Genomic DNA, 72,089 nt, shown 5'->3' with positions numbered 1-72,089 from the left:
ATATGGGATGCTAACATGTCCACGTTTGGCTATAGGAGTTGGTTGTTCTGCAGCGGCTTCTGCTTCTGCTAATGTAAACCCAATTCTGTGAATTGCAGAAGTATCTTACTTCTTTTCTGTGCAGTTATTAATTTGAAATCTTTCTATGGTAAGCAGTAAGTTCTTAGTGATTTCTTTTCCATGGGGTTAAGAACAACAATAAAGTCCAGTGACATCCGAGGTAATAAGAAAAACAAGACAGAACAGTTTGTCCAGCAGTACCTCTACAACATCGATTACATCATAAGAAAATTCCCTTGCCAGACACCAGCCACTAATCGCAGAGAAAAAACAAAGATAATAAGATACATATCCGCTCGATAATAACAACTTCTTATAAGGCTAAGTCCACAGGATCTTAAATACTTCACATCCTATACTTGAGTTCAGTTGTTAAAAGCGAATGAGTAGCGGCTCGAGCTAGAGTCCATTTTTGGCCTCAAAATAAGAAAATTAAGAACTACCAAACAAATGGATCACTTAGTAATCGGTCCATGAGGTCATGCTTCTTCTTAACTTACACATGGCACATTTAAGGTCTCATCCTAAAGCCAATTACAAAATGCTTAAATTGGCATATTTGGTATCAGTTTTATCACAACCCAGCACTCTGTTAATACGCAAGAATCAGGCTAAGTACATTTTTATTTAATCGCTTGGCCGCTCATAAGAATGCAAGACTGGGTTTTGTGAAACATCATAACATTACAATAATGGTTCATAAAAAAATATGTGAATTGCAATTTAAAACACTGAAACATCCACTTCTGGGGCTGGTAGTAAATAAAAAGAATTCAGTAACAGAGCTGTATCATAACTCACAGAACAATCATCTACCGTCATGTACGGGCACAATTTCTTGGTTCCTCATGCTATCATATCCGGCATTCATATTTGTACTTCCCCTATAATCAACGGCGTCAAGTGATTCACCAAGCAAGTACTCTGTCTCCTCCAGATTCAACTCATCATTTACCCATGGATGCTGGACCATTATTCTCAGTCCCTCTAGTTCCATAGCTACTTCCTTCATTGTGGGTCTTTCCTCCCCTTTAACTCTCACACACCGTGTTGCAAGGCTACCAGCTTCGTTAAGTTGCTGTGGATTTGCCTTGTTTAAGACACATTCATCAAGAACTTCTGCCAAGCGTTCTTCTTTCAGAGCAGAAACGAAATGCATAGCAAGATTCCTTTCATTCTCAGGCCTGTCAAAGGAAAGTGCCTTCTTGCCAGTAAGTAGTTCAATAAGGACAACTCCAAAGCTATATACATCGCTTTTCTCGGTCAGTTGGCTTGTGTGCAAGTATTCAGGATCTAAATATCCAAGAGTACCTTGGACTATTGTAGATAATCCTTCTTGATCCAAAGGAACCAACCTCGAAGCACCAAAATCGGCCACTTTGGCAGTATAATGATCGTCTAATAGAATATTTGTGGACTTGATATCTCTATGGATGATAGGTATAGAAGCTGAAGAGTGCAAATACGACAGCACTCCAGCAGTTTCTGCAGCTATCCTCAAACGGGTTTCCCATGGAAGTGGTGAAACTTTACTTTTGGTATGGATGTGTTCAAAGAGGGTTCCATTGTTAACAAATTCATAAACAAGCAATGGAACCTCTGTCTCCAAGCAACAACCTAAAAGCTTTACCACATTCCTGTGGTTGATTTGGGAGAGCACAATCACCTCATTAATAAATTGCTCAATTTGACTTTGATCCACCAATTTAGACTTTTTGATGGCAACAATTTTCCCATTTGATAGAGTTCCTTTATAAACTGTACCATATCCCCCACGGCCAATAATTCTGCTTTCATCATAGTTGTCAGTGGCCTTCTCAAGTTCCTCAGCTGTAAAGATTTTTGCCGTTTCTGTGGTCGACCCTTCCCGCCCTGATAATTGCTGTTGTAACATAAAACCTCCATTTTGGCGGAAGAACTTCTCTTTGAGTTTGATGAGCTTCCATTTATTGAATCCCCAGTACAACCAAGTCCCACCCATTAGCAATCCTGTAAGGCCTACGCTAATCCCTACATGGCATACAAGCCGTAACCAGTTACTTAACAAACAACTCGACAAAACTGCAGGTGTAAACATAGATTGTCAACATGGCAATATCATATCTCAAGTCTCATTTCAACCCAAATCACCACCACGGAGCATTAAAGGATTTTCATGCAATTTTATAGCAGTCAGATAACTCATAAGAGTACTCTTGTCAGAAAATTTATAAATATACTTACCAACAGTGACCTGAATTACCAGTGACCGATTAGGAATGCAACCCTCTCCATCTTTTCTTCCATCCCCATGGTGCCCCTTCGGGCACAAACATGTGAAATAGCCTTCTATGTTTATACAGCTTCTTTCGCAGTCATGGAGACTAGAGCCCTGGCATTCATCTATATCTGCATATATGAACCAAACCATCAGAAAGAGATCACCGGTAATACCAAAAAAAAAAAAAATGTAACAAACTTAAATGATAGTCTTGAGTTCAAAGATCTTCCTCGTTAGAGATATCAAACTATATAAATAATGCATCGATGTTAGTACCTCGGCAACCATTAGGGAGGTATGGGTTTCCTTCGTAACCCTCCAAGCACTTGCAATGGTACCCAGATCCATTTTCAGCATCAATACAAGTGCTGTTCCCCTGACATGCATAAGGCGTCATGTTGTTTTTAACTTGTTCACAGGTTTCATTTCCAATTGCCCAATCAAGAACCACAGGAAGTGAGTTCACATTTCTTAGATCTTGAAGATAAGTTGATGAAAAATTGAACTGATTGGCTTCAACAATGAAGGCATAGCTGCAAGGATTAAAGTCCCACACTCTGGTATGATTATCGTAACTACTCACAGTTAATTCAACATAATCAAGTCCTTTAGGAATTGATGTTTGGCAACATCCAACGCCAGAGCAAGAACCATTAGATACATAGTCAATACTATCACAGACCGATAGGCAACCGACCTTGAAATCTTTTTCTCCTTGTGAACCGTTAACGAATGCTTCTGTATCGCAACCAACAGCGGTAAACTTGTTATCGGTATCAGAGATAACGAATTTGGACAGACGGAGCCAGGGTTTATTATCGGCAATCGGTGAACCAGATTCCGCATAACAATCTCTAGCTATATATTGCAAGATATGCAGTTTCCCTCCAAGAGTTATGCTGGTAACATTTATAGCACTTGCCGTCAGAAATGCTTTTGGAGGATCAAAAGTGTCGTTGCAAGTTATGAGGAATTCTGGGTCGTAGTAACATTCTTCTGTTGTGCCGAATGGATATGGTAATGTGACATCGCCGCATTTATCTTGGCAGTCAGGTTTGGCTATAGGATAGGCTTCTCCTGATGCAGCTGCTAACACAACCCCGAAAACTATGAGTTGTAAAACCAACCCTCGGATTCCCATGGCTGCAACTTCTTGTATTTTGGGTTAATAAATAACCTCTGGATGAAGTTAATACAGAAGACTTCCTATATGTTAATTAGTTGTTATACATATCCAGAGGGAAGACCATTTTGTAGTTTTGGGGCTGTTGTTTTTCCATATTTTATGGGGAATGGTAGGCCAGGGGCTCGGTATTTTCTATATCCAATTGAGGTAGTTGAGTTGCACAAAAGTCAGGCGTTGGAGTCCTTCAGATTTTGTGCAAACCTTGTTCAGATTAACACTGCAATTTGCAAGTGCTCCCTTTTAGACTTTTCTGTGATCTTGACGCCTCTTAGGACCAAGTCATTAACAGGGTGACTTCAGCCGCTTCCATCAGCTTCTTCTGCTCATAATTCCGCATCAAACCTTTTAAAATTGCACAGTTGATGATAATTGAGAATCAAAGTTCAGAATATGAGCTCACAATTCTAATAGGCAATTAGCAAGTCATGCCGTATGTATTATGAAATGCTTCAGGGAAAACAAAAATAGTAAACTGTATTGAAGAAATTAAATAGCAATAAAATATTTCTTTTCAATATTTTACAATAAGTTCTTTTATCAGTTAACTGTCCTCAGAATTTTGTATCTCATTCATCAGTTTGTTAAAATTACTGAAATTGATCAGTTGTTTTTTAAATTGATCAAAACATATAAAATCTTTAAAACTAAAAAATATGAATCCCTGTTTATTTGACTGATATATGTCAAAATCTTACTTAAAATCAATTCTTAATTATATTATAAGCGGCCGGCCGGTACTAAAAATACATATTGTTTGATGCAGAGCCCCTCTGTCATTGCAGATTAAATTAAGGTAATTAACACTACAATAATAGGACTCAATCTGTCCGACAATCATAGTCTTTCTATTATAATTCATGAATAAATTATTTGATTTCCAATTCAACACACTGCAACATATATCCATGTAAAGTTCCAAACTCATTTAGCATATCCAAATCAAGAGCAAAATCCAACAGGGTACTGTTACCGAAGCTAGGTTTCCATCGTATGAAACATAAACCTTGGAATATAAGATGTTAAAAATATAGCGAAGTGCAACAATAGATGGAGGCTTTGTACTGTAGTATATGTTGTCATAATTTTCTGGGTCACAATCGCTTGTTGAGCTTTGGAGGTTAACCCGTCTAAGCTATTGGCTTCAATCCATCCTCTCTAAAATTCCTCAATAAAAAACAGTTGAAACAATACTATACTTATAACCTAATCTTATAAACTTTCTTTTAAAATTCCGATGTGACAACTTACAATTGGTTTTGATGAATTTTTTCGTCTAATCAATTGTGAGTTGACCAATTACGAACTACTACGTCAAGGTTGTGAGAGAAAATTTGTAAGATTTGATTATGAGTCAATCTTTATTGATAAGAAAAACATTTCATATATTTTGCAATTAATCAACAAGATCATGAATAGAATAATAATTTTGGTATCTGACATATCTTCAACTATTTTTGTGGTTCACTTAATTTAATTTAAAAGTTAGATAGAAACAAAAGTTGTACCGAACAAACAAGAGACCAATTAATTGAGTCGAGCACCTAAATTTTTTTGTTTATCAATTAAATTTCAAAATACCTTCCTCCATCACTATGATTAATTAATTATAAACCTTATAAGAAGAAGAGATATCTAGTTATTTATTTTATACACATATCTAATAAAATAATGCATTTCAGGGAGCAGTGTTGCATGGATTATGGTACAGTTACCAAGTATAAGGATACAACTTGAGTGTAATTAAGTTTCGTCAATTTTGATTTTCTCTATAAACTTACAATTGTGCGAGCTACGTACTGGTCGTGATGGAAATGCATATGCACTACAATTATCACTTTGTCACATCAAAGTACAAGGGCACTGGAGAGGGCATGAGAGCTCAAAGCGATAAAATAGGGCATGGACTACGATACAGATGTAGTCAAGAGTCTTATATTGAATAGTTAAGAGATGAATTTTTCAGTGCATAAAGAAGATGAATCAGTCCACACATGAGATTATTTTCTTGGGTTAGTTATCTGGTTCTAATTCGTACTTAACAGAACCAAAAGGTATGAATGGCTGTTCTTTTTCCACGTTCATCTGGGGAATGGTAGACCACGGGCTTGGTTAGTATTTTACAAACCCAAACGAAGTAGTCAAGTCCGCAGAAAAGTAAGATTCTGGAATTTTTCAGGTTTTGTGCAAATCTTGTTCAGATTAACATTGTAATTGGTTAGTGCTGCCTTTCAGACTTTTCAGTGATCTTGACACCTCGTAGGACCAAGTCATTGATTAACAGAGTGATTTCATCCACTTCCCTCAGCTTCTTCTGCTCCTACTTCCGCTCAAACCTTTTAAAAAGTTCACAGTTGATGATATATAATTGAGAATCAAAGTTCAGATAACCAAATTATTGCTCCACCAGTTGATGCGCAACTTCGTTTAAATTATTATGACAAAGAATATATGACCTCACGATTCTAACAGGCAATTCCAATTCCTGTTGTATGTAACTTGAAATACTTTAGGGAAAAGAAAACTAGTAAATTTTGTTGAAGAAAAGAGCAACAAAATATTTCTGCTCAATTTTCTCAATAAGTTTTCGTTACCAGTCAACTGACCTCAAAATTAGAATTTTGAATCTCATACATACATCAGTTTGTTAAAATTGCTGAGTTCATGTTCTTAACTCGGTATATTGTTTAATTAATGGCAACAGAATCTCCTCATCTAAGTTGTTTTTAAATTAATCAAAACATATAATTATAATCTTCAACACTAAAAAATTGAAATCCCTTTGTTCATTTTACTGCAGTTATATGCTAAAACCTTGATTAAAATCATTTCTTAATTATTTTATAAACTGCCGGCTGAAATTAAATATACTTTTTGTTCGAGAAAGAGCCGCTCTGTCATTGCAGATTAAAGTAAGGTAATTATTAGCACTATAAGAATACAAAGACCTCGATTTGTCCAACATCATATTCTTTCAATAATAATTCGTGAAACATTATTTGATTTCCAATTCAGAACACTGCAATATATTAAAGTTCCAAACTCAACATTTAGCAGGTTCAAATCAAGAGCAGAATCCAAAGTCCAAACACAAAAAATCCAACAGGGTATTGTTACCGGAATTACATTTGCGTGATATGAAACATAAAACTTGTAATATTAGATGTTAAAAATATAATATAAATGTTAATGTAAACTTTGTAACATAGAGTGTAACACTCAGGATGTAGGCTATTATCATGATCACAGTCGCTTGTTAGGCTTTGAACCAATTAAGGAAAGGGCGAAAGGCCCACAAGCCCGTCAAAAAATTCAAGAAATGAGAAATTTTTATTGTGTTCGAAAACTGAAATTCATCTCGTCTCCAGTGGATTAATGTTGATGTAGCTAGACATTGTGAGCACAAAAACTTAGCAAGATAAATTCAACTTTCAACATTTTTCCTTATGTTAATATATCAATATCTCAAACAAACGTGATTTTGATACCATATAAATCTGATGAGAAACAAAAGAAAAAGAACAGAGAATCAACTGAACTTTTCATTTCTTGGATACTAATTTAAGCTTAATAGCTTGTTTATATTAGAAGTACACCGATTTTGGAAGCAGCAGTAACTAACCCTTACAGCTGGCACAGCTAACTGACTAACACTACTTTCAGATTTAATCAAAACGACATAGTACTAATAGTTGCTGATCTGGCATTGACTAACTTGACAACTCTGACCTTCATAACCAACAAATTTCTGGTGCAGGTTAACCAGATCAAACAAAATTAAAGATCAACTCGAGCGGCTAAAAGTTCTTGTTTATCAATTAAATTTCAAAATATCTTCCTCCATCACCATGATAAAAAGTTCTAACAAATTAATCAACCACAAACCTTATAAGAAGAAGAGTTATCTCCTTATTTATACACCTATCTAACAAAATTATACATCTCCCGGAGCAGTGTCCCTTAAATTCTGATACACTGACCAACTATAAGGATACAACTTGAGTGTAATTAAGTTTGTCAATTTTAATTTTCTTTATAGGGTGAATAACATGCATCTACTCATAGTTTGCCTTAAAGACAATTTGGTATCCAAAATGTTTGGAAATGACAAACAACCACTTTCCATCACATTCGCTTAAAGTTTTATCTGTTAAATGACAACACTGCTCAAAAAGACTGAAACACCCTTAGAAGTTTGAGATAGCTTTTTATCTTCACTTCTTCGTCTCTTTTTCGTCCTATTTTCTTCACAGTCTAGTCCAATCTCCACCTTCCTCCACCGTTGCAAACTTCTCAAAACCACTAACAAACACATCTTCATAACCTTGAACAAATTTTTCAGAACCGAATATCGCCAACATTTAGCAACCAATAATTCCCTCTTTCTCCGTCTCTAATCCATAGCCATCGTTCCATTCTCCCCTTCCCAAACACTTCTTATAACGACTCAAATCCCACCAATCCTCTTCCGTCTCAAGTCCCACCAACGCCTCCCACCCTACCACTACCTCCACTCCTCTTTATTCGTCGGCCACTCATATTAATTCACTCTCTCCTCCCTCAATCAGCCACCGTTGTTTTCTCCTCTGTTAATCTTGGGCACAAAGATCTTCCCACCCCTTCTTTTTTCTAAAAAAAAAAAGCCCAAAAGAATTGATTGTAACTATTTTGATTGTTTGCTGAGGATTATGGAGCTATGGATTGTTTTGCGCGGTGAATTGGGTGCGGATGATGTCTTTTTAGGGTTATTGGGCTGGTAGGTTGCTGGACATGATGGAAGGGTGAGGTGGGTTTGTTGGGCATGAGAGATAGGTGAACGAGGTGGGTGGGTTTGCTGGGTGAAAGAGGGAATTATTGGCTGCTAAAGGATGGTGATATTCGGTTCTGAAAAATTTGTTCAAGGTTATTGTTATGCCCGGGAAATAAAGAGTTGACGTGGAGTCACGTGACGAGACGTGGCCTGCTCCCGTCAGAATGGTAAGCACACGTCAGGCCTGCCATGCACCATGGAGCTCCCACGTGTCCGCTTCCTGCTCCAAATCGCGTAAAATCAGCTTGGGAAGTGGGTAATGGGACGTAAAGCCTGATTATGTTCTGACATTCACACCAACCCAAGGATTTAATGATGATTACACGCATTCAGCTTGGTATAAGAAGAAGACGACCCCTTCATTAAGGGGATTCGATCATTTTGACATTGAATCTCTCTCTCTCAAAAAGGCTCTGTATTTTACTTTTCAATCATTTGTAAGTCAGTCCGCTTTAGCGACCTGACCCACCATATTAATACAAATCAGTGGATGTAGGATTTGCTACCTTAGCATTCGAACCACTTTAAAAGCTTTCATTGCATTTATTTCCTTTTTATTCAAAATCGCGTGTACTTCTTGATTAATCAACGTTGTCCACGTGTCGGTTGGTTGGTGTCCGAAATCACGCATCAACAATTTGGCGCTAGAAGGAGGGCCTGATTTAGCGTTTACCTTTCATCAGGAGAATCTTCGACCCACTGGCCCTACAGTAACAAATGGCCCGCCAATCAGAACCTGAGCAAGCGAATCAGCGCCCTGAAGGAGTCCCTTTGACCCAAGGGGATACCCTCTCCAAGGTACTTCTAGTTCCTCAAAATGCTGCGGGAGATATCCCGGCAGCTTCGCAACTCGACCCCGCCATTAGAAGTTACCTGGAGAGGTTCGACAATACTCTCCAGATGGTCAACCAGAGGTTAGACCGTTTGGACCAAGGCATGTCATCTACAACAGCTGGGGCGGTGCAACCGCCAAAGAAGCCTGCAGGTCACGCGAAAGCGCGGCAAAGGGCAATAGCCCGAGCTGCGAGCACTGCAGCGCGTAGACGCAAGGGAAAGCAAGTGGCAAAAGGTAAGCCTACAGGCTCCCAAGGACCAGCGAGCACAAATCGCGCCCCTAGCAGGGTGCCGGCAAAGCTGAGACTCGGCGAAAAAATAAATCCCGAGCTGTCCCATGCCGCGTCGCAAGCGAACCCAAGCAAAAATGCCAGGCGCGATGATTCATATCACCGCCAACAGAATGGTCCCGATCGTTATGCAGGTGGCCCCCACACCTCGCGAGGCGGTTCGTACCACTGCGAGGGTCGTGAAAACGCCCCGCATAACCCATCGCCTTCACACGCCACTAGCCAGCGTGTGTCGAGTGCGACCGGAAATGCCGGTCGAGGCGAAGAGGAATCCGACCTCTGGACTTTCCTGAACCGTAATCGCGAAGGTCGGACTCGCATGAGTGAAAGCAACCCTCAATTGGGCCCGTTGCCGCAAATTGAGGAGTTACAGCGAGCTCTGGACAGGTTAAGGGAGCAGCAAAGCGAACAGGCTCAGGTCGCCTCTACATCCCCATTCTCTCCCGAAGTGCTAGCTGCTCCACTCCCACCAGGGTTCAGAATGCCCGACATGCGACCATTTGAAGGGAACCATGACCCGCAGGATCATTTGTACGAGTTCAACGACCTGATGGAGCTCCACCAGGTTTCGGACCTTGCTAAATGCCGCTGTTTGGCCGTGACGCTCACTTCTCACGCCAAGCGGTGGTTGAGGTCACTCCCAGCGGGATCGATCAGTTCGTGGCCTCAGATGAGCACGACGTTCTTACAGCATTTCCAAGCCAATCAGAAATTTTCGATGCCTTTGAGCTATCTCAGCAACATAAGGCAAGAAAGAGATGAATCCCTGCAGTCCTTCATCGACCGTTTCCACAGGGAAATGAACAAGGTGGCTCACGCTCCAGAAGAGTCCATCCGAACATTTATAATGGCTGGAGTTCGCCCGCAAACCGACCTGTGGAAAGAACTGCAGGCTGAGGACGATGTTTCTCTCACCGGATTTTACAATCTTGCAGAAAAGTATCTTCAGATAGAAAATTCGTTGGCGGCACTCCGCCGCCCCGATCAAGGCGCTTCGAGCGGTATGTCTGATCGGGGGGAGAGTAGAAGAGTTGATCGCAAAGGAGACATTGATGATCAGTGAAAAGGGAAGAAACTCCGCTACGAGCACAAAAAGTCTATGCTTCTGTTCCTCGTCGCGACAGGGACGGACCTCAATACACTCCGCTGAACGTGTCCATATCTACGATCCTTGACAAATTCGAGGAGGCCAGCCTGCTCGGTGAGCCAGAGCCAATGAAAACTCCCGCTACGGCCAGAAACAGCAAAAAATATTACCGTTACCATCGGGATAACGGACATCACACTGATGAATGCCGAGCCCTAAAGCAGGCAATCGAAGAGCTCATTAAAAATGGGCACTTCAAGGAGTATATTGATGACTCCCCAAAAGAGAGCCAAGGGGAGCAAAAGAAAAAGTGTCGTGATCGCAGCGGGTATAGTAGCGTTAATATAATTTTCAGAGGTCCACACCTCGCAGGAAACACGCGAGGAGCACAAGAAAGGTATGCTCGTGAGGCATATCACGACCCGATCAGAGTAATGAACACTTCGCAGCCACCGCAAAAGGCTCGAAAGGAGGAGTCGATCACCTTCTGCGAAAGGGAAGCAGCTCACTTGCACCATCCTCACGAGGATGCCCTGGTGATCACGCCCCTGATAGGGTGTCATAATGTCTGTAGAATGCTTGTGGACAACGGAAGTGTTGTGAACATCCTGTTCAAGACTGCTTTCGATAGAATGAACTTAGACGAGGCCGACCTAAAGCCCGCCTTGATACCTCTCTACGATTTTACAAGGGACCACCTGATCCCCAGAGGAACAATCCAGCTACCAGTCACGCTCGACGACTATGACGAGGTGACTAGGGTTACCAAATTCCTGGTCGTGGACTGCCCATCGGCCTTTAATGGAATCTTGGGACGACCTCTGTTGAGAAGCTTCAAGGCAGTTACTTCCATTTATCACCTCAAGATAAAGTTTCCCACTCCCATAGGGATAGGGGAAGTAAGCGGATCACAAAGCGCATCTCGCGAATGCCATATAAAAGCGATGCAGATGGCAGACAAAGGAAAGGGCATTTCACGATGTGTGCCTCGCCAGGCTATGGCGATCAGTCGGATCGAGCCTCAGCCCGGTCCGGCGGAGGATAACATAGATCCGCGAGTCCAAGAAATTCCTCCTAGTGGCCCGGTTGAGGATCTTACCAAAGTTTCGGTTGATCCAAAAGAGCCGAGCCGAGTATTAAAAATTGGGAGCTGTCTCAACCCTCAGCTCGCTTCCGAGCTGATAGACTTCTTAAAGGAAAACATGGACGTGTTTGCCTGGTCGCATGCAGATATGGTCGGGATCAGCCCGGACATTATTTGCCATTCATTGAACATTAGCAGTGAGGCCAGACTGGTTCGCCAGAAAAGAAGAGCGATGGATCCAGAGCGGTACGCCGCACTAAAATCGAAAGTGGAAAACCTCCTCCGAAATGGGTCCATCCGAGAGGCACTCTACCCGACTTAGGTCGCTAACCCGGTCTTGGTAAAGAAGCCGAACGGCAAGTGGCGGACCTGTGTTGACTTCAGCGACCTCAACAAGGCTTGCCCGAAAGACAGCTTCCCTCTGCCGAGGATCGACCAGCTCGTTGATGCCACCTCAGGGCACGAGCTGCTGAGCTTTATAGATGCGTACTCGGGGTAAAATCAAATCCCGATGTATGGGCCGGATAAGGAGCATACGTCCTTCATTACGGACCGGGGGCTATACTGTTACAAAGTTATGCCTTTCGGTCTCAAGAATGCGGGCGCGACCTATCAGAGGTTGGTCAACCGTATGTTCTCCGACCAGATCGGGAAGACAATGGAAGTCTATGTGGACGATATGCTGGTCAAATCCCGGGTCACCCCAGAACACATTGCGCATCTCGCTGAGATGTTTGACATTCTCCGACTCTACAGAATGGAGCTAAACCCTCTTAAGTGTTCGTCCAGGGTGTCATCGGGAAAGTTCCTAGGGTATATGGTTAATCAACGGGGCATAGAAATAAACCCCGAGAAGATCCAAGCCCTGCTCGATATGGAGAGCCCGACCAGCAAGAAGCAGGTCATGAGTCTGAATGGGCGGATAGCGGCACTTAGTCGCTTCATATCAAGGTTAACAGACCGCTGCTTACCATTCTTCAATGTTCTGAAGGCGAACAAGAAATTCGAATGGACTCCCGAATGCGAACAAGCATTCCAGAGTATAAAAGAACACCTGGGGAAACCACCTCTCCTCTCTAAGCCTCTTCCACAGAAAATCCTGCTCATCTACCTGTCCGTCTCTCAGTTCGCGGTCAGTGCAACTTTAGTGCGGGAAGAGGAAAAGGCGCAGTGGCCAGTCTATTATGCAAGCAAGCGTTTATCGGATCCCGAGATGCGGTATCCAGAAATGGAGCGACTAGCCTTTGCTCTGCTGATCACGTCTAGAAAGCTGTGACCTTACTTCCATGCCCATACAATTAACGTAATGACTAATTACCCCCTCAGGCAGGTCCTCCAGAAACCAGAAGCCTCGGGTAAGCTGCTCAAATGGGCCATGGAACTGAGCCAATTCGACCTGAAGTACAAGCCCAGATCAACCATTAAAGGGCAAGCTGTTGCAGACTTCATCTCAGAATTTTCCTATAGCGAGCAATAGCCCAGCGAAATTGTGCGAGAAAGTATTCAGAACCTGTCAACCTGGAACCTCTACGTTGACGGGTCATCGAACAGGAAAAGAGCCGGTGCAGGTCTTCTCCTTGTAAGCCCTGAAGGGGCTCGAATTCATGGTATTCTCCAGTTCGGGTTTAAGGCGACCAACAATGAGGCAGAGTGTGAAGCCCTGCTCGCCGGGTTGCGACTTGCCAAAGAAATGGGTGCAACCGCGATCAGCATTTGCAGCGACTCCATGCTGGTCGTCAACCAAATTTTAGGGGAGTACCAAGCTAAAGAAGAGAACATGGTCCGCTATCTAAAGGAGGCCAAGACCGCTCTGGGGTCATTTAAGCACTTCGAAATCACTCAGATCCCCAAAGATAGCAATTCCATAGCGGACGCTCTAGCAAAGATAGCCTTGTTGTTGGACTCAGAGGCTCTAGACAACATTCCTGTTCGTTTCGTGGATGCTCCAACTATCAGCTCAACCGAACAGGCCGTTAACATGACTCAACCGGATTCCTGGATGACTCCCATCTCCCAGTACCTCAAGGATGGGACTTTGCCAGACGACAAGGTCGAGGCAAGAGTCCTACGAGCAAGATCTGCTCGTTACACACTCATCGGGGACCAGCTGTACAGGAAAGGATTCAGTGCCCCCTTCCTCCGATGTGTAACCGGTGAAGAAGCAGACTACATCATGAGGGAGATTCACGAAGGAATCTGCGGTAATCACACGGCTGCTCGATCTCTCGCGAACAAGGTAGTTCGTCAGGGATATTATTGGCCCTGGATCCAGAAAGATACGTACAGCTTTGTTAAAAAATGTGACAAGTGCCAGCGGTTCGCGAATATTCCGCGAGTCCCCTCACACGAGCTGATAACAATGTCTAGGCCCTGGCCATTTTCCATGTGGGGGATCGACCTTATCGGTCCCATGCCAGTTGGAAAGGGAGGGGTCAAGTATGCCGTGGTCGCGGTAGATTATTTCACAAAATGGGTGGAAGCCAAACCACTGGCCACGATCACGACCAGAAAGTTAAAAGACTTCGTTTTCAAGAACATAGTATGCCGCTACGGAATTCCTTACACCCTCATCTCGGACAATGGAAAGCAATTTGATAACGAGGAGTTCAAACAATTCTGCGACGAGCTGGGCATCCATAAAAAATTCGCCTCAGTCGCCAGACCGCAAGCAAATGGCCAAGTTGAAGCAATCAACAAGACCATCAAGCATACCCTAAAAGCTAAGCTCGGGGCGGCCAAGGGAAATTGGGCTGACGACCTCCCCGAAGGCTTATGGGCATACAGGACAACTCCAAGAACTTCCACCTCGGAGACCCCTTTTTCGCTAGCCTATGGCTGCAAAGCGATGGTTCCTGTGGAGGTGGGAACTAGATCACTTCGGAGGGACTTGTACGATGAGGTTGAAAACGAAGCACTTATGAGGGCAAGTTTGGATCTCGTTGAAGAGCATCGCAGTAAGGCTTCGCTAAGGATAGCAGCCTACCAGCAGCGAGCCAAGAGGTTTTTCGATTCAAAGGTCAAGCGAAGAGACTTCCAGGTCGGGGACCTTGTGTTAAAGGAAGTTCTCCTGGGGACCAAAGAGCCGAGTGCAGGGGTACTACGGCCTAACTGGGAGGGACCGTACCGGGTCGACAAGGTGATTAGACCGGGGACTTACCATCTCAAAAGACTGAATGGTTCCAAAGTACCCCGAGCTTGGAACACCGAACACCTCTGGCCGTACTATCAGTAATCCTGAACTCAGCTCTCAAACAATTTTTGTTTCTTTTTTTTTGTAAAGCATAATTTTGTTCGCTGGAAACAGTTCGCATGTGTTCTGTTCGCGTGTAAGAATTCGCATGAAAGATTGCCTATGTAAAACTGAATTGTAAATTGAACTTATGTATGAAAAAACAAACTGTTATTAGAAACAAAATGTATTTTCATTGATGTACAAGCAAAAATTTGACCCACTTTCAATGGGGTCAAGGCCTATTACACTACGGCTGGTCGGGAGGATCCTTGGAAGCAGGACCCGAACCCTCTGCTTGGTTGGACCCCCTGGCGGCTGTTGCTGCTGCTTCGTCGTCTTCCTCTGCCAAGACCCGCAAGGTCTCTTGCCAACCCGACGGGAGGACGGACACGTCCAGACTTGGGTTCTTCGGTCGCAGCGTATAAATAGCCCCGATCGCCCAGTCAGCGGCATTTTCCTCCGTCTCCTCTGACTGAACCCGTATTTCTTCAGTCAGTGAAGCGATCTTTTCCCGACTCTCTTGGTGTTCGGCCTCAAGAGCTCGCTTCTCCTGTTCGGAGGCCTCCCTTTCTTGTTCGGCCTTCTGAGCCCATATGGAGGTCGTCTGGATCACCTGGTCCTTCTCTCCGACCTCCTTGGAGAGCCTGGCGGTTGTCCTTTGAAGTTCCTTCACTTCCTCTGCACGTCGCTCAAGCTCCGCCTTTTGGAAGTCCACAGTTCACAAAGCGGCATCCTTTTGGATCAGGTACCTGTTCGCCGCTTCGAATGCTTCTGTTCTTTCAGCTTCGGCAGACTCCAGGCTTTTCTTGAGCTTCTCGACCTCCTCTAGCTCGCTGGAATCCTTCGCGGCCCCCAGTCGAGTCCTCTCCATAGACATCCTCATCGCAAGCAAAGCCTGCGAGCAAGGAATGGTTAGAAATGAACTAAGTGAAGTTTTAAGAACAGCTCGTTTACCTTGCTTAGATGCTGGAACGACGTGGTCATCAGGTCATCACCCGTGTCAGCGAACTCGTCATACGACTCTGATAGCCCACACTCGAGCAGAGAATAGACTATCGGTTGCAGGTAGTCGGGCAGGCTCCCTAGTGAGTCCAGCACTGGTACGTCCTTCGCCTTGTCGGCAGTGGTCGCCTCACCCACAGGTTCCTTGCCCGACCTCCTTGAGCCTGCTCGCGACCTCAAGGGCTCTTCCTCAGATTCGTCGACCTGAACCTGTTTTCTCTTCTTCGACCTTTGGGTCGGAGCCCTCCGCCTTGGGCGAACCGGTGGTGCCTGAGCGACCTGTCCTGCCTTGGTCGCTTCTTGCACAGGTGGGGGCTGCGAAGGCGCGGCGGTTCGCGCCGGTTGAGCTGGAGAAGGACGAGCAGCTTCGGCCGCTCTCTCACTCCTCGATCGAGGGAAGACAAACGGTGCTCGGCGAGACTGCCCAGACTCCTTCGGAGGCATAGTTTCTACATGCAAGTGCGTTAGTAAACCAAGCTACTCAGCGACCAGAAAGGAAATCAATGTAACTTACCTTCTAGGGGCTCTAAAGACGCGTCGCTGTTGATAAAATCGTACTTCCGCAAGTTCGCGGTAGTCACGAGCTTCCTCGCGTCCCGGCTTTCCTCGGGAAGCACTCCAAAGGATACAAGCCTATCCAGGTCGTCGAGCAAGTCTTGGCTGGTCGTTCTATTAACTGCAAAAGAAGAAACATGTCGTTATCATAAAGCATGCGAACAGATAATATACCTAACGAGGAAGAACCTACTTGGCATCTGAAAGTGGCAGTAGCCGTCATAGCAGAAAAAGAAGAATTTGGTCTCGTAGGCTCCCGCGTTGCTGGGATAGCTATGTATCCCCTCGACAATGGTAGGTCACCGGGACAAGTAATACGAATCCTTGTCCCTACTCTTTTTGAGATAATAGGCGACGCCGAGCTCTACCGTCGCTGGCTCGCCCAAGCCGCTTTCGCAGCACGCGATTTACATCGCGACGGCGATGACATACGCATTCGGTGTGAGCTGCATCGATGCGATCCCGAAGTGATCCAGGACCGACCTGATGAAAGGATGGAAGGGAATCATCCCTCCACCCTTGAAGATCTCTTTGGAGATCGCAGCAAGGCCCTCAGCAGGATGTCGCGACGACCGGGTGTGGTCGAGGAACACCTCTGCTCGGACGTTATACTGTCTTTTAATCCTATTAAACTCTTCTCGGGTGAGAACCGAGAAGACGTCAAGGGACGCGTCCGCAGGAACTTCCCGCGTGGACGAGCTGGTTCCTTCCTCGGGTCTGGATGTTGACGGTTCCATTCCAGAGTCTGCAACACCGACAGACACGGTCATTTTAGTCTCCATATTTTGTCCCGTGTGACGGCATGGGATAAAATCCTTAAACCCTAACAGTAACCCGAGCCGCCACCCACGGCTCGAGTCCGGCAACAATGGCGCGTCACTGGTGGGACACCAGGGGACTCAACGCCGTTGCCCACCAACCAAACAAACAAACAAAAAGGGGGGGAGAAACAGGATCTTACCTCCTGGGATGCGTAACTAAGGCCGAATCTTGTTTCGGATGTCTGAGACGCGCCAATCGGAAAAGAATAACCTCTGGTTTGCAAAGGCTTATCACGCGAAGCAGAAGGAGTTTTAGTGGCTTCATCTGAAAAAAAATGCGAGTTCTTATATGGGCAATGAACCGACGGTTGCAACCTCTCGGAACCGAAGCGACAGCCTTCTCTCTCCTCCCCGAATTTAATGCGCCTCACGTCGCATTAAATGCCGTAATAAGGGCTGACGTTTCAAATGCGTCGTGCCGTTAAAAGCTGTCAATACGACGTCGAGTCAGCACACCACGCATTTAATGCGCCTGACACATTACAGCACGAGCAGAGTGCCCTACATCGTGGATTCATGTTCATTTAATCTCCAAGGCATAGAAAAGAGTGTCCGACGAATCCAGGTCGCTAGAATGATGGTTATCAGGCCGTTTGGGCAAGAATTGTGCGAGGTCGTGCTCGCAAAATGTTCTGTATCGAGCTTCTTCCATTTAGGTTGAAAACGACCAAAATCTCCAATCGCGGCATGACTTAGTTTCCAAGGTTCGATCCTCAAACCTTAAAAACTAGGGGACTTCTGTTATGCCCGGGAAATAAAGAGTTGACGTGGAGTCACGTGACGAGACGTGGCCTGCTCCCGTCAGAATGGTAAGCACACGTCAGGCCTGCCATGCACCATGGAACTCCCACGTGTCCGCTTACCTGCTCCAAATCGCGTAAAATCAGCTTGGGAAGTGGGTAATGGGACGTAAAGCCTAATTATGTTCTGACATTCACACCAGCCCAAGGATTTAGTGATGATTACACGCATTCAGCTTGGTATAAAAAGAAGACAACCCCTTCATTAAGGGGATTCGATCATTTTGACATTGAATCTCTCTCTCTCAAAAAGGCTCTGTATTTTATTTTTCAATCATTTGTAAGTCAGTCCGCTTTAGCGACCTGACCCACCATATTAATACAAATCAGTGGATGTAGGATTTGCTACCTTAGCATCCAAACCACTTTAAAAACTTTCATTGCATTTATTTCCTTTTTATTCAAAATCGCGTGTACTTCTTGATCAATAAACGTTGTCCACGTGTCGGTTGGTTGGTGTCCGAAATCACGTATCAACAGTTATGAAGATGTGTTTGTTAGTGGTTTTGAGAAGTTTGCAACGGTGGAGGAAGGTGGGGATTGGAGTGGACTGTGATGTGGTTGTGCGGCTGATTTTACAAGAAGGAGATCCTGTGATAGAGGATTTAGGAAATTCAATTTTAATTAAATATAATCAATAAAATTTTTCCCTTTACTATTTGAAATCCAGCCAAATCCAAGAGAAAAGAAGAGGCAAAAATAAAGAGATGAAAGAAAACAGAGACGAAGAAAGTGAAGATAAAAATCTATAATCTCAAACTTCTAAGGGTATTTCAGTCTTTTTAAATAGTATTGTCATTTAACAGATGGGAATTTTAACAAAACTTTAGCTCCATTTGGCTTATTATTTCTACCCATATTCCCAATCCTATTCCCCAAATATTGTTTGGCATATTATTTGAGAAATATTAGTCTATTTTTTAATTACTTTTAGACCCCTTAAGTTTATTAATTTCATTAAATACCCCCAAAAAAAGTTTAAAAATTAACAAAAACACCCCCACCCACCAATACTTGCCAAATTCCGACAACCACCGTCGATGGTAGCCGGAATCTATCACAACGGTCTATACCACCACCGAAAATGGCCGGTAATTCACTAATCTGGCCGTCGCTAGAAATGGTCGTTGTTGACGGTCAACGACGGCCAAAGATGGACTTTTTCGATCGTCGACGGCCACATCTAGTCGTAGATCTGGCCAGAAAAGGCCATATTGACCCTATATCCATCAGATCCGATCGGTATGTGTCGTTACGCAATTTTCTAGCTAGATTCCGACGGTGGTGGCTGGAATCTGGCACTGCAGGTGATAGGGGTGTTTTTATCATTTTACAATATTTTTATATATTGGGGTGTTTATTAAATTAGCAAACTTAGAGGGTTTTTTTTATAAATTTTTAAATTTTATCTCGTAATATTCCCTTATTCAACTACCTAATATTATTCTCAAAATTCTATCCAAAATAATAAAATAAACAAACCCTTCATTATTTTCAAACCTTTTGGGCATCAAACTGTCTTTAGGGTAAACTATAAGTATGCGCATGTCGTTGGCCCTTCCTTATATACTTAGAACCATGCGAGCTACAATTATCACTTTGTCATATCAAAGTACGGGAGCACTGCAAAAGGCGTGAGATGAAAGCTTGAAGTAATAAAATGGGCTAAACTGACTGAAGACAGGCCTTTTTAGAGGGGACTCAATCGCTACACAATCTTTTCCAACAAGTGATGTATTTTTAAGCAGCAATGAGCATCATATGAAGTGGACCCTCTCTTCAAATATAAGCATCTTGTTCATTCTGCCGTCTGTTCTAAGGCATCAAATTATTAATGTGGTTATCATTCTTATATTATTATTATTATTTTGATATTCGAGAGTATTTAGATTAATTTATACATATCTTGATTATTTTTTCGAGATTTTAAAGTTAATAGTCAGGTAAGTCTCTAATAGTTACCTTTTATTAATAGTTGTGAGAATTCAAACTCAAGATCTCTTGAATAATATATCTAAGAGTGTGAATGATAGTTATCATCCTCGTATTATTGCCCACTCTTATTTCCAATCAACTTTTGTTTATACTGGTTTAAATATCGCCTCGTCTCTAGTCTTTTCAATGCCACTTGACTCTGCCCTAATCTCCTCTCTCAACTTTTTTTCTATGGCCCACATCTTCTCTCCACTCTTATTTCCAATCAACTTTTGTTTATACTTGGTTTAAATATGGCCTCGTCTCTAGTCTTGTCAATGCCACTTGACTCTGCCCTGGTCTCCTCTCTCAACTTTTTTCTATGGCACACATCTTTTTCCTCTCTTTCAATATTTCACACATGTATGCAGTGGGAAAAACAAATTTTTCCCACCTGCAATGTTAGAAGAAAAGGTAAATTTGAAAAGAGATAAAATTGATTCATTAAAAACTATACAGAGACTTAAAAAATATTTATACAAAAATGGAATAAGTATATAATTATCAAAATATGTGGTTAGAACTTAGAATTTATTTAACTTTGTTTTCATATATTCTGAATTAATGGTCAGTGCTTGCACCTAATCAATCAGTGCCCAAATAAAATGCTAGAAGAGAAAATCCATACCCATCCAAGGATATAAAAGAAAATGAATGAAGCAATGAGTAATTTTCACCTAATAAACAAGAGCACGACAAATTAAAAATATTGCCGCAAGAAGAGCAGCAGTTACTTCATTTTTATTAATTTCACAAAATTAAAGCATATATTAATGCATCTATATATGCCCTGAGTTATAACTCAATCAGGCAGTTTTCGAGGAGGACCCACAAGACATAGCGCAAAAGACACATTTAGCTTATAGATGATGAGCTAAATTTTTTTATCACACTCTTTAGTTACGGAAATACAATATACATGAAAAAGATAAAAAAGCGAAATTAATAATTAATTCAAGGTTTGAGTGATTTGGAAGATAGAAAACATTTGGTAAAGTTTTCAAGGGTATCATTATCAACTCTGTACTGTAATTGCGTGAATCGATGCAGATCTGACCATGTGAAGTCGGGGTACAGCCTGGTGCCTTGGGTGGCCAGAAGATCCGGTGGGGGACTCACAACCTTGTCATCTCTCGGGTTAACAAAGAACGCCAANTTTGCAATGAATGTTTGCTATTGCATTTATCTTGAAAACAGACTGCGAGTATTTTTCAATCAAATCCTATATGTTTTTTGAATTTTTATACACACCCACAAATTAAATGCTTCTGTCTTCCCAGGCAATATTTTAGTTGACTTATTGTTCGGTTCAGCTAGCATCCTGTACCTCTGCTCTTGTTTAGATTATTTTCCACTTTATCTCATGCTCAGTTCAGTGTTCTAATTAAGGCTAAAGCCTTTCTATTTTGTCCATAATGAGGCAAAAGTTGATCAAGAAACATTGAGCAAAAGTATTAATGTCACTACTCACTAGTATTAAGCCACAGATATGATTAACTTATGGGCAAAGACTCATAATAGTGAAGATAATTTTCATATACATGTAGCATTTGAAATCAACCCAGCCCTTCAATTGGGCTCTTTGGCTGATCCAATAATACTTATGGGAGGGTCAGTTTGCCCTACAAAGTTACCTTGATAGGACTAAAAAAGAACTTACCCAGTACGCTGTACTCAGCATTTGATTATTGACATGATACAACTTTTCCAATAAAAACCTTTCCTAAATTCAGAAGTACACAATACTAATAGAAAGCATTAAAATCCTTTTTTATTTGGTTGGATTAATTCTCATAAACAAATTTACACTCCATACTTGATATATCCCACTGAAGTATTCTGATCTTTAATGAGAGTTCCAAGCATTGGTGCAAGCAAGCATTTTGAACTATCTTCCTTGTAGAAAAATCCCAAACACTTGCAATCCTTGTTACATTTGTCTCTACATTCTGCAACCTTCATTGGCCCCTCTCCGTCGTTCAAATATGGATTCAGAAAATGCTCCACCCCCACAATCTTATAGTAACCAACCTTAGCCCCTTTCCCGCACGGTGGCACCTTCGGCGGCATGCAGCTTTCGCTCCATCCCAGCAGCCCCTTTCGGGTTGGGCAGGCCACGCACATCCTCTTGTCACATAACCCGTATGTGCCACACTTTGATGGCAATGCACATTCCCTCACGAAGTAACTTGAAAAGAATGCAAAACTCTCTTCCCATTTTAGATAACTCACTTTGTCATAATAAGTGAAGGCCTTTAGATTCCCATCTGAATCAAGCCGCAGGAATGAATATGTAGCATTGTAATTGAGTTTATTGAGGTTAATTTGCGCCCCATTACCTATAGGACGAACCTGAAGGAGACGGCGCCCATTGGCGGGTGCCGGTGCAGCCGGCGCCTGATCCTGGTTTACAGTCAGGACTAGCTCATATGCGGTTGCTTCATCATTCTCAGGTACAACATCGAAGGTTATGATGCTTCCATAATCAGTTTCCGGCCAGCCTCCATATATAAGTTGCTGACCTGAATTATTTACAAACATGGTGAACCCCTTATGATCAAGAACTATACTGTAAGGTCCACCGGAGCCGATCATGTCAGAAGTTCGGCTAACAAGCTTGTTAACACCGTTGATTTTAACCGACTGGCCCGCTAATAAAGTATCAGTGGGATGATCAAAACTTTGCCATATGAATTTCCCATTCTTATCATGCAGCACTAAGTTACCATTTGGTAGCAACTTGATGCCAGTGACACCTTTATTGGTTGTGTTTGTTTGCCACACCACGCGACCGTCCGCGTCGGCTAACACAAAGTTTCCATCCTGACCGAACGTCAGCGTGGCGTTTTCGTGCACCGGATCGTTGCGGTTGGCGTCCCAAACCCAACGCATAAGGCTTTCGTCGTCGGGGATGCCGGCCCGGATGGCGAAAATGTAAGCATCAGGAGTGGTGTTGTAGAAGCATAGGCGAAATGGAAATGTGTAAAAGGTGTAAACATCGTTTCGGATAACACGGTAGCTAGCATCGTATTCGATTATTCGGTCTCCGAAATCACCTTGGTTGATGAATTTGAAGGTCTGGTTTTTAGGGACTTGGGATAGAGTGGTAAAGGCAAGGTAAAGAAGAGTGAATGTGAACAAATGGAGTGAAATCAATGCTTTGTGAGAAGCCATTTGAGCTTTAACAATTGGTGGTTTGTTGGGGTATTTATAATTCTAGATTTTCTCTTTTGGGAGCGTTGAGAAGTCAAGAAAGGCAGATCAGCAATAAACAATTAAGCATTTGGGACCATATGCACTATTTTATGATAAAATGAGGCACTAAATAGAGTAAAAACTTTTTTCCACCCAAGGTTTGCCTTAATGACACTTTCCTACCCAAAAAGTTTCAAAATACCACTTTCCACCCAAAGTTTATATTCCGTTAATACCCAAACTATACTTCACTTTCTCAATTGGCATTCAGCAAGTTACCAGGAGTTAGGGTAAGAGGGGTTTTGTATAGTGGAGGCCAGTAGATTAAATGGTAATTACCGGTTAAATATTCAACCGTCAGAATCAGTTGAAAATCGGCTAAGAAAAGGAAATTCTAGCTTTGCGGTGGTCGGCAATCAATGAGAAATCAGGTGCCAGAGTGAGAGCGGTTTTATATAGAGGAGACCAAAGGTTCAAATGATAGAGACAAAGAGAATTTTTGTAGTCGAAATCTGCTTTAGATAGTAAACAAAACATTAACTTTGGGTGAAAAAGAGGTATTTTAAAATGTTTTTAGTGAGAAAGGGTCATTAAGACAAATCTTGGGTGGAAAAAAGTCGTTTACTCCACTAAATACAAATAATGTGCTGGGGACACCATATACACTCTGTTTTCTGACAAAATGAATGCAAATTATGCAAATAATGTATGCACCAGGAATGAAAATGTGAAAAAGGTATAGACATTGTTTTAGTTAGCGTTGTATTCAATCTTAATGAATAAAATTTTCAGTCTGTTTTATAGAATTAGTATTGTTTCCAGCCTCTGACAAAACCGATGAATCATCACAATGCAAAAATATGGTGTGAGAAAATATCCTGATGTAGCCGGCCTGATATGAATGAGTTGACTCAAGTGGATGAGAACTGATGAAGAAAAAATATCCTGACGTAGCCGCCTTGGCGTTTTCGGGGAATTAAAGATGTCCACTTGATCCATAATCCTATCCAGTTGTTTGAGTTGCTGCATATTTATAGCATGAGTAAGGCTGTTATTCTTAAAATGTGTTTAGAACGTAATTAATGTATAATTACTCTTTCATCACAATATTAATGTTGATTATGGTTAAGAGTTAATCGATTCAATTATTGATCAATAACCTACAATTTTGTCTGTGCGGCAGCTTCCTCGTTTTACATATCTAAAATTTGCTTCCAACTAATCTTTTCAACTCCATTACGAACTCCATGTACGACATACTTTTACTTGTTCAGTTGAATTAAAGTTGACCATATAAATGTAAATAATGAAAAGCAAATATTTGAGACATTTGAATAACATTTCTCACAAACAGCTAAGTGTAATGGAATCCCCATTGAAAGCATATTGGGGAGGTCTTGAGCTTATAAAGTGAGGGAGTCCACCCATTTAATAGGTTAGTCTTTTGGATGTAAAACTTTCAACCTGTGACAAGTGTTATTAGGGCGGACTCAACCTGTCTTTTGAAGTCTTGTCAAGCGTCCACATAAGGGCGTCTAAATGTGATTGTGGGTTTACACGAAAGTGAGGTGGACGGGTAGACAGGGGACCCACCTGTGACGAGGGCATCACAATATTGGGTGGGGGAGAATGTAACCGAATCCCATATCGGAAGCGCAATGGGGAGGAGGTCTTAGGCTTTGGGTGAGAGAGAATGTAACTGAATCTCATATCAGAAGCTTATTAGAGAGGAGGTCTTGGGCTTATAAAGGGAGGAGTCCCTCCACCTAATAAGTTAATTTTTTCGGTGTGAAACTCCCAACCTAAGACATTAGGCATAATATGTCAAACATGGTAGGATTCATAGCCATAATATATGTCAAACACCTTATATTAATGACCCTTGGCTTTATTTTATAAACCTTCAAAGTTTAAAAACTTATCATTTGAATGATAAATTCGAAAATTTTAGGGGTAATCTATGACATTCTCGCCAAATATAATATTTCAAATACTGTAGGATTCAAATATCAAACACAATAATTTTATAGCCAAAATATGTCAAACACGGTAATTTCTTAGTCATTATAGCTCGTTCGGTAATAATATTAAATCTGATATTTTGCTTGTTTTAGCAAGTTTTTCTTACATTGAAGCAATTGATTTAAATATTCTTAACTAGATCTCAGGATGCGTGCCTAAATATATATCAAGACAGGAAAGAAATGGTCTAATTAAACAATTTTTTCAACTTTGATGTATAGTCTTCTATCAGCCGCATAACATGTCCAGTTGAAATCCGTTTGTTATTTTATTCCGCATTGCCTTATCGGATCTTAGATTCTAGAGGACAAAAACACAAGAAAGATATATTAATTTATTATTACCTCTTTCTCTATCATCTTTACTGTAATGCATTTATGAATGGATCGGTCAAAGCCACCAAAAAAGAACTATTGAGTTGGCGTGGCACCTTCTTAATTCCTCACATTCCCATCAATATTGACCAGATTTCCCTTGACCGCCGGATTCAGAAAGAAAAAAAGTACGTCTCAAGAGCTGTAATGCACACTTCAACTTGTCAAGATTTATGAGCATTAGTGCATTATCATAAGTAGGCGAACCCACCGATCCTTCTCTGGCAAATTGGCTTAAAATATATACAATTTCTCTGCTTGCTCAGTGGGATGTCTTATCCATTATCAGCACTATATAGAATTCACAATCTCGCCGCCTCCTTTGTTAAAAGATACGACAAAAAGAACATGAAAAATGAAAAGTTTCTTAATGTACAAATTTTAAGTACAGATATAATAGACCAATAATCCATTTATACGCGAAAGTTAACGTCAAGTTGTTTGCAGTTCAGAAACGAGGTTCAAAACTTCAAATTTTAAGTCTAGAGAGAATGATTAAACATGAAAATGGCTCTAAAGCAGATTATATTGGTGTAAAGATGACAGTTTGTAAGATTATAAAAAGAATTAAGCCTAATCTATATGTTAATAAAGTCAAAATCTGTTATATATTCAACCCTACAGATTTTTTTACACGGTAAAGAAAATGACCTTTCTAATACTGTGTACCATTAATTAGATAACGATTGAATCACAAATTCTAGTTGAAAATTACATAAACATATAAAATTCCAAAACGTAGCTGTCAAGTTGATTGGAAGATGCATGTATAGAAGAATAAAATAGTATTCAATGTTAGATCATGTCACCTTGGTTACTATAAATAGAACCTGAAGACTCAACTCGATCCACAACATCGAGCAAAATGTCATCTTCATCTGCATTGTTCTCCTTCTTCTTCTTATCACTCATTTTCTCCATTGTTAAAGCTTCTGTTCCTCCCTCAGCCACATTTCAATTTGTCAACGAAGGTGAATTTGGAGAATACATTGTTGAGTATGATGGGAATTACAGAGTCCTAAGTGTGTCCAATTCTCCTTTCCAACTTTGCTTCTATAACACCACCCCAAATGCTTACACTCTTGCTCTACGCATGGCCACCACTCGATCAGAATCACTCTTCCGTTGGGTTTGGGAAGCCAACAGAGGCAAACCGGTTCGTGAAAACGCCACCCTCACGTTTGGAACTAATGGAAATCTTGTCTTGGCCGATGCTGATGGCACCATAGCCTGGCAAACAAACACTGCCAACAAGGGCGTTGTTGGATTCAAGCTACTGTCAAATGGCAACATCGTGCTTCACGACTCAAAGGGCAATTTCATTTGGCAAAGTTTCGACCAGCCAACTGATACTCTCTTGGTGGGTCAATCTCTCCGCGTTGGAGGAGTAACAAAGCTCGTGAGCCGAGCATCCGATAAAGAAAACAAAGATGGGCCTTATAGTTTTGTATTGGAGTCGAAACGATTGGCGTTGTATTATCAGATCAAAAACTCCCCACGCCCTGTTGTGTACTCCGCGCCAGAACTATGGAATAGTCAGGGCTCTCTTGAGTCTGTGAAATTCAATTCCGCCCCAGAGAATGATGACGGTTCTGCTTATGAACTAACTCTAGAGCTCTCAACTGGCGGCAATCTTATTTTGGGTAGGCCAAAATACAACGGCACGTTGTCAATTCTCCGACTAGGAGTAGACGGAAATGTCAGGATTTTCACTTACTACGATAAGGTTGATTGGGGGGCATGGGAGGAGACTTTCACTCTCTTCTCCAGAGATTCAATTTGGGAAAATGAGTGCCAATTGCCGGAGAGGTGCGGCAATTTTGGGGTGTGTGATGAGTATCAATGCGTTGCTTGCCCATCAGAGAAAGGCCTGCTGGGGTGGAGCCAGCAGTGTGAAGCTAAGAAGTTAACATCTTGTGGGGTGAATGATTTTCATTATTATAAGGTTGAAGGAGTGGATCATTTCTTGAGCAAGTATAATTCAGGAACTGGACCAATCAAAGTAGATGAATGTGGGAAAAATTGTACAAAAGATTGTAAGTGTTTGGGGTATTTTTACAACCAGGAGACATCAAGATGCTGGATTGCTTATGAATTGAAGACTCTAACTAAAGTCTCAAACTCAACACATTTTGGTTACATTAAGGTACCCAACAAGTAAATACATTTGTGTTTTTCTCGTTTGTTGTAGCTTTTGTTTCTGCTGGAAACGATTGGAGACTCATTATAATAAGGCAACTGTGGAATTCGAGTCGCCACAGAAAGTTGTGTTTGTTAGTAGATCAAAAAAATAAAAGCGTTGGTTTATGAAAGCTTTCCCTTACAATGCTCTTCTCTTCCTTTTTGTTCTTGCTTCAATTTTACAGAAAAGGGTGATTGGTTAATCTATATTCCCTTATTTTTCATTATAATTAACATAAATGTTTTTTTATTTTTTTATTATTCTTTTATTGATACAAATTTCGGGGTTAGGGTAGGGGCCGAGTCCTAATAAATTCGGGGACAAACCCTGTCCCCCATATTTTGTGCATCTTCCCTGACCCAAATATTAAGAAGGCCCACAGGGTGCTCTGGGGCCGTTTTGCTTTGCATACTCACGGATAGCTTTATATAATATTTGTGAACAGCTGCTAAATTACAAATTGATGTTTAAATTTAATTAAATAGAATTAATAATACAATCAAGTTTTAGCCTGAATGTTCACATGTGCTGACAGCATAATATTACGTATATATTAAATTAATTACAGATCCAGTATTTTTAAATCATTAAATATACTTCAATTGAAGAACATCGAAATAATGGTAATTAATGCAAGAATCACACAAGAAAATCATTTAAAAGTAAAAGAAAAGGGAGACACGGCCGTTGGTCCAACGGCTTTATTTTCCATTATAAAACACCAACTTGTAGTTCCTGTTTTAATCTCAATACTCGAGCAGAACACAAATCTATCCTCCATTCATGAATTAAACACACACAAAAAAAATAAAAAAGTTATAATATAAAAAGAATACTGACTTCAAATGCTGAATTTAATCATCCAAAATTGTTGTGTTATGCCTAGTTCCCAGATGGTTAGATTTTTGCCGCATGTCCCTAAAGTACGTGGAAACCCAATGGCTAGGATCCTCCCACATGTCATCTTCCTTTACAAGGTGGTTACTGTCATAATTAAATATAAGTTAAAGCTGTCATTAGCATGGTTTGGTCTACAACAAGCATGAGGATTATTGATCTAGATCCTCGTTATGGAAGATTATACGTACAAGAAACCCCGTAACACCTACTCTCATTCACTGTCAGACAAGATAGGTATAAAAGGAGCCTACAACCTTCGCTTCAAGGGACAATTCCAGCATTAATAAAGTTCAAGAGGAAAATACACTGACCTTTTAGAGAGAGTTAAGAGTGGTTAGGCTGCGAGGACTAAATGTCATTGGTTCACACTTGTGGACTTTCCCTTTTGTAACCTCATTCAACCTTGTATCACCTCGCAATAATAATACGATAGTGGATGTAGGTTTAGTTCTTATAACCGTCGAACCACTATAAAATCTCTTTTGTTCTTTACTTTATTACGTTGTTTTAACAACCTTGCTGGTTATCCGTAACCACACGTAAATCTTGTCTAGTCCCTTTTAAGGTCGATCGAATATTTCTGATTGATACGATTTATCGCATCAACATTTTGACGCTAGAAGAAGGGTCTCTCCCTTGGAACAAACTTTGCAGAGGGAGAATATCTCCACGCATACGCCAGCTACAAGCTTCGCAAAAAGGAAAAATGGTTCTCACCAGAACTTCCAGAAGCCAGGTGGTCGGCCCTAGGAAGCCAACAACCAAGAGGCTCATCAGGGGCCTCAGACCAGTCGCCCGACGATGACTCTGCCCTCACCAGTTACCTAGGCAACAAACCCACCAGGAACGGGTACTTCCAACCCCAGCAACGTCTAGATGATGGACACGCTAAAATCGTTAACTAACGCGATACAAGCTTTGCAACTAAACGCACCAAGGATGAGGAAAACACAACCGGGACCCCATTCGCACATGAACGCTCAAAGCCAACCAACACAGAGTTGGAAACTCGAAACCGTGAGCTCCAAATCCACCTCCTCAAGGGCGGAAAGCGTACAATGCCCCCAGGTGCGAACCAGGAGAGAAATGCAAAAGCGAGAAGCCCACAGGCAGAACTCTCCCAGCAGGAAGCCCAGGAATGAACCAGCGGCGAGGTAGACAGGCCACCGTGAAACCATTCGCCTAGACAAAAGCCAGCTCTTGCTAGTTAGCGTGAGTGCACGATGCAGAAGAACCGACCCAGAAGACGACAACACTTACCGTCCCAATAGTTACAATTAGTCAGCACGAATAAGCGCACACCGCAGGCTCGTTTATCTTGACGCAGGGCGGGAAGAATAAGTTGTGTTTGTTAGTAGATAATAAAAATGAAAGTGTTGGTTCCTTACAATGTTCTGCTCTTCATTTTTTTTCTTGCTGCAATTTTGCAGAAAAGGTTGATTGGTTAATGAATATTCCCATATTTTCCATTATAATTAACATAAATGTTTTTCATTTTTTTAACTTATTTATTCTTTTACTGATATTTCGGGGCCAGGTTTGGTGACGAGTTCAAATAAATTCGGGGACAAACCCTGTCCTCGATATTTTGCGCTCTCCCCTGGACCAAATATCAAGAAGGCCCACAGGGCGCTCTAGGGCCATTTGGTTATCCATACTCATGGATAGTTTTATATAATATTCATGAACAGTTGATTAATTTTAATAAATTAGACATTGATGTTTAAATTTAATTAAATATGTTGTCATGAAAATCCGTAACAACTTGTGATACCCAATTGACTTTAAAGGAATTGGATAGGATATGTGCATCATTAATTAAAATCAACAAGTAAAGGTTAAACTAAAATAAACAAGAATCAAAGAAGATTTTTAAAGTCGTTTAGCAAGTTTGAATGATGCCTATGTCTACTGTTATTTTATCCAAAAGCTCTTAGAGACTAATACAATGGAATTGCTTGTGTTAGCCTAATAATAATGATCTTTTTCTCTTAATTTTTCCCCAACCCCTTTACAATGATTTTCAGGGATTTATATACTATGAAAAGATAACGGTTATAATAGTAAATTTCGAGATAATACCTTGATTTTCAAGGGATAATCCCATGATCACCAACCTAGTTGTTAGACCAAAATTATAGGGAGTATTTTCATGATCCTCTCCTTGATTTTAAGAGATAACGCTTATCCATGGGGATAAGACTTATCCCTGATTTAGAAGATAACTACCCAAAAGCTCGCTTCAGTCTGCTGGTTGCTTCACAATTCACCTCGAGCTATAGCTCGCTCCTGGTGACAGCTCCCGCCAAGCTAAAACTCGCTTCAAGTTACCGCTTGCTCCAAGCTAATCGCACATCATTGCACAACAAAATAGAATTTAATAATACGATGAGTTGCTTGATTAAACTTTTTAGCCTTAATGTTCACATGTGCTGACAGTATAATAATACATATATATTGTATTTTTTAAATTATTAAATATAGTAAAAACTTTAATTGAAGAACATCAGAATAATGGTAAATGCAAGAATCACATAAGAAAATCATTTAAAAGCAAAAGAAAAGGGAGACACAGCCGTTGATCCAACGGCTCTATCTTCCGACTTCCATTATAAAACACCAAGTTGTAGTTCCTGTTTTAATCCCAATACGCGAGCAAAACACAAATCTATCCTCCATTCATAAATTTAAACACAAAAGAACATTAAAAAAATTATAATATGCCCAAACAACCAGAACAAAGGACAATGCATCTTCCTCTGCATTATTCTCTTTCTTTTTCACATAAGATTACTGCTATGTAATCAAATTTTCAAATGTCAGACTTCTTTTGTTACAATTTAGCAAATTGATTGGGTTTAAAAATAAATAAATTTACTGGAAAAGAGGAAACGCTAGAAGAGATCTGGTTGATTGAGTTTTGTGTCAAGAGTTAAAATACATGCTTGGAGGAGCTAACGAACAGACGACTTGACGAAAAGCTACGAGCGGAAACTACGACAAGGAGGATAAACTGATATGGAATGCGGATTGATGAACATATTAATCACAGAAAACGGTAAACTAGGCGGTGGAGATTGAATGAATATATGAATTAAGTGATAATTTATTAAAATAGATAAATATAATTAAGATTGAATCAAATTAAAAGTATTAGTTTATTTGTCAAGTGGTTACATGTGGGTTTATTTTATTTGATAGTCTCACCACATAATCATGATGAAATAGTGAATCAGTCTCATATAAATTTTGGGTAATACTATGCTGACAAAAACAACTTTGATAGGGAGGAACAGTCGTTCATTCATAAGGAACGGTTATTCCATTCATAAAAAACGCTCGTTGCCATAAGATGGAACAGGTGTTTTATATGGAACCCCCGTTCCATAACACCCATTCCATCTTATGGAACAGGGATGGGCATTCCATCTCACATTACAATTGTTGTTCCTCAACCAAGAACGAACATTCCTCATCCAAGGAACAATTGTTCCATCCAAGGAACGACTATTCCTTGTCCAAAGAACGGTTGTTCCTATTTCATAATAGTCATTCCCTATGAAGAAACGATCATTTTTTAGATATAGTCGAAATTATTCTGCAACCGTTGTGATAAACTACCAACTCAGTGCCACGTGTGCAGTTTGTGAGAGGCGTTTGTCAAACTATTTTTGTTCATAAATTTTTCATGCGTGTTTTCTACAACTACGCCTCCAGATATTCGTATTTTATTCCGCCTTGTCTCATTAGATATAGAAAACAAAAATTTACGTCTTTCTTTCTTTAATCCAAGTTCCCATTAGATATTGACTAGATTTCCCTTGATTGCGAGACAGAAAACGTCTCAAGATCTGCAATGGACACTTCAACTTGTCGAGATTTATGCAGAAGGCAAACCCACTTGGTCTAAAATATATACAATTTCTCCGCTTGTTTAGTGGCATGTGTTATCCATTACCATTAATATCATTAATACACCTTACTCAATTGTCCACAATCACTTTATTAATTAAAGTAAAGCTGCCTTCTTTGTCGAAAGATTCGACAAAATGAACATGAAAAATGAAGTTTCTTAATGTACAGATTTTAAGTAGGGGTATAATAGATCAACAACCCATTTATGTTTATCATAAATTGTCTACTTGAAAGTTAACTTTAAGTTGTTTGCAGTTCATAACGAGGTTCAAATTTTAAGTCTAGAGAGAATGATTAACATGAAAATGGCTCCAAATTGAACGAATATAGAGATATGAAAACCAAAATAACAGTAAACACACAAACCACAAATAGTAAAAATAAAGAAGAAATACGCGCGATTTTATCTTGGTTCACCCAATTAACATGTTACGTTTAGTTGCATCAATATTATTACAATACTGTCTTACCTAATTTGTCCTACTGTTTGTTATCACTCATTACAAGAGAAAAATATGTTTATATACTATATTTAAAAGATTAAAACCTAATATTATAAGGATTCATATTCCTAAGCCCAAACCCAATAATGAATAAATAACTTAAAAGAAATTTTTGAGCAACTCTTCATGTAAAAAGCCCGAACCACCTAAATGATCCCTTATTATTGAAGTGGTAGACAACTTTTAACACAAATCCTATCCTTGTTGAAATTTATGAAACAGACACTTGGTACAATTATGAAAGAATTAAGCCTAATCTATATTTTAATCAAGTCAAATACTGTGATTGAACCAGACAGCATTTTTACAACTTGACGATAATGACCTTTCTAAATTCTAATACATAAAAAATTCTAAATTCTAAATTTTATTTAAACCCCCACAGCCTTTGAAGCTTAATTTACTCAATTTTTTTTGGAATGATAGAGAAGGATTGTACCACGATTGGGTTAAATGATAAGATTTGATTAGTTGTATACTTTGTATGAGTTCAAACAATCACAAGAGAGAAAGGAAATGCTGATTTTTTGTATTTTATTTTGAGGGTATTTTTTTATTTTATTATAAATTTTCATTTAAAAATGTGTATTAAAAGTCATAGTTATCCCTTTTTTTTTTTTTTTATTACAATTCTTCCTTTTCAAATGAGTTTATTAACAAATAAGTAAAGCTTAAATAACATTACTCATGTATAAATAATAAGAGTCCAAACTCCTCAAAATCATTTCTCTACTTCACACGATTAAATCAAATCAATATAATTACTTTTTTTTTTTTAATTTGTCCCCTCTAACTCTAAGATTAATTCCTGGGTCCGTCCCTGATAAAGTAATCTTAATCGATAGTTGTCTCCTTCCAATGATGATGTCTATCAACTTATTAATATTCTCTAGTAGGTGGAACATAGTATATATCTGTTAGGGCCAAAAATCATTCTGGGCCTAAATAGGAAAACGGGCCCGACACTGAAAAAGAAGCCGGGCCTAATCCCGGTATGATCCAACCGGATTAGGCCCTTTCGGTACAAGATATAGCTGGCCCAAACCACGTGGGCGCGAGCCTCTTAATCCCAGTCCATTTCCTAGGTCCATGGGCGGATCCAGAGCCCACAGCCCCCTCAGAATACTTTCCTACTCCTAATCAATCTCCTATTCAAGGTCGCCTTCCTATTCCTGATCACTTTCCTACTCGGAGTTACTCTCATAACCAGAATCACCTTCCTATCAGGACACTGGTAAGACAGCTTACCACGGCCCTAATTCTTCTAAGGGTTTGCATCAGAGTCATATTAGAACTCCTACTTTTACTAGGAATGGGAGACCAGACAGCTACTATATAAGCAGAGGCCAGCCCTCTCACAAGGGACAGAGAACATTACACCTTCACACCCGAAGCTCCTACTTGAGAGCTTCACTTTACCGCCGTAGTCACAGTCCCCGACTAGACTTCCGGTAACCTCCTACTCCCTAGCCCTCACTATATTAGCCTTTCAGCCTTGCTGACTTGAGCGTCGGAGTGCCTATGGCAAACGCCACCCCAGTGTTTCCCGTTCGCTTCACGCGTGTGTTTCTTTACGTGTGCAGGTACAGCAGATCGCTAGTGGCCTCAACCTCATGGGATCAGACCTCCCCTTCCGTACAGGTAGATTTTTACGTCTACAATATCCTATATATTAATTAATGAATATGCATTATGAAAATACATATAAAGTTATTAATTATGGTCCACAGAATTAGGCAGACTCCAATGTGGATCTGGATATGTGAGATACCTAAAAAAAAAATTATTTGATTTAATTATATTTAAAGCAGGCTGTTGCTCAAATATCTCACATTAAATTAAGAGATAGAGTAATGTTTCATCCACAATCTCTTCTCATAACTTCGATGTTATAGTTTTCAATTTTTCAATCTTAATTTATTTTATTGGACCCAGATAAGACCTATTACGAGTTGATCAATTACTATTTGTCACTTTGAGATTTTAAGTGAAAGTTTTTGAGAAGAGTTTGTGGTTGTAATATTTTCCTTAATTTTTAAAGACAAGTAATTCCATGTCCAAGTAAATAATTAATATCTTCTTAAATGGTAAATATTCTGGCATTAAGCTTTAACAACTTGGCTTATCTAACACTAATAAAAATTATTATACACTAAAAATATACGTACGGCAGACTGCCAACTCGTCAGCATTCATGTTTTGTCTATAGAATGAACATTTAAAATGTAAAAAGATGGTGAAATGATCTAATCCTTTTTTTTGGGAAATTGGCATAAACTATTAAATCTCTAGCATTTGTTTAGTAGGATGCATGGCTTATCCTTTGTTAGCATACTGTTAATTAATCAAAGATACTTCAATGGACATTATAATCAAGTGGATGGATAATTTATTTTGAAGTGTTTAATTAGTATCATGCAAAATGGAGATACAACATCATCGTAGGTTGATCTTATAAACATATTGTTATGCCTAGGAACATAGGGCTGATGTGGCGCCCAGTTAAGTGCGAAAGGTCAGATCTCGGGAAGAGTCTACTGCCATTCTGGCGTAGCTGCGTCGTGTGATCATGGCTGCACCCCATAGCTTGCTTCCGTCAGAATAATGGGTGCACGTCAAGCCAGCAAGGAGCTGTGATGATTCCGCATGTCCACTCCCTGCAGTAAATCACATGAATTACTCTAAACAAAGGATTTGCACGGATCCTCCCTCCAACTTACAGATTCAGTGATCATTACCTCAAGGCACCCCACTATAAAATGGGAGCTCCTCTCTCATTGAAGGGATTTGCACATTTTTACTCTTGACAAATCTCTCTCTCTCTCTCTCTTTAGAAAAGACAGTTTTAATACCTTGTCCCATCAGTGTAAAGTCAGTCGTCTAAAGCGACCTGACCATTATCATTAATAAAAACACCAGTGGATGTAGGATTTGCTTCCTTAGCATCCGAACCACTTTAAAACTCCTGTCTCACTACATTTAGTGTCATTTTCCTTTCCATTCACGTGTGTCTTTTGGGCCAACCCAACATTTCACACGTGCGTTTCGTTGGTGTCAAAATCACGCATCAATAGTTTGGTGCTAGAAGGAGGGCCTGGTTTAATGTTCATCCTTCATCAGGAGAATCTCCAACCTACCGGTCCTACAGCAACAAATGGCCCGCCAACCAGAACCTGAGCAAACCAACCAGGGCGCTGAGGGGCTCCTCCAAGTTCAGGGGGACACCTCTTCCAGAAAACCTTCAGCCCTGCAAAATGCTGTAGGAGATATCCCATCAAGTTCACAGCTTGACCCTGTTATTAGAAGCTACCTGGAGAGGTTTGACAATACTCTCTAGACGGTCAACCGAAGGCTGGACCGTTTGGACCAAGGCGTGCCATCCAAGTCAGCTGCGGCGGTGCAACCGCTAAAAACCCCTGCAGGTCATGCGAAAGCGTGGCAAGTTGAAATAGCCCGTGCCGTGAGCACTGCAGTGCGTAGACGAAAAGGTAAACAAGTGGCAAAAAGCAAGCCCACGGGCTCCAAAGGGCCAGCAAATTTCGACTCTGTCCCAAGTAGAATACCAGTCTCGTTGAGACTCGGTGAAAGGACGCAGCCCGAGCTGTCCCAAGCCACGTCGTAAGAGCACACCCATAAAAGTGCTAGTCGGGGCAATTCCTATCACCACCAGCAAAACGATCCTGGTCGTCATCGTGCGAGAGGGTCCCACACTTAGCAGGGTGGTTATTACCACCGCGAAGGTCGTGAAAATACCCCGCACCCTTCATCGCCATCACATGCCTCTAGCCGGCGTGTGTCGAGAGTGGCCAGAATCGACGGCCGAGGCGAAGAGGAACTTGACCTCCAGACTTTCCTCAACCATAATCGCGAGGGTCGAACTCGCATGGGTGAAAGCAACCCCTAAGCGGCTCCATTACCGCAAATTGAGGAGCTGCAGCGAGCTCTAGACAGACTGCGAGCTCAGCAAAATGAGCAGGGGCTGGTCGCATCTGCGTCCCCCTTCTCTATCGAAGTGTTAGCCGCTCCTCTCCCACTAGGATTCAGGATGCCCGACATGCCAGCGTTTGATGGGATCTCCGATCTGCAGGATCATTTGTATGAATTTAACAACCTGATGAAGCTTTACCAGGTCTCAAATCTAGCAAAATATCGTTGTTTAGCAGTGACTTTGACCTCCCATGCCAAACGGTGGTTTAGGTCGCTCCCAGCGGGATCGATCAATTCGTGGCCTCAGATGAGCGCGACGTTCCTAAGACATTTTCAAGCAAATCGGAAGTTCTCGATACCTTTGAGCTACCTTAGCAATATAAGGCAGGAGAGGGATGAATCCCTGCAGTCCTACATTGACCGTTTCCACAGAGAATTAAACAAGGTGGCTCATACTCCTGAAGAGTCTGTTCGGACTCTCATCATAGCCGGAGTCCATCCACAGACCGACCTGTGGAAAAAATTACAGGCTGAGGACGATGTTTCCCTCACTTGATTCTATAATCTCGCAGAGAAGTACCTCCGAATAGAAAATTCAATGGCGGCACTCTACCGTCGCGACCACGGCGCTTCGGGCAGTGCACCTGGTCGGCGGGATAGTAGAAGAGCTGATTGCAAGGGGGACGCAGACGATCAGCAAAGAGGGAAGAAACCTTGTTACAAGCCCAAAAAGTCCTATGCCCCTGTCCCTCGTCGCGATCGCGACAGAAACCAATATACTCCACTGAACGCTTTTGTATCGGCTATTCTCGATAAATTCGAGGAGGCCAGCCTGCTCGGAGAGCCTGAGCCCATGAAAACTCCAACGACAGCTAGAAATAATAAAAAAATATTGTCACTATCATCGGGACAATGGGTACCATACCGATGAATGCCAAGCTCTCAAGCAGGCGATTGAAAACCTTATCAAACAGGGACATTTCAAGGAGTATATTGATGACTCTGTTCCCTCACAAGAGAAAAACCAGGGGGACTCAAGTAAGAAGTGTCGCGATCAGAAATGTGTGTGCACCCTCAATTTAATTTTCGAGGGACCACACTTCGCGGGAAACTCGCGAGGTGCCCAAGAAATGTATGCTCACGAGGCACATCACGAGCCCATCAGAGCGATGAGCGTGGTGTAGCGACCACAGAAGGTTCGTCGGGAGGAGGTAATTTCCTTCTCCGAAAAAGATGCAGCCCGACTGCATCATCCTCACGAAGATGCCCTTGTGATAACGCCCCTCATAGGGCGCCATAATGTCCAGAGAATGTTAGTGGACAACGGAAGTGCTTGAACATCCTGTTCGCGTCAACTTCCGAAAGAATGAATTTGGACGAGGTAGACCTGAAACCTGCCTCGTTCCCTCTATATGGCTTCGCAGGGGACCACCTGCTCCCCAAGGGCACGATCTCACTCCCAGTCACGTTGGGTGACTTCGACGAAGTGACCAGGGTAATTGAGTTCTTGGTAGTGGATTGCCCATCCGCCTTTAATGGAATTCTAGGGCGACCTCTGCTGAGACACCTCAAGGCGGTCACTTCAGTATACCATTTGAAAATGAAGTTCCCCACCCCGATGGGGATTGGGAAAGTTAGCGGGTCTCAGCGCGCAGCTCGGGACTCCTATGTGAAAGCAGTTCAGATGGCGTGCAAAGGCAAAGGCACCTCGCGTGGCGATCACAACCAGACAATGGCGATCAGCCAGATAGAGCCACAGCCTAGCCCAGCCAAGGATAATATAAATCCTCGCTTTCAGGACTGCCCTTCCAGTAGGCCAGTTGAGGACTTGACTGAAGTGCTCGTCGGCCAGACCGAACCAAGCAGGGTGCTAAGGATCAGTAAAAATCTCAATCCCTAGCTCGCTACCAACCTCACCCGCTTCCTTAGGGAAAACATCGATGTGTTTGCATGGTCGCACGCAGATATGGTCGGGATCAACCCGAATGTTATTTGCCATGCATTAAACATCGACAATGAAGCCAAGCCAATTCGCCAAAAGAGGAGAGCGATGGACCCAGAGCGATTTGCTGCCTTAAAGCTTGAGGTGGATAACCTCCTCCGAAATGGGTCCATCCGAGAATCACTCTATCCGACCTAGGTTGCCAACCCAGTTCTAGTAAAGAAGCCTAACGGTAAATGGCGGACCTGTGTCGACTTCACTGACCTCAACAAGGCGTGTCCAAAAGATAGTTTTCCTCTGTCAAGAATTGACCAGCTCGTGGATGCCACCTCGGGGCACGAGCTGCTAAGTTTTATGGATTCATACTCGGGATACAATCAAATTCTGATGTGCGGGCCGAACGAAGAGCATACATCTTTTATTACAGATCGGGGACTGTACTGCTACAAAGTTATGCCCTTCGGCCTCAAGAACGCTGGTGCAACTTACCAGCGGCTGGTTAACCGGATGTTCTCCAAATAGATAGGCAGATCGATGGAGGTCTACGTAGACGACATGCTGGTAAAGTCCCATGTCGCTTCAGATCATTTAGCACATCTCGCTGAGATGTTCGGCATCCTCCGGCAGTACCGAATGAAGTTGAACCCCCTCAAATATTCATTCGGAGTATCCTTAGGAAAGTTCCTAGGGTACATGGTTAACCAGCGGGGAATTGAGATCAACCCCGAAAAAATCCAAGCTCTCCTCGATATGAAGAGCCCGACCAACAAAAAATAGGTTATGAGCCTGAACGGGCGTACAGCGGCGCTAAGTCGCTTCATATCAAGGCTAACATATCGCTGCTTGCCATTCTTCAATGTACTCAAGGCCAATAAGAGATCCTCCTTTTGTATCTATCCGTCTCGCAGTTCGCGGTCAGTGCAGCTCTAGTTCGGGAAGAGAATAAGACACAATGGCCAATATATTATACGAGCAAGCGTTTGTTGGATGCCGAGATACGGTATCCAAAAATGGAGCAATTAGCCTATGCCGTGCTGATCGCATCCTGAAAGCTGCGACCTTACTTCCATGCTTATACAGTTCATGTATTGACTAATTACTCGCGCAGGCAGGTCCTCCAAAAACCAAAGGCATTGGGAAAATTGCTCAAATGGGCCATGGAACTCAGCTAGTTCGATCTCCATTACAAACCAAGAGCAGCTATTAAAGGGCAGGCCGTTGCTGACTTCATCTAAGAGTTCTTGCATCATCCAGCGAGTGAGTCGGAACAGCCCAACGAAGTCATCCAGGAAACTGTTCAAAATCTCTCGACGTGGACCCTCTACGTCGATGGATCATCGAAAAGAAAGAGGGCCAGAGCGGGCCTTCTCTTGTTGAGTCCCGAAGGGGCCTACATTCATGGCATTCTCTGGTTCGGTTTCAAAGCAACTAATAATGAGACCGAGTATGAAACTCTGCTCGCTGGACTCAAGTTGGCCAAGGAAATGGGCGCAATCGCGATCAGAGTCCACAGTGACTCCATGCTGGTCGTTAACCAGATTTTGGGAGAGTATCAAGTCAAGGAAGATAACATGATCAGTTATCTGAAGAAAGCTAAGGCCGCGCTCGAGCCATTCAAGCACTTCACAATCACTCAGATCCCTAGAGAAAACAATTCTGTGGCGGACGCCTTGGCGAGGATAGCCTCATCATTAGACTCGGATGCACCAGAGAGCATTCCTGTTCAATTCATCGAAATCCCCAGTGTCAGCCTAATCGAATAGGCCGTGAATGTAACAGATTCGGACTCATGGATGACCCCCATAACTCGGTATCTCAAGGATGAGATCTTGCCTGATGATAAGGTCGAGGCAAGAGTTCTACGAACGAGATCTGCTCACTAAACCCTCATCGGAGACCAGCTTTACAGGCGAGGGTTTAGTGCCCCTCTCCTCCGATGTGTGACCAGCGAAGAAGCAGATTATATCATGCGGGAGATACATGAAGAGATCTACGGTAATCACACCGCCGTGCGATCTCTTGCGAGCAAGGTTGTTTATCAGGGGTACTATTGGCCCCGAATCCAAGATGACGCCTACAACTTTGTCCAAAGGTGTGATAAGTGCCAATAGTTTGCGAATATACCGCGAGCTCCCTCCCACGAACTGGTAACCATGACTAGTCCCTGGCCTTTCTCCATGTGGGGGATCGATCTCATCAGTCCCATGCTAGTTGGTAAAGGGGGAGTCAAATATGTCGTGGTCGCGGTAGATTACTTTACCAAATGGGTGGAAGCTGAACCGCTAGCTGCGATCACGATCAGAAAGCTCAAGGACTTCGTTTTCAAGAATATTGTGTGCTGCTATAGAATTCCTCACACCCTCATCTCGGATAATGGGAAGCAGTTCGACAACAAGGAATTCAAACAGTTTTGTGACGAGCTGGGCATCCATAAAAAATTTGTCTCAGTAGTAAGGCCACAAGCAAATGGCCAAGTTGAAGCTGTCAACAAAACCATCAAGCACACCCTGAAGGTCAAACTTGACGCAGCCAAAGGGAATTGGGCTGACGACCTCCCTGAAGTCCTATGGACATACAGAACTACTCCAAGAATCTCCACCTCAGAAACACCTTTTTCGCTAGTATACGAATGCGAAGCGATGATCCCTGTAGAGGTGGGAACTGGTTCACTTCGGAGGGACTTGTATAATGAGGCCGACAACGAAGCACTTATGAGAGCAAGCCTAGACCTTGTTGAAGAACATCGCAGCAAGGCATCGCTAAGGATAGCAGCCTATCAGCAACGCGTGAAAAGGTTCTTCGATTCAAAGGTCAGGCGAAGAGACTTCCAGGTCGGCAACCTTATGCTAAAGGAAGTTCTTCTCGGTACGAGGGAACCAAGTGCGGGAGTGTTAGGACCAAACTGGGAAGGTCCATACCGCATCGACAAAGTGATAAGACCGGGGACTTATCATCTCAAAAGGCTGAACGGTTCCAAGGTACCTTGAGCTTGGAATGCTGAGCACCTTGGACAATACTATCAGTAATTTCGAACTCAGTTTTCCTTGTAAATTAACTTGCAATTTGTGTAAATAATTTCCTTGTAAAGTGTCATTTTGTTCGCATGTAATCTTGTTCGTGTGAATGTGTTATGTCATCACACTTGTTTCAGTAAATGTAAGCAATCAAGGAAGTATAATAAAGCGAACAAAAATTGTAAAAGCAGAAATGTATTTCATTAATGTGGAGTACAATAGACAAAATGACATAACTATAAGCCCTAATCCGACTCCTAGAGGGCCAACCTCGTCGTCCTAGGGCTGGTCGACTGAGGGTTTATCCGAGGCGTGTCCTAAACCTCCTGCTCGGGAAGCCGCCGCTTCATCATCCTCTCACGCCATGGACATAAGTGTATCTTGCCAGTCTTCTAGGAGGTCGGACAAGTCAAGTCGCGGATTCTTCGATCGCAAGGCATAAATATAGTCGATTGCCCATTCAGCAGCCTTCTCCTCGACCTCCGCTGCCTGATCCTGCATCTCTTGCGTTAAGGAAGCAATCTTTCCTTGACTTTCCTGAAGTTCCACTTCGAGGGCTTGCCTTTCCTTCTCGGAGGCATCCCTCTCTTGCTCTGTTCGTAAGACCTGCAGAGAGGTCGCTTTGAGCTCCTGGTCCTTCCCCCCGGCCTCTTTGGAGAGTCTAGCTATGGTCTTTTGTAACTCATTTACTTCCTCTCCCTGCTTCTCGAGCTGCGCTTTCTGGAAGTCCACCGTATGAAGAGCCGCGTCTCTTTTGTTCAGGTACCTATTTGCTGACTCAGAAGATAGGGTTCTCTTTGTTTTGATGGCTTCCAGGCTTTGCTTGAGCGCTGCGTTCTCTTCCTTCAGAGCAACACCTCCCTTCGCGGCTCCCAGTTGAACCTTTTCCATGGACATTCGCATGGAAAGAAGAGCCTGCGAACAAGGAAAGAAAGAGTTAGCTAATCAAAAGAAGCTAAGGGAAGTCCTGACCGAGGACAGTTCGTTCACCTTGCTCAAGTGTTGGACCGATGTGGAAATTAGGTCCACGTCGTTGGAACTTGCGAACTGCTAGAAAGATTCCGAGAGTCCGCATTCCAATAGGGCGTAGACCACCGGTTGCAGGTACTCCGGCAAGTTCCCCAGCGAGTCCAGCACTGGAGAATCCTTCTTCGCGACCTCAGCAGCCGTCGTGTCGTCCATAGGTGCTTTGCCCTACTTGCTCGCATCCGACCGCGATCTCTTTGATTGATCGCCCTCAGATTCAGTCTCTGACTCCTCGACCTGAATCTATTTCCTCTTCTTTCGCTGGGCCGTTGTCTTCAGCCTCGAGTGAGCAGGCGATGGCTGGGAGACCTTTGTGGTTCGCATTGGCACGTCCTCTGAAGGTTGCGCTTGAGAAGTTCCAGAAGGTCGCGCCGGTTGGCTCGATGTTGCGCCTTCTGTCGGAGGAATGTTCAAAGCAGCTTCGACATCTTTGGCTTTCTTTGTCCGAGGGAAATTGAGCGACCTTTGTCGTGGCTGCTCTGACTTCTTCGGAGGCATGGTCGCTGCATGCAAAGCATCATTAGCCAAAATATCGCTTTACACGACCAGAAAGGGACTAGTTAGCAGGACTTACTCAATGGGGGCTCTAACGACATGTGTGCGTTGAAGTAACCGTATTTCTGCAAACTCGTGATCGTCACAAGTTTTTTCGCATCGTGGTTGTCCATGGGTAGGGATCCGAAATGCAGGATCCTACTTCTATCGAAGAGCAGCCCTAGATCGGTCGTCTTATTAACTGTTAGAAAAGAATCAAGTCGTTAGAAAAGCATATTTCGAGTGCAATGAATTTGTCCAAAAAAGAAAAAGAAAAAGAAAAAAGAGCCTACTCGGTTCCTGGAAGCGGCAATGGCCGTCATAATGAAAGAATAAAAACTTCGTTTCATAGGCCCCCACATTGCTCGGGTAGCTGTGTATCCCATCGGCGATAGTAGGTCACCTGGACAAGTAGTATGAGTCCTTATCCTTGCTCTTTTTCAAATAATACGAGCAGCCAACCTCCATCGCAGTCAGCTCGCCCAGCCCGTTCTCTTGGCACGCGATGTACATTGCAATAGCAATGACGCACGCGTTCGGAGTCAGCTGCGTTGGCACAACCCCGAAGTGGTCCAAAAGCGACCTGATGAAAGGGTGGAAGGGGATCAGTCCCCCACCCTTGATGATCTCCTCGGAGACCGCAGCCAGACCACTCAGCGGGTACCGCGATGAGTGCGCCACATCGAGGAAAGCATCCACCTCGATGCCGTACTACTTTATTACCCTCTCGAGCTCATCCCCGATAAGAACCGAGCAGACCTCGATAGGGATGTTTGGAGCACCCTGTGGCGATGAACCAGTTCCCTGTTCAGATCTGGTTGCTAATGGGTCCATTTTGCTGGTCTACAAAAGCGACAAGCAGAAAGGTCATTTAGCCGCCGTATGCTATTTCGTACGATGATGTGGGAAGAGACAAACTCCCTAAATTCCAAAGAAAACCCTAATGGCATGATTCAAGTCGCCATTCATGGCTCGAACCCAACCTAAGCATCTCGTCTTCGATAGCCTACCGGAAGACAGACGCCATTCAACCATGCAAAATAGTGAAACAAAGACAGGGAAAAGCTCTTACCTCTCGGAGTATGAGAATAGCTTCCGCTTCGAATATTGGAAAAATGCTGGTTTGAAAGACAGAGGTTCCAAGTTTGAGAAAATCTTTTACTCTCTAAGAAAAAGGCTCTAGTGACATTGCCTGAGAATGACTCGAGGTTTTTATAGCGTATGAATCGGCGTTTCAATTTCTTGGAATCAAAATGATGTTTGGGCGGCAAAGGTTTCTCACCGTTGATCACGGCCACGTGTCACTCATCAGCGAGGAAGAGTGAGCGTCACGACTGTATAAAGTCCAACCTTCATCTCTTCCGTTGAAAAGCTCAAACGACGGCCATCTCTCTTCCTCAGAGCATTAATTGCGTCTCAAATCTACATTTAATGCTCTGATAAAGGGCGTCATCCAATGTACAATGCATTTAATGTCCTGACCAGGCGTACTATGTCAGCGCACAACGCATTTAATGCATCTGGCTGGCACTTATCACGCACAGGGCACATCTGTCAGTGCAGGGACTGCTTCATTAAATGCACCCATGACAAAAGGACAACAAGTGACGTCCGACGAAGTCAGGTCGTTCGTCCCCTGCAAACAATGAACATGCGAGGTCGTTCTTGAAAAAGTGCCATCCCGACCTACTTTCAGACAGGTCAGAATTTCCAGAATCTCTAGGAATCATCCAATTGCGGCATGACTTGTAGTTTCCAAGGTTCGGTTCTCAAACCTTAAAAACTAGGGGACTTCTGTTATGCCTGGGAACATAGGGCTGACGTGGCGCCCAGTTAAGTGCTAAAGGTCATATCTCGGGAAGAGTCTACTGCCATTCTGGCGCAGCTGCGTCGTGTGATCATGGTTGCACCCCACAGCTTGCTTCCGTCAGAATAATGGGTGCACGTCAGGCCAGCAAGGAGCTGTGATGGTTCCGTGTGTCCATTCCCTGCAGCAAATCACGTGAATTACTTTAAACGAAAAATTTGCACGGATCTTCCCACCAACTTACAGATTCAGTTATCATTACCTCAAGGCATCCCACTATAAAATGGGAGCTCCTCTCTCATTGAAGGGATTCGCACATTTTTACTCTTGAAAAATCTCTTGCTCTCTCTAGAAAAGACAGTCTTTAATACCTTGTACCATCAGTGTAAAATCAGTCGTCTAAAGCGACCTAACCATTATCATTAATAAAAATACCACTGGACGTAGGATTTGCTTCCTTAGCATCCGAACCACTTTAAAACTCATTTCTCATTGCATTTAGTGTCATTTTCCTTTCCATTCACGGGTGTCTTTTGGGCCAACCCAACATTTCACACGTGGATTTCGTTGGTGTCAAAATCACGCATCAACACATATATTCTATTATATACATGAAATGAATTTTGCACGAGTTGATTGTCTACTTTTATTCTTTTTCTTTTTTAAGTATATGAAGTATGTAGACCCACATTGAAGCCTGTCTAATCCTTAGAGTTAAGAAACATCCTACAAGCTCAATGAACTAAGGTAATTGTACAAATGTGATGGATATCTCTCCTACGACTCAAACACAAGACCCCATTAGAATTAGTTATCTGCTTTTGATACCCTTGTCGAATATATACTCTAAGTAAAGTAAGGATTAAACTTTAATGAAAAGAATTTGAGAAACATTATATGTAACGCCCCACTTGAGGTACGTAGCTAAGTTATGGTGTATTGCTTGAATGTTTATTCTTTTGCTTTTATTTGGGTTGATATATTGTTAATATTAGCTGGTTGGCCCTTAGTTAAATTTTTTTTAAAGTTATTTTGAGAAAAATATGAGGAAAATCCCTTAAACTTTCATTAGGGTTAAAATGGTCTTTTCACTCAAAATTAGTTGAAATTGTGGGGAGTGGAAAGAGATAGAATTTCATGGAGAATGTAATAAAAATGAGGGCATTATTGTAATTTACTAAGGGACATAGATGGATTTTCTAAGAAAGAGCAAGGGCAAAATGGGAAGACAAGTGTTAATTGTGAGTTAATGAGGGTTTGGATCTAGAAAACCCTTCATTCTTCTTCTCCACCGCCAACTTCTTCTCACCACTTCCTTTCAACTTTTTTTTTTCAATATTTCAAGATATTTCGAGAATTTTAGAGAGCTTTTTGAATAGTTTGGGATAGAAACTTAATCTAAAGCACCATAAGGTAAGGATTTTTGCTTTAGATGTGAAGTTTTGCTTATATATATATATATATATATATATATATAATATATAATATATATATATAATATATATATATCTTGAACTCTTAGGGTTTTTATTGTTTAAAGGTGTAGAGAAAGACAAGCTATCAAAGGAAAGGAAAAGTGTTAGTGAAATCCCTCTATTACAAGGTAAGTAAATCCAAACTAAATTGAGATTTAAGAATTCATTTGGGTAGAGATTGTGTATGTATATGTATGTATTATGCTTGCTGAGAGATTGAGATGTTATGAGTATTTATCTATGTTGATATTGAATATAATTGAGTTATGAGAAGTGTTGTGATTGCATGATGATGAGTTGAGTTTGATTGAAGTTGGAGGGAGTTTTGAGCAAACCCTATGGGAGTGTTTTGCCTTGACAGGAAATTAGAGTGTATAAGGGAGTTTTCCTCCCATTTTGGATGGTTAAAGAGAAGAGTAGAGTTATAGATAATTAGAGCTTTGGTATGCACATGAGTTGTTTGATGAAATGCCTAAGTGAGAAACTGCCCTGTCACAGCCGTGACTTTCTAAGTGATTTTTGGGCATTTTACGATTGAACTGGGTTTAGACCAAAACATCAAAGTTGTAACCCTGTCTCTAAGCTTTAAAACGAGACTAAAACCGTAGCAATCCAATGAGTATAACGCAAGTTATGCCCTTTTTAGTGTGACCTGTGCAGAATGACTGTTTTGATGCAATATTGCATTTGACATTTCATAAGTGCATTAGTGAGCATGAGCTGTCCATCCGCATTTTTTTTCTGCACTTAACAAGTAGCTTGAGACATAGTAGATAATTTGAGTATAAGCTACTTTAGCTACTTTAAGAGTAAAGAGAAAGAGAGAATGAGCACTAGAGAACAAAGGGAAAAGAGAATAGGGTAGGTTGTGCGATGGGGAACCCGTGAGTAATGGGTAGAGTATTCCCACATGTACGCCGCATTGAGAGAGCGGCATGAGTATGAGAGAGAGAAGTGGTGTAGCCCGTGAGAGTGCATGCGAATGAGGGCTATACCCGAGAGTACCCGAGAGAGAGATTATACGCTCACATGGCCAAGGGTTCCGAATCCATGCATAACTAAGTCCGATCGGATAGAATGAGTAGAAGTCACGGAGAGCGGGAGCGAGTCCCGGCCATGCCTCCGGTAAGATGAGGCCGTGACTTACAAAAGAGAGTTAGTAAAAAGAGTTAAGAGAAAGAGTAAACAGAGAGAAGTATAAAAGAGAGAGTAAATGAGAATTGTAAGGAAGGAATTAGAGAGAGAGTTACGTGGATAGATGAGTAGAGGATTTACTTATGGAGTATTAGTTGTGCTCACCCCATTGTTTCCTATGTTTTTGCAGGATCTAGGTGAGAATACAGTCGGATGGGCGTCGGCAAGCGAAGGGAAGTGGCTACACTGTCTACCTTGTTTTTGATGCTTTTGTACATGATACAACTTTTTGTATAAAGAATGTATATGTTTAATAAAAGAAAAATTTGGGCCCAACTTTTTATGCTATCTTACATGTATTTTTACTATGTATATTTTAAACGAATATGAGTAGAATGGAGTTGTTACATTATATGTATCAGGTTAATCATAGCATCCACTAATTAACTAGTGTCCTTCCATAGTGGCTTTAAGCCAAGTTGTTTGATCAGAAGTTGCTACATTTTTATTGCCAGAATATTAGAATATTCCCATTTAATAGTATTTTTAATAAATACTTTCATACAAATTATATTATATGTAATTGTCATATGATCAATATTCATGATCAATATTCCTTCAAATTTGTTCTGTTTTAAATTTATACTCATATATTATATTTCTTCATATCATATTCATCTGTATAGAAAAAATATGATATAAAGAAATATAATTTCATCTATTATTCATTCTTCTCACAACTCTCAACTCTCATTCTCTCTACTCCAATTCTCAAACTCTCTTCAATTTCATCTATTATTCAATTTATTATTTATATTTATTCATTATTCAATTTCATCCATTTTAGTTATTTATTATTTTATCATAATGGATTCCCCAAATTATGGATTCGAAGGATCATCATCACCATACGATTCTAATGAGTATAATGTTCCAATTCCACCATCCACCCAAGAAATGGAAGGGTTCAATCCATTTTCACCATGTCCAAACGCAGCAATTCCAAATCCAGACATGGCCGGGACTGTGTCTAGCCACACACAGGCTAGCTGCGACACCACTGCAAGACCGACGAAGAGACCCATTTATGAGGTATGGCAATTTTTCACTAAATCAAAATGGCCAAAGCCAAATGGGTTGGGGGAAGAGTCGTGCAGGGTATGTAATTTTTGTTAGACCACGATCGATGCTTAGAACAAGACTTCTACAATGAGGCGACACTTGGAGAAGAAGCACCCCCTAATTAACTCAGCATGGTTCAAGCGGAACCGGTAAGCAAATACAAACTCAACTTAATTCAATCCACAATCCTTAACTCTCTCAATATGACAATACAATTCACTCACTGCACGAGAGGAAGTAGCTAAATACATAGTTGCTATGGACTCTCCCATTATTTTATCTGAAAATGTATTTTGTGTTGATATGGCTAGAAAGGCTTTTTGTCCACAATATCAGTCTATTAGTAGAGGTACAACTAAAAGGGAAATAAGAAAACTTTATAATAAAAGAAGTAATAAACTTAAAAAAGAATTTGAAAATTTTCAAAATATATCTATTGCATTTACTTCCGACTAGACCTAGCAAAACGGGTAGGTCGGGTGGGTACAAGCCAAAAAAGAATTGGTTCTATACGGGTCCAAAATATTGGACCTATACCCTACCCTATACGAGTACGAGTCGACCCGCGGGTAGCCATATTTCCTCTCTCTAATTTTTAATTTTTGCAGTTATACCCCCACAATTTATACAATTTTTATTTTTTGCAGTTACACCCCCATGATCAAATACTTCATATTCAATTCAATTCACCATAAAAGTTCACAACCAAATCAATTTCTCATCAATTTAAAACCAACAAGCATATAGAAAACAAATACATAAAGTCATAAACACTAAAACACAAACACAAATACAAAGTTACAAACACAATATTCTAATTACAAAAACATAATATAAATATAACTTGGCATTGTTTCAACTAAAAATATTCTTGGCTAGCTTATTGTAATGCCCACTTTGAGGTATGCAATTTTGTATGCTTATTTTTGTCTTGGTGTTGTTTGTTGGCCCTAAGTTAAATTGATATGTTGTTTTTGTTGATTGGTTGCCCTTGGTTAAGTTTGTAAGGTGTTAAAGTTGCTTGGATGCCCTGAATTTGGTAAAGCCTTTTAGAATTATGGAAGTGCAGACTTCGCTGGGGCGAAGAAGAAGCTTCGCTGCGGCGATGTATTCTCTGTATTTCTTCGCCGAGGCAAAGAGTCGGCTGATTTTACTTGTGAAGTTTCTAGAGAATTTTCCATAGGGGAGAAGTGACCATTGTACCTCTATTTAGCAGGAAAAGTGGGGAGTGAAATGTAAGAAAATTTCATAGAGAATATTTTGGAATGGGGGTGAATATGTAAAGAATTAAAGGGTAAAGATGGAATTTTTAAGAAAGTGTAAGGGCAAAATGGGAAAGAATGCTTAGTTACATGAGATATTAAGGGTTCAAACACACAAACCCTCTCATTTGCTTTATCCCACACGCCACCTCTAACCCCAATTCTCTCATCTATCCATCAATTTTCCATGGTTGATTTGAGGGTTTTTGATTGGATTATTATAAGGATTTGATCCTAAGCATCAAGAGGTAAGGATTCTTACTCTAGATATGAGATTAATTTATGTTAGTATGGAATTCTTATGAAGTTTATGCTTAGGGTTTGAGAGCAAGAACTAGTCCCACAAAGATAAAGAGTTTCTTGTGGAATTACTCAAGCCAAAGGTATGTAAATCCAACTTAAGTTATGATTTAAGCAATCCACTAATTTGATATGCATGTATGTGCTTATGAGTTGACTTTGATTGGTGAGAATGTGATTATTGATGAGTAGATGGCTCTTGATGAGTAGATTTGAGCCATAAGAAGTAGAGTTAAGATTGCGGTGACCAAGTGAAGTTTGATTGCATGTAGAAAGAAATTGAGTAGACTATTTGAAGTGTTTTTCTTGGCCATGTTTAGATTTATTATGGAGGAGTTTTGCTCCATGAATGGATGGTTTAAGAAAGAAGTAGAGATTTACCAAAGATAGAACTAAAGTATGCATGCATGTTGTTTGATGAAATGTCTAGGAGAAGCATGTGCATAAGTAGAGACGCCTATTTTGTGCAACATAGCATAATTGCACTTAAGAAAGAAACATAAGCATGAGCCATCCATACGCATATACTTACATATGTATGAGAACTTAGAGAAATAATAAAGAATTTATAAGAACAAAGAGAAAGAAAGAAAAACACTAAAGAATTAAAGAAAGAAAAGTGCTAAAGAAGAGAAAAGAATAGGTTGTTGCGATGGGGAATCCGTGGGTGATAAGAAGAAGAAATTCCCACATACACGCCACCTTAATTGAGTGGCCTAAGAAGAAGAAGAATTGTACGGCCTGTAAGAGTGTATGTGGATGAGGGCTGTACCAAGAAGAATTCCTACATGCACACCACCTTAATTGAGTGGCCTAAGAAGAAAGAAAGAATTTGTACAGTCCGTAAGAGTGCATGTAGATGAGGACTGTACTCACTCACATGGCCAGGGTTCCAAATCCATGCATCAACCGAGTCCGATCGGTAAAGAATAAGAAAAAATGAGAAAGCTTGAGCCAACAAGAAAAAAAAGAAAAGAAGAGCTTAAGCAAGAAAGAAAAGTAAAGAAACAGAATAAGAAATAGAAAGAAAAGAAAAGAAATAGAAGAAGAAATAGAAAAAAAGAAAAGAAAATGCATTTATGTGCATTCTGCATGTGCATTGTATTCATGCATATTACCATGATTTCCATCATGGTTAGTGAGAATAGAAAGAAAAGAGTAGAAAGAAAGAATAGAGAGAAAGAGAAGAACAGTAAGAACTAGAAACGGTGAAAGAAAAGAGAAAGAATGAAGAAGAGAAAGGAAAGAGTAAGGAAAGAACTACAAAATAAGTTGCGGGGATTTAGGAGTAAAGGATTTACTTACTGAGCATTTTTGTGCTCACCCCATTTTTTTCCATGTTTTGCAGGAAATAGGTGAGAAGCGGTCGAATGGACGTCGAAAAGTGGAGAGTATTGGCATCACTATCCGCCGTTGCTAAAGTTGTTTTTGTATATGCTATTTTGTATATGTAAAGAATTATATGTTTAGTAAAGAAAAATTTTGGGCCCAATTACTTCTTATTTAATAAGCATGTAAGTTTTTCATACTATATTTTCTAAGTATAGTAGTAGAAAGAAGCTATTACACTCATGTTCAATGTTGATTTCACGAACACGATGGACAGAGGGCGATGTGAGTGGAGTCTCTTGATTCCACAATCCTCACATTAGTTAATGGCACATGGAGCTCGTGATCCATCTAATCATCATCTACAATTAACAACTATAAATGTTAGTAAATGAAAATAAAAAAAACATGTGAAATATTTAGTTAATATGTTGACACATTTAACATTAACATTAATTGCCCTACATCCTTGTTGACACGTTTAGCACAATCTCCATAAGACGCTTCAAATTTTTAGTCCCATGAGAGCCACTACCATATGCATAGGATTTGTTGCAACCCAAACACCTTGCCCTCTCATTCCCATTCTCATCAAAGTATATATCAAAGTAATTCCAAATATCTGAAGTTTTACGTTTAATTCTAGGAATAGGAGCAGTACTACCAGTATGGGTAGGAGGTTTCATTACCTTAGAAGCATCATCGCTTTCTCTCACATTAACCATATCTATAGACTGAGACTCCTCCATGTCAATGCTTGAGAGTTGAGACTACTCGAACAAAGATGAGTTAGAAATTAATGAATATCATCAAATTGAAATCAATGAATATCATCAAAACGTGAGAGCATAAATTTATAGTCAAAATCACAAATATTTTTCGAAGGGTAGTTCATATTTGTCATCAAAAATAAAAAGGCAACAAGCATTCTTGTGGCTTTGATCATTTTCCCCTTTTAGTTAATTATCATGGGCAGTATTCACACATTTAATTGTTCTTTTTACTCTAAAAAGGCAACAAGTATCGTTAGTAATTTATCATGGGCAATATTCACACATTTAATATTTTTTTTTTACTCTAAAAAGCCAACAAGCATTCTTGAACGCTTTGTTATAAAATTCTAAAATAGCATACTTTAGAACATATACAATAAAAACATACATACTTAGCATATGAAAAATAGTTGGGCCTAAATTTTTCTTTACTTATAAAATATAATTATGTACATATACCAAAATAACAAGTACAAAAACTTTAGCAACGGTGGACAGTAATGTCAATTCTCTCTGCTTGTCGACTTCCTTCCGACCGCTGCTCACCTATTTCCTACAAAACATGGAAAACCAACGGGTGAGCATAAAAATGCTCAGTAAGGAAATCCCTTAACTCTTCTCCTTCTTTGATTCTTTCCTTACTTAATTCTTTTCTTCTTTCTTTCATTCTTAGTTTTTTCTCTTTTCTTTCTCCGTTTCTAATTCTTACTGTTTTTTTCTTTCTTCCTAATTCTCGCTGTTCTTTCCTTCTCGCTGTTCTTTCTTTCTATTCTTTCCATTCTTTCTTTTCTTTCTATTCTTTCTAACCATGATGGAATTCATGGTAATATGCATGAATGAAATGCATATGCAATAATGCAAAAAAAAGCATTTTCTTTCTTCTTTCTATTTCTTTTCTTTTCTATTCTATTCTTTTCTTTTCTTTCTTGTCTTGCTTGCTCAAGCTTTCTCATTCTTTCTTGTTCTTGTTCTTTCTTATTCTTTCTTTTCTTGTTCTTATTCTTTCTTTTCTTGTTCTTATTCTTTCTTTCTCTTTATGCTTAAAGTGTTTTATTCTTAAAATTCTTTATTCTTTCTTAAGTTATTACACATATACAAATATATGCATATGGATGGCTCATGCTTAGAATTCTTACTTAAATGCACTCATGAAATGCAAATATGCAATGTTGCATAAAATTAAAGTTTCTACTCATACTCATACTTCTTTTAGGCATTTCATCAAACAATAAATGTGCATATACAAACTTTAATTTAATTATAATTCTCTTTGTTTCTTAAACCATCCAAAATGAGAACAAAACTCCCATGTATCATCACAATCCCTACACGGCAAAACACTCCCAAAAATTTTCTTAAACTCTTCCAATTTCAACCGAATTCAACCCATCATCATACAATCCAACCTATCATCATACAATAAAAAAACACTTCTCATACTCAGATATATCCAACAACAAGCATAAATAATCATCAATCTCATCTCAATTTCTCAACAATCATAACATATACATGCTTAAAGAAATCTCTACTCAATTGATTTCTTAAAACCTTAACTTGAGTTGGAGTTTGAGTGGAATTTACTTACCTTATACTTGAGTAGTCTCCACTAAAGCTCTCTACTCTTGTTGGATTCAAACCTTCTCTTAACCCTAAGGCATACATTTAATAAGAATTCAACTTCTACACAAATAAATCTTATATATAAAGCAAGAATTCTTACCCCTTGTTGCCTAGGATCAAAACTTTATTAAAATCCACTCAAAAGCCCTCAAAATCCTTGGAAAATTGAGTGAAAATTTGAGAGAAAATGGAGAAGGAGAGTGGCGGTGGAAGGAGAGAAATAAGGGTTACAAACCCTTAATATCTTATTTTATAACATACTTTCCCATTTTGCCCTTACACTTTCTTAGAAATTCCATCTATGTCCCTTAGTCAATTACCATAATGCCCTCATTTTTATTGCATTTTACATGAAATTCTCCCTCTTTTCACTCCCCATTTTTCAACTAATTTTGATTGAAAAGACCATTTTACCCTTAATGCAAGTTTACGACATTTTCTTCACATTTTCTCAAAATAACTTTAGCAAAAATTAACTAAAGGCTATAAAAACATAAATTAAATTACATACTCCGTGTGGGCGTTACATTCTTTTTACTTAACAATATTTTCCTTAGCCGTTAATAACCCCACATCTCAAATATACATTTAAAGCTTAAGATTCCAGCACAAGTCAAATGTGAAAGGAAACAGTGAGATATAAACCTGCGCACAATTGAGTTGACGTTTTGAGTTCAAAATAGCATAAAAATTGAAGAGAAACGGGAAGAAGATATGTATGACTTGCACACACTCTTTCATTTTAACTTGACAGAAACTAAAATAAAACTAAAAAAAAATAAAAATAAAAGAGTGTGTGTCAAGCAGGTGATGTGTGGTGGGCAGGGCAAGGTGAAAATGGCGAACAAAACATTTCAACACTTTTCAATCTCAACATTTCTCCCAACCAACACAACAAGTCAACTTCTCAATATTTCAAACCACAAACAAAAATCTCAACATTTCGTAACTTCTCAATATGCATTCCTTTTAAACCAAAAACTGAAAAACACACCTGTTGGTTGTTGCTACTGTTGGGATTCATGCATTTTGGACATGGAAATGGAGAGAAAATGATCATCAAGATGATGGACATAAGATAGAAAACAAACAATTAAAACATTAACTTATTAATGTAAGAAAAGGATAGAAAATTATGAACTCCTTTGCCTATTAAAAGGTTGATGTTGAAACTTGGAGTCTAGATTCTTCAAAAGAGAATGAAGAAACTCAAAATGAAATCCACCCAAACCAAAGACGAAAGAGAGCCGAGAGAGTGAGAGAGAAAGTGAGAGAGTGCTTTTTTGTTTTCAATTGTTGCAAATTGCATTAAAATGGTATAATACTTAATTTATATACCACGGGCACAAAGTGTAATTTTAAATTGTTTTGGGAAGGCCTCAAACAATTTAAAATTAACTTAAGAATAAACATTTATGTCAAGTCCTTGGTTTTATGGTTAATTCATAATTAGACCAAATTTTAATTCCATTAAATATTCTAACCCTTTAGAATAAAACCAATGCACTTTTGCCCCCATCATTGAATCCAATTCAATAATAATATTTAATAAATCCTTATTACCCTTGGTTAGTGCTAGCTATCCATGGATAATCATTTCTCACCAATACATTAATTCAGATGCAACCGTTTATGTCCGAACATCATTAATCTGATTAATGATATGTATTACTCTCTCTCCTTGAGCTTGGTTTTATGTGTGACCATTTTGGTTCACTGTGATCTAGCTGTAGGCCCAATATCTGATTTTGATATGTTTCGTTATAACTCTTTATAATCGAAACTCTCACTGATTATGGTAGATGTCTAGCAATGTTCTACAACCCCTAAACCACAATGAAGTGTAAACTCCAATGAACCTATTCTGATCGTACGTACCATGTAGTCAAATCCCTCCGTTATCTAATCCCGATTAAGAATGGTTCATGGTATGTCAAAACCTTTAACTTAATCTTTAATCAAATTGTCAATCGATACAATGGAACTCGTCAACATGAAACTACTTTTCATCTGACATTCATTATACTCTGGCCAGAGATTTCCCTTTTCCAATGTTTATTGACATTCGTCTGGGAACTCGAGATTAGACTATTTTGAGTTAACGGATCCCATCTTGACCATCACTTCTCCTCGCACATGAATAACATATGACCAAACTAGCTTATTACACAAGACATGACTAGTCTCATGCTTATACACCATATGAACCATATGCATCCTATGTTGAATCCAATCGTGATGTCTCAGGTCTCAGGTCTAAGGATCAGTGGTATACTAGCACGATCCTACGATGCATCATTGACCACATCCATGTGATTCATCGTAATCGGTCGTATTCAATAAACAGTTCACTAACCGTTTATCCATGCTAATGCCTTAGTGACATACCTTTTATAATCACCCACACTAATACCATCACATGATATTCAATGGAGACATTCAACATGCCCACTATGCAATGTTATTGCCAAATTAACATTACTTGTGTAGGGAATTCTTTAATGATTTGATCTTCTGAAGATCCGTGTCATCTAGACATTTCACATTTCACATGCAATATGCAATATGAAATATAATATAATATAAATGAAGCAGAAAATTAACATGTGAAATAAGAACACTTTCTTTTATTCATAATACATTTACAAGATATAATGTCCTGAAACCAACAACGCGATTGGTTCATAGGGCATACACTAACAACAGCTACGTTGCAGATAGTGGAAGCTATCGATGGAGTCACGCAGTGGTCACAACCTGGTCGCTGGGTGTCGCGCGCTAGCCGTTGGGTGTCGACCGCTTGGAGTTGGGAGTGAGTCGAGTAACAGAGATGAGAGAGCAGAGCAACAACGCTTAGTATAAGGACTAGGAAGTGACAGAGATGACTGATGAGAGAGCGGCAACTGTCTCCGACATGTGTTTGGTGTGTGGCACGACAGCGATATCGGGGTGTGGTGGTGTGAGTTGTGCTATGCGATTGCTCTTTGAGTGAGATGAGAGAGTTGAGTTTTTTTATTTTTTCTTTTTGAAACCCTATATCTATTTTTAATTTTACTTTTTTTTTTTTTCAAAATAAAATAATTTTCTTTTAAATTTTTTTTTTTTTTTTCAAAATATGGGTACGAGTAGAATGTAAACGGGTTGTAAAACCCCTACCCATACCCGTTTTCAAAACGGGTACCCGCTGGTATCGACCTGTTTTGTCAGGTCTACTTTCGACATATGGGCTGTAGATCAAAAACAAATTTTTTGAGTGTCACAATACATTACCTAGATTATAGTTGGGGTTTACAACAAAAAATGATAGATTTTAAACCATTATATGCTAAACATAGTGCTGACACTATTTATATTACATTTATTGAAGTTTTGCAAGATTATTTATTAACTGAGAGAGTTGTAGCGCTAATGCTTGATAATGTAGCTGTTCACACTGCGACAATTTCTTTATTCCAAAAGAAATTGGATCCGTTTGGTGATGATAAATCTTTTTCACTAGAGATGTGCTTGCCACATCATCAATTTGATTATTAAAGCAGGTTTAAAAGCTATACATGTGAGGATTGATAAGGTGTGCATGGCTATCAGATTCATTGTTGGTAGCAATACAAGATGGAACGAGTATGTCAAATATTGTCGCCAAGAGGAATAGTCGGTTCAACCAAAGAAGCTATCTTGCGACATGCCTATCCGTTGGAACTCCACATACTTAATGTTACAAAAAGTTATGCCAACCGCAAGACAAAATACAGATTTCATCAATTGGAAGAACTATCCAGACGAAGTCGCCAACGACTCCGATTGGACCGTTTTAGTATTTTTTATACATTTCTTAAAGTTTTTTACTATTCCACTAATACATTAAGTGGTATTTATTATCCTATTACTAATGTAGCGTTAGATATTTTACTTTAAATTTGTAAAACTTTTGCTAGACATAAATATAATCTGAAATTACATTCAATTGTTTTAGAGATGGAAGCAAAATGTAGGAATATTGGTTAGATATTTCATTCTTATATGGATTAGGTCTTATTATAGATCCCAGGTTTAGATTAAATGCATTTAATTGTATAGTTATTGAGATAGGCCAACATTTAGAATATGACTACAGTTCTTATTTGATAGAATTTAATAGAAAATTGGAAAGTCTTTTTTCTTTCTATCAGAATAGGTACAATGGAATGCCCATCAGAGACGACCAACAGGAAACTGATGAAGACATTCACCAACAAGGACCGAGCATCTGGATGTATATAGAACTTAGTACTAGTGGTGGTGGATGTACAGTTCTAGCGTGTACAAACATGGACGAAATGAGCTACAACGGTATCTTCAAACGGACATGTCCTACATGACCAAGAAGGAGAAACCAAGATGGATGTGCTTCATTGGTGAAACCAAAATGCAAGTCGATTACCCATTGTACCCCAAACGGCACGTGACATTTTATGTGTACCAGTTTCCACAATTGCATCCGAGTTAGCATTCTCAATTAGTGGCCACATTATTGAAGACAGAAAATGTTGTTTAACCAATGAGAAGGTTGAAGTTATTACATGTTTACGAGATTGGATTCGTGGAGACAGAAGACTACAGTACCAACTTGAAGATCCCAAACTACTCAACCTCTTCAAAGACACAAATTTCGACGATGTAAATTAATAATTAAATAAAAATGAATTTATTTAATTGTTTAAGTTTAAGTTAAATTTGCACATTGCGAATATTATGCTAAAATTAAATTATCTCTTTAAATTAAAATCATATAAATTTATAACCATCCATTTATATTTATTTAATTGTTTAAATTCAAATTAAATTTTCACATTGCGAAGCTAAAATTAAATTATCTCTTTAAATTAAAACCATTATAAATTTAAACCCATTCAATTATATTTATTTACTAATTAATTAAAATAAATTACAAAAAACCCTTTACATAAATATCTATTTAGCCCAAATATATAAAAAATTAGGGGGCTAAATATTTTTTTTTTTTAAGACTATAAGATCGGTTCTAAACAGGCCAGGATGGGTCTAGGACCAGTCCGGGCCCTCACAAAAGTGATGGGCCAAGGATCGATCCCAACATTAGGGACCGGGTCCAGATTGGGACCGGTCCTAGCTGGGCTCGAGCTTGGGACCATCGGGCCCAACTCCAACTCTAGTCTTAGTATATGTCAATTTAAGATTCCTTGTTAGTACTACTATATTCTTCTTCCCTTTTTCGCGAGCCTGTAAATCAGTTGAGAAGTACCTTCTGAAAGCTTTAAAACTTACCAAGTTATTAAAACTTAAGCGGAATGGGTTCACTTGTTCATGTTGTGCTTTATGACTTGATTTAAACAATGATCAAAACAAATAAATCATCCATGACTGAAAGTGAAGAACACAACTCATTTTTACATGGTTCGGCAACTCGCTTACATCCATGGGACCAACTCCAGAAAGAAGCAATCCACTATGTAAAACTTATGTGTTCAAATACAAAGCAAAAGATAAGCACAAGTTGCAAAACACTCCATGTTTTTATCAACACTTCAATCTTCTCTTCTTTGGTTGAACATCAAGCCACCATAGCTAGCTTCACTCCATAAGACCACCTGATCACCCTTGAGCTCCTCTCAAGGTTCAACGCCGAAGATCAGCTCCAGCTTCAGTAGCTTGAACTCCTCCAAGCAACAACAATGGAACCACGTTCTAAAACAATCTCTAGTAAAGAAGAAGGATCAAGGTATTTTAAGGCTACTAAGCAAAACGGAAACCTAATCTAAAATAAAAGAACCTCAACAAAATATTCAAAGAATTACAAAGGTATATTCAGGCTTCCTATAAGAGACGAAATAAAAAGATGAATATATAGAATTCATGCATTGGAAGTTGGGGGACAATAAAGCAGATGAAAAGGGAATTTGTTTTGCCTTTTTAGGAAAAGATTTTGAAGACAATGACAAGGCAAAACAATTTTTCCAGCACACTATTTTATATAATGACATGTGTACATCTCGAAAGAGAATAAAATTAGTTCAATTGAAAATAGAATACAATACGTGTTGTGTAAAATATATGTCAGATGCGTGTGATCACGTAGACCCTAATATGCCCACATGACATAAATGAAAACATAATTAATTGATTGTGATCACATCGACAAAGAGTTATCACATTGGAAATGAAATAAAAATGATTATGCAAGAATCAATATTTAGTGCTCACACCACGACAAGTATTACCACACTAAAATCATAAGTTGACAAAATACTTCCACCTTCATTATTAAACGCCTTAATTAATTGAACTGATTAAGAATCAACTATTAAACTTATGTAAATTGGCTCATTATTAACTTTTGTAGAAACTTCTGCAATAGAACAAATTGATTGGAGTAAAGGCGATTAAAGCTACTCTTTATGTCGATAAAGTCAAAACATTTATGAGCCAGAAACAAAATACATGCACCACTGAGAATGAAATAATTTTGTACACTGTAGTTGTTATAAACAGATAAGGTTTGAATCACATTACTTAATTTCAAGTGGCCTTCTTCCATATGAATACTTGCAAATGAAGTACAACACAAAATCCAAAACATCGCTGTCAAGTTTATGGGCTGCTTAATTTATGTACAAGAACAATTATCATATTCAATGTTAAGATTATATATCCTCTTTAGTTATTATCAATAGAGACTTGATCCTCAGCTTGAACTACAACATCGAGCCAAACCAAAATTAGAACAATTAGGCAGAATGTCATCTTCATCTACATTGTTCTCCTTCTTCTTATTATTATCACTCATTTTTGCCACTGTTAAAGCTTTTGTTCCTCCTTCAGACACATTTTAGTTTGTCAACGAAGGTGAATTTGGAGAATACTGTAGAAATCTCATATTTGTCAAACTTATAAATTGTTTGTGTGCACAAATGTTCTACATGCACACTAATTGTTAGACTTGAGTCTTGGCTTGTTTCGTTAAGAGTGCGTGTGCACAACAATTTGTGCTTTCACTTTCAGTTCAGATATTTACAACCCAGCACGAGTTGCATGTCTGATAAAGTGAAAAAGATATTGTTTATCTTTGTCTCTCACTTTTTATAACCTTTTTTACATGTGTCATAACATCCTTAAGTGGTCCTAGGGAAGAAAGTGTTTTTCCCGATTTGCTTTGTGGTCCAAACCAAAACAAGGAAAACTTTCCTTATTTGGACAAATATGCGTCAGTCCCTTGTTGGTTGACCTGTCATTATATTGTTGAGCAAAAAATCCTTCATTATATAACACCTCTTTCTTGCGTGTATGAATGAGAACCGTTTTGACATTTTGTTTTATTGTACTCTGATTTTCTTAAAGTATTCTTTCTCTTAAGGTTCATAGGTTCATTTCCATTTTGTGCCAAAACCTCACCATATCAAACACGTTATTGATGGCTCTTGGAACATGGTTCCTTTGCTAATGCTGATGTGTGGCGTTGATGCTTGAAGCTTGGTGGTTCACAAGCTGTTCATGGATGTGTTCCCAACGTGAAGAAAATCTAAGGAGTTGTTACACGTTAAGGATTTAGAGTGTGGTGCTAAGTGTAAAGTTGAACATAGAGTTCTTTTTACTGTAACTTATATCAGATTTGAACTATATCTTGTAATGTGTTTTTAACTTAGTAGATTGCTTCGATCTGAACAAGGTCTCATGGATGTAGGCTAAAAGTGGATTTAGTTGAACCATGTATATGGCTGTGTTCTTTATTTTCCGCACTTGTGTTTGATGTGTTCAAATTGGAAATGTTTAATCTACTTGGTAAATATTCTGTTGCACTTAAAATGGGTAACCACATTCTCTAAAGTGAGTTAAATCTCCAACTCTCTCCCCAACAAATACATTGTTGAGTATGATGGGAACTACAAAGTTCTAGATGTGTTCAACGCACCTTTCCAACTTTGCTTCTATAACACCACCCCAAATGCTTACACTCTTGCTCTATGCATGGCTTTAACTCGGTCGGAATCACTCTTCCGTTGGGTTTGGGAAGCCAACAAAGGAAAACCGGTTCGTGAAAATGCCACCCTCATGTTTGGAACCGATGGAACTCTTGTCTTAGCCGTTGTTGATGGCACCATAGCCTGGCAAACAAACACTGCCAACAAAGGCATTGTTGGATTCAAGCTACTGTCAAATGGCAACATAGTCTTCACGATTCAAAGGGCAATTTCATTTGGCAAAGTTTCGACCACCCAACTGACACTCTTTTGGTGGGTCAATCTCTTCGGGCTAGAAATGCAACCAAGCTCGTGAGTCAAGCATCCGCTAAAGAAAACGTAGATGGTCCTTATAGTTTTGTAATGGAGCCTAAAAGATTGGCTATGTATTATCAAATCAAAAACTTCCCACGCCCTGTCGTCTACTCCGCGCCAGAACTATGGAGTAGTCAAGGCTCTCTTGAGTCTATGAAATTCAATTCCGCCTCAAAGACTGATGACAGTTCTGCTTATGAACTAACTCTAGAGCTCTCAACTGGTTGCAATCTTATTTTGGGTCGGCCAAAATACAACAGCACATTGTCAATTCTCCGGCTAGGAGTTAACGAAAATTTTAGGATTTTCACTTACGACGATAAGGTTGGCTGGGGGGCATGGGAGGAGACTTTCACTCTCTTTTCCAGAGACTCAATTTGGGAAAATGAGTGCCAATTGCTGGAGAGGTATGGCAATTTTGGGGTGTGTGACGAGTATCAATGCGTTGCTTGCCCATCAAAGGAAAGCCTGCTGGGGTGGAGCCAACAGTGTGAAGCTATGAAGTTAACATCTTGTAGGGTGAATGATTTTCATTATTATAAGGTTGAAGGAGTGGATCATTTCTTGAGCAAGTAGAATTCAGGAATTTGACCAATCAAAGTAGATGAATGTGGGAAAAAAATGTACTAAAGATTGCAAGTGTTTGGGGTATTTTTACAACCAAGAGACATCAAGATGCTGGATTGCTTATGAATTGAAGACTCTAACTAAAGTCTCAAACTCAACACATTTTGGTTACATTAAGGTACCCAACAAGTAAATACATTTGTTTTTTCTTGTTTGTTGTAACTTGTGTTTTTGTAGGAAACGATTAGAGACTCATTATAATAAGGCAACTGTGGAATTTGAGTCGCCATAGAAAGTTGTGTTTGGTAGTAGATAATTAATAAAAATAAAAGCGTTGGTTTATGAAAGCTTTCCCTTACAATGCTCTGCTCTTCATTTTTGTTCTTGCTTCAATTTCACAGAAAAGGGTGATTGGTTAATATATATTCCTTTATTTTCCATTATAATTGACATAAATGTTTTTTTCTTTTAATTTATTTATTCATTTATTGATATTTAGGGTTTAGAGACTTAGGGTTGATGACGAGCCTGAATAAATTAAATTCGAGACAAACCATATTTTATGCTTATTCCCTGGACCAAATATTAAGAAGGCCCACATGGCGCTCTAGGGCCATTTGGTTGTCCATAGATTAAACGATTATTTCCCACTGAAGGTTTGTCTTAATGACAATTTCTCACCCAAAAAGTTTCAAAACACCAAATTACCGCACACTTGTCAACTTCTGTTAGTAAATTCTGTCAAATACAGTAATTATAACTGTAAAGACAGAAATGCCCTTAGCTGTTTATAGGAACTGTTTTATTATTATTATATGTCATGTCAACGCATTCAATTACCAATATACCCTTTTTTAACTATGTAATTACCAACATACCCCTTTTTAGCTATGTAATTACCAATATATCCCCAACTATGTATAAAAATTAAACTACCAATTTGTCCCTAATGCTAAAAAACAATCAATAACTGTTAAGATATTAAAATTTTGAAGTAATTAATATTACCATTTTGTACATGTGTTTGATGCAAAATAAACTGGTTGAATTTTATCAATTAAAACCCAGCAAGAGTGTAGATTCCAAAATCATAATGCAATCGCTTGAATTGATACCCAAAAAAGAGAAATTGGGAATGCAATTCAAATGTGTTCAATCAGGGTAAACCAACAGGTTTTAAAGGGGAAGAACAAAAAATGGAGTTAAAATCACTTCATTGTCATTGTAACAAATCTCATTCAAAAATATCAAGGCCAATTAATTGTCATTGTCACAATTCTCATTCAAAAATATCAAAGCCAATTCAATCTCCATAGAGCAAAAATATAAGGCTTTAATTCTTGTCATAAATCTATGATCAATAATATATACATAGAGCAAAAATGTGACCAGTATACAATCTGTCCTGGGTGACCTGAAACATGAGGCTTTGATTCTAGTGCTTCTTGAGTTCCTGTGCTCCAAACCCTTTATGATCTCCAAGAGTTATGACCTGAAACTAGACCTGGTCAAGGACCGGTCCCAAGCGGGCCTAGGCCTGTTTGAGGGCTTGGGATCGGTCCCAGGCCCATGAGCAATTTTAGGACCAGGACCGGTCCTATGGGCCTGCAAAATTTCTTTTTTCCCCTTATCTTTTTTTATATTTTAGGGGCGATGAAATTCTGTAGGGAGTTTTAGTAATTTTCAGATATAGATTAGTAAGTTTTTACAAGTTTAATTAATTTAAAAAAATAATAAATTAATAGTTAATTTTAACATAAATGTAATATTCACACATTCACACTTCACAAATAAACAATTAAATAATTAAATAATTTTTTTATTAAATTATTCATCTTCATCATCAACAATATTTTAATCATTAAAATCTGTGTTCCTAAAGAGTTCGAGTAGTTCGGGATCTTCAGGGTGTTGTTGTAGTCTTCTTTCGGCATGAGTCCAATCCTATAAACACGTTATCACTTCAATCATCTCATCGGTTAAAGGGCATCTTTTGTCTTCAACAATCTAGCCACTCGTTAAAAATGTTGACTTGGATGCAATTATAAAAACCGACACAGATAAAATGTCACGTGCCATTTAGGCTACAATGGGGAATCGACTTTCATGTTGGTTCCACCATTGAAGCAAATCCATCTCACGTTTCTCCTTTATCGTCATGTAGGACATGTCCATTTGTAGGTAGCAATTCAGCTCATATGGTCCATGTATGTAAGAGCTGGAGTTGCTACTTCCACCATGTTCCATATACGTCCACTTGCTCGATCCTTGACGGAGGTCTGCATCAGGGCCCTAAACGCTCCACTTCCAATTCCAATTCCATTGTACCTATTCTGATATAAAGAAAAAAGGCTTTCCAATTTTTGCTTAAAGTCGGTCAAATAAGATGTATAATCATGTCCTAAATGCTGGTCTATCTCAGTAATTATACAGTTAACTACGTGTAATTTAAACCTAGGATCTACAACAAGGCCTAATCCATATAAGAATGGAATATCTAACCAATATTTCTCGTACTTTTCTTCCATCTTTGAAACAATTTCCATTAAAACGTCATTATATCTATATTTAGCAACAGTTTTAGAAATTTGAAGTAAAATATCTAACGCTAAATTAGTAGTCGAATAATAAATACCACTTAATGTATTAGTAGAATCATAAAAAAATTTATGAAATGAATAAAAAAGTTCACAAACTGCCTAATCATCATAGCTGACAACTTCCTTTGGATAGTTCTTCCGGTTGACGAAATATGTAATTTGTCCTGCTGTTGGCAAAAAATTTTCCAACATCAAGTAGGAGAAGTTCCAACGGATAGGCATGTCTATACATAACCTCAAAGGTCAACCGGTGGGTCCTCTTACCTACAATATTTGACGTACTCTTGCTATCTTTTATTGCTACCGCTGACGATAAATCTGATAGCCACGCGCACCCTCTCCATCTTCGAATATATAGCATCTAAACCTGCTTTAACAATCAAATTGATGATGTGGCAAGCACATCTCCGGTGAAAAAATTTGCCTTCACCACGCGGATCTAATCTCTTTTCAAATAAAGAGATTGTCGCGGTGTTAGCAGCTGCATTATCCAACATTAGCGCTACAACTCTATTAGTTAATAGATATTCTTGTAAAACTTCAAGAATTGTAAAATAAATAGTGTCAGCACTATGTTTTTCATATAATGGTTTAAAACCCATCAATTTTTGTTGTAAACCCCAATTATGATCTAAGAAACGTATTGTGACAGTTAAAAAATCTGTTTTTGATCTACAAGCCCATATGTCTGATGTAAGTGCAATAGATATATTCCTAAAATTTTGAAATTTGTTTTTAAGTTTATTATTTATTTTGATATAAAGTTTTAGTATATCTGTTCTACTTATACTTCTACTAACATGGGTATATGCTGGACAAAATGCAGTTTTAATCATGTGAATAAAATAAGGATTTTCAGATAAACAAATGGGAGAGTCCGTAGCAACTATGAATCTTGCCATTTCCTCTCGTGCAACATGTGCATTGTATTGCCATGTTGAGGGAGTTGAGGATTGTGGATTAAAATTAAGTTGAGTTTGAATTTTCCTACCTAATCCGGTTGAAGATGTACCAGACACTTGTATTATTTGGGGGTACTTCTTCTCCAAGTGTCATCGCATTGTCGAAGTCCCCTTCTCAGCGCCAATAATGGTTCCACAAAAATTACATACCCCACACGATTCTTTCCCGTCCCCATGCTTCTTTGGCCATTTTGATTTGGTGAAGTGTCACCATACATTGGACACGACCCTCTTTGACGGTCGAGGGGGTTGGGCTATGCTCGTGCCAGTTGAGTCGTAGCTTGCTTGTGTTTGGCTGCACCTCATCCCAACCGAATGTCGTTGTTGAATTGCAGTTGCTACATCTGGAGGAAAGGGTGAAAATGGATCGAACCCTTCTATTTCTTCAGTGGATAGAACGTAAAACTCATTTGGGGATGATCCTCCAAATGCATCATTTCAGGAATCCATTATGAATTTATGATAAAATAATAAATAATAAAAATGAAAAAAAATAAATAATAATATGAATAATAGATGATATTGAAAAATAGAAAAAAATGAATAATATAAATAAATAAATTATAATATGAACAAATTATAAATATAAATTGAATGAGAATTTGATTGGAGATTTGGAGTAGAGAGTAGAGAGATTGAGTGGTGTGGAAAAAATGAGAATTTTTTTAATTTTTTTTTTAATTTTGTAAAATTTCATTTTAACCCCTACAATTTTTGTTTATTTTAAAATGTATAAGGGGTTTTATGTAATTATCTAAGGGGCTAAAAAGAAAAAAACCAAAAGGGTTTGGGCCCTAGCCTTGGAGGAAGGCCTGGTGGAGGGATCAGGCCCTCCTCCTTAGGCATGGTCTGGTTTTGTGACCAGGCCTGCTAAGACCGGTCTTAGGACCAGGTTTTTGGACCCAATCCCAAATGCCCAGCTCTACCTGAAACAAAGTAACTCAATAACTTCCTCTGAAAATGTCCACAAACTTATAATAAAGACAATATACAAATAATTAACCAGCTTTACACAAAAAATTTCCAAAAAGAACTAGTAAAAAACAAGCCATTTTTCACTCAGAACCATCTCAAATTCACCTCAGAATGTCTACAAACTTATAATACATACAAGATAGAAATAATTAAACAACTTTACAGAAAAAAAAAAAAAATTCCAAGAAAAACCAGTAAAAAAACAAGCCACTTTTCACTCTTTGCCACCTCAAATTCACCTCAGAATGTCCACGAACTTATAATACATTCATTATACAAATAATTAACCAGCTTTACAGAAGAAAAAAAATTCCAACAAAAACTAGTCAAAAACAAGCATTTTTCACTCCTTACCACCTCAAATTCACCTTAAAATGTCCACAAACAAATATTTTGTATGAAATAACAGTACTACTTGCATTTAAGATAGAGGAAATAGATATACCATCAAAGAAAAATTATATTATCTATGTATACTGCCTATACAGCTGCAAAATCAAGAAATTCAATTGCAAACCATTATTTAAAATTTCAACAATATCATGCAACTAACAGTGAACAACTATTACCCAGAATTCATTCACATACATATGAAAGAATCACTACAAATTTCCCAGGCTCATGAAAGAGTTGAAAATTAGCAATACAACAAAACAAGTGTAAAATGCAATCCTATAGGAAACAGTGGCAGGCAATTGAACAATGGGATTGGGAGCTTAACAAAAATTCAAGAGTAATTACAAAAAAGTGAATTACCTTCTCACTAATTGACTTTGCTAGTTCAAAGTTCCATTGTTTAAAGAGGTTGTGACCCTACAGATTAAATGATAAAATTAAGGTTAGATGTTTGGCCTAATGACTGTGTAAAACTTAATATACTTGCTGCCACCTGTGTTGTGAGATTATGGAGCATTGTTTTGACTTGAAGAAGCTGCATTTTTTGATGAAGCTGCAAATATGGCTCTTGAGGCTGCTGTAGTCATTGTTGCTACATATGTTCTCTACAACATCCAAAATGGGAAACAACATTAGTAAACTAATCAGCAAAATTAAAATAAACAAAATGAAGAAATTACAAATACCTTCTGGCTTTTCCTTTTATCTGCAGTAGCTAGATTCTCCTTGCAAGATCTTTAGTTATGGTGGCCCATTCCATTGCAAATACTACATCTAAGTGTGTAGACCCTTTTATTGTTGGGTTCTTCAGTTGGAACTCTCTTTCTTGCCTTTGCTAGTCTGCCCAACTTTGTGTGCTTGTATGGTGGCCATAATTTTTCACCACTCACATCGGGCCAAGTGGACTTGTCTGGTACAGGATGGATCATATGAGCATCTGTTTGCATGTACGTTGTAATTCTTAGCTTGTCATCCATGTGTTCTTCGAAGTTATTAACATTCATGTGAAGAGACAACTAACAGCATGGACACATGGAACCCCAGAGATCCGCTATAAGCCACAATCACAATATTGTTTCCCCACCACAAGTGTATATTTTTTGTCCGCTTTTTTATCACAGACCTCGAACTCGTCAAATTCAAGATAATGAACCTCAACACACCTAAGAAATTCAATCAACTTGTTAATTTTTTTGTGCACCATTGGTGGAAGAGGAGTTATCCAATTAGTACCAATTTGGAATCTACATTGCATCCTCTTCATCACCCTTATTTTGTACAGCTCTAGTAAACTCAAAATCAGTTGCTCTCTATCCTCACCCAACCATGCATTAAAAATCTCACTCATATTGTTTGTTAGGTGGTTTGACTTGGCAACTGGGTCAAAGGCATGTAGTGACTATTTATCATGTCCGTTCTCTAATATACACTTGTATGCGTCTTCATCAACTTCCCTCACCTTACCCATAGCCCTAAATCAGGCCTATTGGAAGCTCTACTCACTCCTCAAAATAAATTTCTTAAGTGGACCCCTAGAAATTTTTTTCTATAATTGGCATACACATGCCTAGCAAAGCACCTAGTCTTTGCTTGTGGCCAATGAACTTCTAAGGCATTTAATATACCTTTCTGTCTGTCACTCATGAATGTGACATCATCAACATCTCCAAGAAAATCATGCAATACACTCAAGAAAAATCCCCAAGAATCATTATTCTTTACCTCACAAATGCAGATGGCCAAAGGGAACATCCCACAATTAGCATCCATTGAGACGGCCGATAGAAGAACCCCACCGTAATGCCCTTTGAGATGGCACCCATCAATCCCAATGAAATGTCCACATCCATCCAAAAATCCCTTCTTTTGTGCAGCAAAACTAAGAAAAAACCTTTTGAACTTATGAGTAGGTGGCACAATCTCTCTAATCACCCTAAGCTCCGTCATTGACCCAAGATTGGTGACCTATAAAATGTGGCAATACTTGAACAACCATGCAAATGACTCGGCATGTTCTTTTACAATCATACGGTTGCAATTTTCCTAGCCCTATACAACTTACGTGTAGATGCCTCCAAATAATGAGCCATTCCAAGTTCATCACGTAAAGGCCACACAGAACTCCCTCGCTGAGACCTTATAAAGTCACCCATTGTAATGACTCTCTTTCTAGCTAGTATACTCGTAAAATAATAGTAAAACTCACTAAATATATATATAAGAAAATATACATATAAACGAGTATAAAATTATGGACCATATTTAATTTTCTTTATACACAAAACTTTACATAATATAATAAAGTCTCAAAATATTAACTTGACAGTTTTGCCCAACTCTTTCTTGCGTGATGTTCCAAGTGATTGCATCTCACCTGTTTCCTGCAAAAACATTAAAAACAACGGGGTGAGCACTAATTGCTGAGTAAGTAAACCCGCTATGCTACCCTTCTCTCTTTATTGCTTAAATTATGAATTTCTTTCCTTACTTCACACTTCCTCATTCTTCTTTATTCTTTCTCTATTCTTACTCTGTTTTTCTCTTTGTTCTGTCTCTATTCTTTCTCTCTCAATTCTTTCTCTATTCTAATTTCCCACTACTCAGATAATGGGCATGGTATTATGCAGATATATGATGCAAATGCACAAATGCATAAAATATGCATTTTCTTTCCTGTTTTTCTTTCTTTTCTGTTTTTCTTTCTTTTTTGTGCTTCTTTCCTTCTCTTCTTTCTTTTCCTTCTATTCTTTCTTATTCTTTTCTTTTATTTCTTATTCTTTTCTTTTCTTTCTTATTCTTTTACTGATCGGACTCGGTTGAGGTATGGATTTGGAACCTTGGCCGTGTGAGTGTATTCTTCTTTCTTGGGTACAACTCTCATTCACATGCACTCTTACGGACCGTACCAATTCTTCTTTCTTATTCTTAGGCCGCTCACTAAAGGCGATGTGCATGTGGGGAAAATTTTTCTTGTCACTCACGGGTTCCCCATCGCAACAACCTTTTCTTCTTTTTATCTTTTTACACTTCTTTAAATAAAATTCAGATTTAAACTTCTTTAATATTCTCATTTCTTTCCATTTACTCTTTAACATTCTTTAGTGTTTTTTCATGCTCTTATGAGTATGTATGCATGTAGATGGTTTCATGCTTATATTTCTTCTTAAATTCACATGTTTAGATGCAATAATGCAATATGGAATGCAAACATGTTATTCTCTACCATCTACATACTCATCTCAATATAACACATAATCATAATCACACAAACACTTCTCTTTGACATTTCATCAAACAACTTATGCGCACAAAGTAACACTAATTTGGTTACACTTCTATCTCTTTTCTAAGCCACCAAAAATTGGGAATAAAACCCTCCATATTTAACGCCAAAACTGTCCAAAATATACACTTCAAAATTTCCACTCCAGTTCCTCCAAACTTCATCCAAACATTCATCAAGCATCAAATACACCAACACAACTTCTAGTGGATAAGTTATAATCATCATTCAACACCAAAGCCATCAACAATTCTTCATATGAAACACATGTATATGCATAAAAGGAATTTTCTACACCATATTACTTAAAGCATACTTAGGGTAGGATTTACTTACCTTATATCTGAGCAATCCAACACTTTAAAAATCTTCTTTGAAGCAACTCTCTTTCTCTTAAATCTTATGAACACAAATCATCAAAATTCAACACTTTAAAAATTAAAACTCACTTCTTGGTGCAAGGATCTTACCTAAGGATACTTGGGATTGAAAATCCACTAAAAAGTACCCAAAATCTCTGAATTTCCCTTGAAGAAGAATTGAAGAAATTGAGAGGATATGAAGGTGGCGTGAAAATGGATGAAGAATGGCTAGGGTTTCATTCTTCAATTCTTGATATAACATATTATTATTTATTAGTTTCCCATTTTGCCCTTACACTTTCTAT

The 72,089-nt window shown here is 39.5% G+C and overlaps 3 protein-coding genes and 1 pseudogene across 3 annotated transcripts; 2 read left to right on the top strand and 2 right to left on the bottom strand.

Moving 5' to 3' along the window:
• Positions 1-868: 868 nt before the first annotated feature.
• LOC116110244 (wall-associated receptor kinase 2-like) lies at positions 869-3,461 on the bottom strand. The gene is made up of 3 exons (XM_031396451.1): positions 2,597-3,461; positions 2,284-2,448; positions 869-2,070 (listed from the first exon to the last, which is right to left on the bottom strand). The coding sequence occupies exons 1-3, from the start codon at positions 3,459-3,461 to the stop codon at positions 869-871; spliced, it is 2,232 nt and encodes a 743-aa protein (XP_031252311.1).
• An 18,046-nt stretch (positions 3,462-21,507) lies between these two features.
• LOC116110257 (EP1-like glycoprotein 2) lies at positions 21,508-23,166 on the bottom strand. Its single transcript, XM_031396475.1, has one exon. It carries the CDS (start codon positions 23,164-23,166, stop codon positions 21,796-21,798), a length of 1,371 nt encoding a protein of 456 aa, XP_031252335.1. The 3' UTR covers positions 21,508-21,795.
• A 3,256-nt stretch (positions 23,167-26,422) lies between these two features.
• Positions 26,423-27,967, top strand: LOC116110256 (epidermis-specific secreted glycoprotein EP1-like). Its single transcript, XM_031396474.1, has one exon. The coding sequence runs from the start codon at positions 26,449-26,451 to the stop codon at positions 27,742-27,744; it is 1,296 nt and encodes a 431-aa protein (XP_031252334.1). The 5' UTR covers positions 26,423-26,448; the 3' UTR covers positions 27,745-27,967.
• Positions 27,968-61,103: 33,136 nt separating this feature from the next.
• Positions 61,104-63,403, top strand: LOC116110235 (annotated as a pseudogene).
• The last annotated feature ends 8,686 nt before the right edge of the window (positions 63,404-72,089 follow it).

The sequence above is a fragment of the Pistacia vera genome, unplaced genomic scaffold, assembly GCF_008641045.1.
Source record: "Pistacia vera cultivar Batoury unplaced genomic scaffold, PisVer_v2 Contig6, whole genome shotgun sequence".
In the NCBI taxonomy this organism is placed as follows: Eukaryota; Viridiplantae; Streptophyta; class Magnoliopsida; order Sapindales; family Anacardiaceae; genus Pistacia; species Pistacia vera.
Note: the sequence above shows the minus strand (reverse complement) of the source record. Positions and strands in the feature narration are given on the sequence as shown.

What these genes read in the sequence shown, in the direction of transcription:
- LOC116110257 (XM_031396475.1), bottom strand. Translation starts at nt 23,166, where the DNA reads ATGGCTTCTCACAAAGCATTGATTTCACTCCATTTGTTCACATTCACT.
- LOC116110256 (XM_031396474.1), top strand. Translation starts at nt 26,449, where the DNA reads ATGTCATCTTCATCTGCATTGTTCTCCTTCTTCTTCTTATCACTCATT.
- LOC116110244 (XM_031396451.1), bottom strand. Translation starts at nt 3,461, where the DNA reads ATGGGAATCCGAGGGTTGGTTTTACAACTCATAGTTTTCGGGGTTGTG. An exon ending in CCTCCCTAATGGTTGCCGAG is followed by an intron (nt 2,449 to 2,596) that starts GTACTAACATCG and finishes TCATATATGCAG; the next exon opens with ATATAGATGAATGCCAGGGC. An exon ending in GGTAATTCAGGTCACTGTTG is followed by an intron (nt 2,071 to 2,283) that starts GTAAGTATATTT and finishes TATGCCATGTAG; the next exon opens with GGATTAGCGTAGGCCTTACA.